At 41.6% G+C, this 71,791-nt stretch overlaps 3 protein-coding genes across 10 annotated transcripts in view; 1 reads left to right on the top strand and 2 right to left on the bottom strand.

Annotated features, from left to right (window-relative positions):
- CRYGS (crystallin gamma S) overlaps nucleotides 1-4,255 on the bottom strand; it is a 5,788-nt gene extending 1,533 nt beyond the window's left edge. The window contains exons 1-2 of one of the 4 annotated variants that reach the window (XM_054713812.1): nucleotides 3,875-4,255; nucleotides 3,427-3,604 (exon numbers count right to left, since the gene is read on the bottom strand). In XM_054713812.1, coding sequence (XP_054569787.1) covers nucleotides 3,427-3,447 — 21 coding nt within the window. In that variant the 5' untranslated portion in view covers nucleotides 3,448-3,604; nucleotides 3,875-4,255. The other 3 variants (XM_054713811.1, XM_054713813.1, XM_008157568.3) reach the window with 3 other exon arrangements.
- A 1,950-nt stretch (nucleotides 4,256-6,205) lies between these two features.
- On the bottom strand, nucleotides 6,206-30,302 carry TBCCD1 (TBCC domain containing 1). Of its 5 annotated transcripts, none has more exons than XM_054713814.1 (8): nucleotides 30,233-30,286; nucleotides 27,413-27,791; nucleotides 22,937-23,092; nucleotides 19,078-19,444; nucleotides 15,813-15,999; nucleotides 15,164-15,661; nucleotides 11,335-11,485; nucleotides 6,206-6,274 (listed from the first exon to the last, which is right to left on the bottom strand). In XM_054713814.1, the coding sequence occupies exons 2-7, from the start codon at nucleotides 27,746-27,748 to the stop codon at nucleotides 11,356-11,358; spliced, it is 1,674 nt and encodes a 557-aa protein (XP_054569789.1). In that variant the 5' UTR covers nucleotides 27,749-27,791; nucleotides 30,233-30,286; the 3' UTR covers nucleotides 6,206-6,274; nucleotides 11,335-11,355. The 5 variants fall into 5 exon arrangements, with proteins under 5 accessions (XP_054569789.1, XP_008155791.2, XP_054569790.1 ...); XM_008157569.3 differs by lacking the exon at nucleotides 6,206-6,274 and adding an exon at nucleotides 7,547-8,360 and having other exon boundaries at nucleotides 30,233-30,302; XM_054713815.1 differs by lacking the exon at nucleotides 6,206-6,274 and adding an exon at nucleotides 7,547-8,360 and having other exon boundaries at nucleotides 19,078-19,171.
- Nucleotides 30,303-32,560: 2,258 nt separating this feature from the next.
- DNAJB11 (DnaJ heat shock protein family (Hsp40) member B11) lies at nucleotides 32,561-58,027 on the top strand. Its single transcript, XM_008157570.3, has 10 exons — nucleotides 32,561-32,864; nucleotides 35,792-35,948; nucleotides 40,989-41,086; nucleotides 42,792-42,924; nucleotides 52,534-52,676; nucleotides 53,440-53,522; nucleotides 54,155-54,212; nucleotides 55,708-55,819; nucleotides 56,252-56,411; nucleotides 57,566-58,027. Exons 1-10 carry the CDS (start codon nucleotides 32,797-32,799, stop codon nucleotides 57,628-57,630), a joined length of 1,077 nt encoding a protein of 358 aa, XP_008155792.1. The 5' UTR covers nucleotides 32,561-32,796; the 3' UTR covers nucleotides 57,631-58,027.
- Nucleotides 58,028-71,791: the final 13,764 nt, after the last annotated feature.

Here is a 71,791-nt window from a genome sequence, read left to right on the forward strand (position 1 = left end):
TATTATTTTCTGTATTATTTTATTGTCAAGAAAATTGTTGCAAAGTAACAAAATGTTCTGTTTCAAGCTCTTCCCCAGTTTCTAACAGAATGCTTGGGGTACCCCCTTGGATCGGTGATGGCCTTGGAAAACATGCAGCTCTGCAAAACTGGAAATGATAAACCTGGGCTCTCGAGCTGCATCTCCATAATCAGCCCTACTACCTTAGTCAAGCCGTCTCTCGGCTCCAAGTTCCCATTTGTCAAATGAAAGGAATAGACTACATTGGATGCCCTGGCTGTGAATTAAAACTCAGAGGTTTTCTGGTTGAAATAGGGGATAGAGTTACCAGAAATAACCCAGGGTTTCATGAAACAGTGTCTGACAACCACTAGACCAAATGGGCTAGAATTCCTCAATCCAAGATCAATGCTAGGTTATCATTTAAAACTGAAATCACAGGCGTCATTGATTCAAGACGTTAATTGCCTGGCGTTATGCCGCCACCTTGTGACTATTTGCTCTATTGGATTAAAAGGAGAAAACCAGGAGGAGCAGAGCCAAGTAGTCTGGAGAGGATCTTCTAGGTGAGGCTTGAAGGATTAAGTAGGGGTTTTCTCCATAGGCAAAGGAAAAAGGATAGCCTGTTCAAAGGAATAAAGGAGTGAGAGATTATGAGCCATTGTAGGGACCATTACATTGAGTATTTGTGAAGTATTAGGAAATAAAGGCAGAAAAGAGAAACAGGAACCATGCCAGAATCCCTTTGGCGATAATGTGGGAGATGTACCTGGAAATAGATGGTTATTATGGGCAAGGTAAGTGATGAGGGCCAATGGAAAAGTAATGGCAATGTGAATGATGATGAGAAAACAGGCAAAAGAAATTTAGGGTTTGGTGACTAATTAGATGTAGAGAATAAAGGCGAGAAGAAACCAAGAATGACTCACAAATGGACATAAAACCTCATTCTCTTCCACCCCATGTAGTTCTTTCTAGAAGGTTCCCTGCTAATAATTATTTCCTTCTATCTTAATCTCCCCTCTTTACCTTTCCCATTTCTTTCAACTCTTTTATTTCCTGTTCCCTAAAAGCTTCCTTCCTACCCCTAATCTTCTACTTTATCTCCTTTCACCCCCTCCCAAATTCATCTCTTCCAGCTCCCTTTCCCATTTTAGCACAGCACATACTAGTATTTAAAGATACATGGTGCCCCTGTTTACAGATAAACAAAACAAAACAAAACCCAAACAAAATAAAATAGCAGCACTAGTCACTGGCTCTGTGACTTGAACAAGCCATTGAATCTCTCTGAGGCTCAGTCTCTTCATTTGTAAAACTGGATCATCGAATCTACTGCACAGGATTGCTCTGAGGGTCCAATGGGATAATGTAGATAAAGCAATTAGTTTAATACCTAGTTCAAAATTGCCAATAAGCTTTTCCTATAGTTGTTACAGAAAAATAAGTTAATTAACTTGCTTAAGGTCACTATCCAGTGATCAGTTAGTTGCAGGCAAGTGAGTGGACTGCAGTGCAAATTCCTGGTTAGTAATCTGTGGTTCATTTTATTTTACTTTATTTTCCCTTTTGCTGTCTTCCTACCTACACAGCTATCCCTGTTTGACAAACAGCATTTACTCTCTTAGAAACAGAACAAGACTGATCCTGAGTCTGAGGGGTTTCTCCCAAAACCTGTGGAAAGATCTTTAGAAAAATCAAGGTAACATTTCTATGAATAGATAGACCCAAAGTCCTTAATTCAATTACCTTTGGTTTTCAGCCAACTAATCACAAGAAAAGAGGCTTTGCAAGGGATATTTTATGGGAAATTAAGTTAGTATCATCTTTTTCCTTCATTGTTTCTCACATTTCTGCCCTCTGCACATGTGCCTAACATCAATATCTGAGAAGTTAAATATACGCAATATTCTACAAGGTCACCTTGCTGTCCAACCTCCCAGCAGAGCAGCTAACCATCCCAAGATTGAAACAAAGCACTGACGTTGCCATGGAACTATTACTGAGCTCCAGGACCAAGCTCACCTTTCAGGGAGACCTTCTAACTTTCAGGGCCCAGAAAATGTTGCAAATCTACTCACTTTCCATTTGTAGGTCTATGAAGTCTACTCTATGGTCAACTAATAAATAGAAGGTTTTGACTCCTGGGGGTGGGAGGGAAATCTGCAGAAAAGGCTAAGAAATGAGCAGAAGATTTGCCTAAAATTTCAAAATTCCTCTTGTTTTCATGTTGACTTTTTGAAAAATAGACTACTAATCCAAAGTGGCAGAAAGAAAAGTTTCTCAAATATTCCAGAGACAAGAATTTGCCAAGCCCTTAACTCCTCTGATTAAACTGCTAGCAAGATAGTGGGAAAGGGAGAATAAGAGAAAGAGATGCTGTCTTCTTTGGTCTAGCAAACAAAGGTTATTTAACTTAAGCAAAAGCTCAGCCACAAGAAATGAGAGAGCACACCATTACTACTTCGGAAATCTCTGAAAGCAGGGATGTTTTCATCTAAGGTGGTTTTGTACCTCAAGGTACATGGATATCTCTAGGACTGCACATTCTCAGCGGGATGTGCTTGGCATATTATCAAGAAATTCAGAGCACTAAAGACACTGTTGCATTTTTCTCCTTCTGAATAACAAGTATGATTATTAGTTCTATTTTCCAAAAGGAAAATAATCAGGCACTAACCAGTTCTAGAACACATTAATAGGTGCTCTCTAAAATGATGCAATGGGTTTGAAAGTTTTCCAAGTAAAAAGTCAGGGGGGCAAATCAGGAACCAATGGCTTTGCTTTAGTCCCTGGTCAGTGGAAGAGCTAAAAAGAGAATGAAGGTACATTCCCTCATTCCTTAAGCCCTACCTCGGGATCAAATAGCCAGTTCAACAATTGTAAATCACATATTTAAAGGCAATTTTCTTAACTTAATAACCTCTTTATTTGGGGCAAAGGGTAAGAGTAACTGCTTGAATGAAGAGGATATGTAGGATTTAATTCTCTTGATTGTTCCATCTACCTTGGCCTTTTAAAATATTAATGGTTGAGCCTAAATTTCATAAAACAAAATTTTCATTGAATACCAAAAGCTTTCTACTTCACATAATCCTCTGATCAGCATTCCTATTCCTGTGGAAGTTCATGGAATATTAGTTGCTGGAAGATAGAAATCATGAAATTTACATGTTATATACTTGTACAGTATTCAACATAGCACCATACATACTGATAACCCCTTAACAAACTGTTTGATAATTCTGTTAGAGTAGAAAATAGAGTAAGTATTTCTTAATCTTCTCTCTCTATCCCAACCTTCTAAACACTATCATACTCACCTGCAGGGAAAGTAGATAAAGCTTTTCTATTATGTTTTTTTCAATGTATCATTAGGTAAAAAGAAAGCAGTTAGGCTAAAAATCAGCATGATCATTTACTTACCTTTGTTCCAGTTTTAGACATTTTTTGATGGGTTTCTCTAGTGCTGAAATCCAGGAATAGATTCAGAATTAGAGGCACAGAGACATTTATACTAGGCTGGTTTCAAGTCAAACATTTGCTTGGTCATGAGAATAGAATCCAAAAACTGAGTCAGTCATTCAGAAACTATTGATGGTTTCTAGAAAAACAATTGGGATTATGAAATAAAGGAAAGCTTCAGTACCCACTTTCATGCTTACCAAGCCTTGATGAACAGCAGACTTTGCTGAGTCAAGACACCAAAACTCAGCCAAAGTTTTTAGAATAAAAAATAAAAATGGGGAGGAAACCAAGATGGCAGCATAAGGTAAACACCTGTTGCCTACCACAACAATTTTAAAACTACAACTGGAAAACAGAGCGCAAACCGTCCAGAACCACCGGAAAGCTGGCAGAGTGTAAAACCTACAACTAGAGAAAAACAGAGAGGGGGACGCTGAGCCTCAGGAGCTGTGGAGGTGCGGAGATCCCTGAGCGCGGAAAGGGCGGGCAGCTGAATACAGGGAAGGCTTGCTTGCGGCGCACGCGCGCGCGCGGAGAGGGAGGGCAGCAGACGCTGCGTGGCGAGCTTTCTCGTTTGGGAGAAAAGCAGGGCCGCCCGACTGCACTGAGGTCCAGCTGCGGTCGGGGAGAAACTGGGCTGTTTGGCAGCGGACGAGGCTTGAGAGCAGCCTTATCTCAGAGGCGCGCAGCCATTAATTCGGGCACGGAGGAACCGGCCCTCTTAGGGGGGCGGACGGAAACCAAGTTTGTCTGCGCCACCCTGAGACTCCGCCCCATCCAAGCTGAGCACAGCCCTCCCAGTGACTCGATTTCTCATTCGGGAGAAAAACAAAGCCCCAGCTGGGGAGAAACTGGTCTGTTTGGCAGCGGGAGAGGCTCGAAAGCTGCCTTCTCTCAGAGGTGCGCAGCCATTAATTCGGACACGGAGAAAGCGCCCCTCTTAGGGCGGAGCAGACGAGAAACCAAAGCTTGTCTGCGCCACCCTGAGACTCCGCCCCCTCCAAGCTGAGCACAGAAGCTCTCACAGCGGAGACACTGCTGATCCTCACAGCCAACTGGCTTGGAGATCAATTCCCGCCAGTGATACCAACAATCCCAACCACTCTGAACTCCAGTTTCTGGGGACACGCAGGGGACCCAGACGCCTATGGGACTCTCGGCTGGTAGGAGAGTGAGAGTGACTTTTCTGTCGGTGTGGACGACACCTGATTTCAACCACTCTCATAAGGGACACATTCAAGAGGCAGACTCAGTGAGCACCAAAGCCCTACTGTGTCTCCAGCACAGCAATTCTTCTGTTATAGACACAGCAGGCCCTCACAGCCAATTGGACCGGAGGTCAATTCCTCCCAGTGTACCAACAGCAAGCAGGGCTTTTAACTACACCAAGACTTTCCACTCAGCCCACAAAGGGGAGTACCAAGAGCGACCACCTAGGGTGATTGGGGAAGCTGAGCTACCGGCCCCTATAGGTCACCGACCACACAAAGCCACTCCATCAACACGGGGGCAGCCAAACTGTGGAGACATCGAAGTATGTCACAAGTAGGAGAGATAGATGAAAGCAAACTAATGGACAACACAGTGTTCAGAACCATATTTATAAGGTTACTCAAGAATCTTCTAAAAACCGCTGAGAAACTTGAAGAGACCTTCAAGGACCTTAATGAGAATACCAAAAAAATGGAAAAGGACCAGTCAGAAATTATGCATATACTGTCTGAAATAAAGAATATACAGAGTAGACCACCGCACCCGAAGAGTCAAACCAAAGAGCTGGAATATGAGGAAGAAAAAAACACCCAACCAGAGAGGCGGAAAGAAAGAAGAATCCAAAAGTGTGAGGATAGCATAAGGAGCCTCCGGGATGGCTTTAAGCGTACCAATATCTGAATTTTTGGGGTGCCAGAAGAAGAGAGAGAGCAAGATACTGAAAACTTATTTGAAGAAATAATGACGGAAAGCTTCCCCCACCTGGTGAAAGAAATGGACTTACAAGTTCAGGAAGTGCACAGAACTCCAGACAAGAGGAATCCAAAGAGGACCACACCAAGACACATCATAATTAAAATGCCAAGGGCAAAAGACAAAGAGAGAATCTTACAAGCAGCAAGAGAAAAACAGTTAGTTACCTACAAGGGAGCACCCATATGACTGTCAGCTGATTTCTCAACAGAAACTATGCAGGCCAGAAGGGAATGGCAAGAAATATTCAAAGTGATTAATAGCAAGAACCTACAACCAAGACTACTCTACCCAGCAAAGTTATCATTCAGAATTGAAGGGCAGATAAAGAGCTTCACAGATAAGAAAAAGCTAAAGGAGGTCATCAACACCAAACCAGTATTATATGAAATGCTGAAAGGTATTCTTTAAAAAGAGGAAAAAGAAGAAAAAAGTAAAGATAAAAATTATGAACAACAAATATCTATCAACAAGTGATTCTAAAAATCAAGTGAATTAAAAATCTGAGAAACAGAATAAACTGGTGAACATAATAGAATCAGAGGCATAGGATGGGAGTGGATTGATAATTCTCAGGGGGAAAGGGGTGTCTTGTGTGGGGGGTATGGGAAGAGACTGGACAAAAATCATACACCTATGGATAAGGACAACGGGGGGGAGGGAACCGGGTGATGGGGAGATATGGGGGGAAAAAAGGAGAAACAATTGTAATAATCTGAACAATAAAGATTTATTTAAAAACAAAAAAAAAAAATAAAAATGGTCCTCTTACCCGGCAAATTTGGTTTTCTAGAAAGCAGCCACCTTGAAATCCCAAATATCTTTTTTTTCTTCAATAAAACTTGCAGGAGATGAGTCACAAGGATAAACTCTATTTCTGAACAGCAGTGACATGTTGCAAAGCAACAAAATTTACATAGCTTAAAAGCAATACATGATCTTGTTTGAATAAAAAAAATCACAACAAAGGACATCTTTGTAACAATTAGCAAAAATTTTAACATAAACTGTAAATTAGATAATACTATAGTACCAATGTTAAACTTCTGAAATTTAATCATTGTACTATGACTAGCTAGGTAAGAGAATGTCTGTGTTTTTTATGAAGTACATGCTAATGTATTTAGGAGTAAAGGCCCAAGATGTCTGCAACCTACTCTCAAATCATTGAGCAAAAGAAAGTAATCTATATATATAAAAGACTAATATGCAAAATATCCCTGTGGGAGTTCTATTGCTCACTATGATGTGCGCTGACCACCAGGGGGCAGTGCAGAATGAAGGAAGGCCCCGATTGGCCCTGATTGCCGGCCAGGCCTTAGGACCCCACCTGTGTATGAATTTCGTGCCCTGGGCCTCTAGTAATACTATATAAAGAGTGGTAAAGTGGATGTTGTAAAATGTTTAACACTTGGTAAATCTAAGACAAAAAAATATGTAGGAATTCAGATTCTTACAACTGTTAAGTTGAAAATTTTTTAAACACACACACACACACACACACACACACACACACACACACACAATTCTAATCCACAAGAAAGGGTGCTACATACGTAGCCTGACACAGAAAGCTACTACAGGGACTCTTGAATTTGCAAAGGTTTAGCTAAGCCAGGTGGCATTTCTCTGCAATATCATACTGGGACTTGTTTAGAGAACATGTTGGCATTTAATATACCTCAGACTTTAAGAATGAGATTACATCTTATATATGCTAAAAAGACCACACACACATGAAAAAAACCCCACCTCCATTTTACTTTTCCTGGTCAAGTATATTTTTCTCAAAAGTCCAACTTCCTCATCTTTCTACCAACCAAGTATCCAACAAATATTTTTATAAATGAGATGCCCCAAGATACATTATGGTCAATTCAGAAAATGATAAATGTGCCTTGATATGAGAAACAAAATATTAAGTTATATGTGTAGTTTTGAGAATTTTATAAACTTTAAAGAAATTAATACCATTAAAAAAAAAGAAATTAATACCATTAATTTTATTAACCAATAGCAACTTACAAAATACACTTCTATTACTCCAGTGTTTATTTGATAACACTCTGCTTAGTCACATTTCACCTTAAAATAAAAACTTTGAAAACCTCAATTAGAATTAACAGAGTCCGAGGTTTAATTTTCATTTTAGAAATAAAAGATCAAGCCCTTTTTTTTAATATAATTACTAATTAAATAGTCAATAAGCAGATAAAACAACATTTATCAGCAACCAGATTCATTTTACTAACTTGATAATTGTTTTACATTATCTTAAAGAACACAGCTTTCCCAATCAAATGTAAACTTTATTTTGATATCACAGAATAACATTGGGAACCTTTTCAAAAGTTAAAAGTGAAGCTTAACTTTTTATCAAAAGGAGAAAATTACTTTTTAGAGCTTTGTTTATTGAAAATCTGAAGCAAAAAATGAAAAAAAAAGATTTTACAGTTTCATTAAGTTTCATACTTTAAGGACTAAAATGTCTTTGTATAAAAAACTATCTCTGCTATATTTATATACCAACAATCATACTTTCTTTCCAATTATTTTTTAAGAAAGTAGCTATTTCCTCTTAAATAGTTACAAGGAACTATAGAACTCTTAACACCAGAAAGGCTGAAACCCTTTTATCAGACAAATTAAAATGTGAAGTTAACTTTTAAATCTACATTCAATCACTGTAATATGAACATACATACAATGGGACTGACTTCATCAACTTTTCATTTTGGCATCACAAAGATGAATCTTCTGATATTCTATAAACAGTACATTTATATGGTAGTCATTTTACCTAAAATTCAACTGAAATGGTAATAAATGAGTATAGAATGGAAATCAAGGAAGAGAAAGCCCCAAAGTCATTTAAAGTAGCAAGAGCACCTTCCCAATGAATAGCTTCCATTCATGTTTCCAAGGCCCTGAAGATAAAAGAAAAATTAAAATTAACTGCATTTTCTATTGCCTTCCTGAAAATAATTAGGAAAAAAAACTTGTAATTATAAAATCACATAAATTTTCAAGGTCTGAGATTAATTAGGAGTAATAAAATACATAAAGTTTAAAGATAATTATATTCCTTTTTCTCTGAGGAACACATTAGTTCATAATAAAAAAGAAATTCATACATAAAACCTTAAAAATTAGCAGGTTATGGGGATTAGTTTAAACTAAAATTTTACCCTGTTATAGTTCCCATCCTATATAATAAAAGGCTAATATGCAAATCGACCAAACTGCGGAACGATGGGTCACTATGACATGCACTGACCACCAGGGGCAAACGCTCAATGCAGGAGCTGCCCTCTGGTGGTCAGTGCACTCCCCCTGTGGAAGTGCCACTCAGCCAGAAGCCGGGCTCATGGCTGACAAGCGCAGCAGCAGTGGTGGGAGCCTCTCCAGCTTACGCGGCAGCTCTAAGGACCCCTCAGGGTCCCAGACTGTGAGAGGGCGCAGGCCAGGCTGAGGGACCCCCTCCCCCTCAGTGCATGAATGTTCTGCACCGGGCCTCTAGTTTCCTTATAATCTTCATCAGATTTCCAATTCTTTGTGTGTGTGTTTTTTTTAATTTGGGGGATAGAGAGAAACTTCATCGATTGGCTGCCTCCTGCATGCTCCCTACAGGGGATGGAGCCCACAACCAGGGCATGTGCCCTGACTGGGAATTGAACCAGTGACCTCTTGGTTCATGGACTGATGCTTAACCACTGAGCAACACCAGCCAGGCAGATTTCCAATTCTCAATCTTAGCATTTACTAACTATTGTAAAATTCCTTTTTAATAAAAATAACTTTTAAGAATGCAAACAATATATAAAGTAAACAATAAAGAATTAGTACACAGCTTTAGAAAATAGTTGAGCATTTAGTCAAAAGTTAAACATATGACCTTCCCACTCCTAGGTATATACCCAAGAAAAATAAAAACATTTCTGTACTAAAACTTATACACAAAAGTTCATAGCAGCATTATTCATAATAGCTAAAAAGTGGAAACAACTCAAATGTCCATCAACTGATGAACAGATAAACAAAGTGTGGTATAATCCATATAATGGAGTATTATCCAGTCATAAAAAGGAATGACATGCTACATGGATAAACCTTGAAAACATTATGCTAAGTGAAAAACACCAGTTATAAAGGCCACATGTTATATGACTTCATTTATAAGAAATGTCCAGAGTTGACAAATTAAGAAATATTAGCGGTTGTCAAATACTGGGGGAAGAGAAGATATCCACAGTTGGAGGAATAAGGAGTAACTTGTCTATGCGTATGGGGTTTATTTTTAGGGTGATGAAAATGTTCTGGATTTGTTAAAGGTGACGGTTGTACAAACTTGTGAATATAATAAAAGCTGCTGAATTTTTCACTTTAGAAAGGTGATTTTTATGTAAGTGAATTATAGTTCAATAAAAAATTTTAAATGTTTTCCCTCTCTAGACACCCAGTCTCATTTCTCAAAGACAACTACTGTTAATAATTTATTATCTTTTAGAAATTTTAAGGCATATAATTAGCATATAAATATGTGTGATAATCTTTTCCTTTTTTCAAACATACAAGGGAACATTTTACACACAAATTCATCCTACACCTCCCACCCCTGGCTCAGCGATCATTCAATATCAGCACATTCAGATATATCTCATCCTTTTTAAAGAGCATTCCATGACATGAATGCACCAGTTCATTAGGCATCAGTTCTCTCTTGAGAAGCATGTTGGTTGTTTCCAGTCTACAGCTATTTCAAACATTGCTGCAATGAACATATTTTTTACAGAGATCTTTCCATACATGAGTGTATTTATAAGATAAATCTAAAAAGTGAAATTACTAAGTCAAAGAATACGTGTATTTTTAATTTTGATTTTGCCAAACTATCCTCCAAAGAGGTTGCACAAGTTTACACTTTCCCCAATGGTAAGTGAAATGTCTTGCCAGTGTTGCAAACCATCAGGTTTTTTTAAAAATATATTTTATTGATTTTTTACAGAGAGGAAGGGAGAGGGATAGAGAGCTAGAAACATCGATGCGAGAGAAACATCGACCAGCTGCCTCCTGCACAACCCCCTACCGGGGATGTGCCCGCAACCAAGGTACATGCCCTTGACCGGAATCGAACCTGGGACCTTTCAGTCCGCAGGCCGACGCTCTATCCACTGAGCCAAACCGGTTTCGGCACCATCAGTTTTTTATCATTGCCAATTTGATAGATGAAAAATAGTATCCTATATTTCTTTAAGTGAAAGTGAACATCTTTGTGCTTTGTATTTTTTCTACCTATTTATGTCCTTTGTTTTTCTATTGTCAGTCTTTAAAATGGCAAAGTATACTAATGTCTATAAAAAGAATACTACATATTTGGATTAAATAATTTCCATTAAATTTCTCTCTATCCATCTCCACCTCCATTGAATCTATGATCTCCTAGAGTTCAGAATTCAAATCTTCATTTGGATTAATTCTGGTAACTTATTAAAGCTCATGTGCAATGAACAAAGACCACCTAATTTATTAATCGGTTTGTGTGTGGAGTGATGGGAAAGAGGAAAGATATGTTATGAAGGTGGAATAAAATTCCTAAAGCTATGTATGGGGAAAGCAGTATCTTTGGACAGTACAAATTTTGCCAGGCAAGAGGCAAAAAAGACAAAACTTGGCTATTATGTTTGCCCATAATTCAATAGGTTCCACCTAAGTATTTTGTTGGTCTTCTCACTATAAACTGTGGCAAACATGGGTATGTAAAGGTCTGTATATGCTGATGGGAGTGGTGGAAAAATTTTGGCAACAGCTGGTAACAATATTCTGTGCAGTTTTTTTGTGTGTGTGCTTACAATATTTCCCCAAAGTAATTTGTTTTAAGTCGTCTGTATTATAAATGCCTACCAGTGTTTTGATGTAGGAGTCTTATCCTGCTGCTTGTTTGGAACCTGCTGCAGGGGGCACAAGGCTGTCCAGCTGTTGGAGATGTCCTGTATTAATCAACCACTCATAAAACTTATTCTCCACAAGCACCTGGAACTGCTTCCTTTGATCCCTAAAATTTCAGTTGAGAGCAAAAAGAATGTAAAAACACTAATTTATATTAATTTTACTCCAAGTGATTAGAAAACACGTTAATGGAATAAATGTTAAATTATTTCTAGTTACCCATTTGTTCTCTCCAAATAACTGTTCTGTTCAGTTCTGTACATTAGACCATCACCCCCCAAAATTAATTTAGTCAAATACAATGCCCTCCTTATAAAGAGTTATCAATAATTACATACTTTGTCCTACTGTGGTTATTTATTCAGATATTTACTGAGGACCAAGTGTTCTGACTCATGGGGATAAATGTGCAAAGGAGAAGAGACAAGGTTGCTGTCCAGGAGGGTCTGTACTGTACGACTCCAGAGGGCGCCAGTCACAATGTATCTGTGTAGTCTATGTGCTTTATAGATGTATATTCTAGTAGGGAAGAAATAAAATAAATATATGATATGAACTTAAGTAGTTGTAAATACCTTCAAGAAAAATACAGCAGAGTAAGGGAATGGAGAGTACTGAGAATGCTATTTTAGAAAAAGAATGAACAAAGAAAGCTTCTCTAAAATAACACTTAAGCAGAGGTATGAATGAAGTGATGGATTGAGCAAATAAGTATCTGGATAAAACATTCCAGGCAGAGGAAACAAGAAGTGCAAAAGCTCTAAAGTGAGAGCATATTAATATGATCAAGATAAGAAAGAGAAGAGTAGCTTCTGACAACCAGGAGCTGGCTTAGTACTATCAGTTAGGTCTTAATGTAGCTGTGTTGTTCGTTTGTTGAACATAAACAATTCCACAGAAGATCATTACACAAAACCACTCTGGGATGATAATAGATCAAGGCAAGAACTCGACCACTCCATAATCTTATCTCAGTCCAGACAAAAGACAAAACATTTTGTGGTCCAAACCACAAAAATTACCAAACATTACCCTTTCCTGGCTAATGAGTAATTGCTGCTTCTTTACAATTATAGTTTTAGCTCCACTTTATTCTTCCCGCCTTTAGTACAAAAATTATTAAGCCAAATCATAGAATCTCTTGCTTCCACATAGCATCCAACCCACAACAAAGCCTTGCTTCCTAGAACCCTCCCCCAAATCACCCAACACAAGTCAAAATCCAATAAGTTCTTTTTAACACGTTTCCTGAAATGAAACACAATTCTCTCCCTACTTGCAATGAGTAATAAGACCCAGCTTTGTTCTATATATCCATTCCTGGTGATCTTTGGTCCAAGGACAATGGCTAAGTAATAGCAAGAAAACTATAGCATGGCAGAAGGGGAATAAATGAAGAAAAGAACAGCAGAAGATGAGGCAGGAGGGCTGGTAGTATGGTCAAGATTTTAGATTTTATTCCAGGTATAATGGGAAGTCATTAGAGGGGTCAGAGCAGAAAAATGATACGATCTAATCATTTTTAAAAGACCATGTTGGCAATTTGTTTTCAAATTGATCAATAACTCTTCTGTTTTCCTATATTCCCAAAGTTAAATTGAGTGCTTTTTCTTGTTTGTAGTGTTATCCTGGATCTTACCACCTGAATACACAATGATTCACAGTCAATGTTTATTAAACACTCACCACATGTACATGCTAAGGCCGTGCAACTGCTCGCTATGACGTTCACTGACCACCAGGGGGCATGTGTGCAAGGAAAATCTAGGCATATATATAATAGCTTTCAAACAATAAAATTACCTTAAAAGGATGTTTTCCCAATGATCATTTTTATATAGCATCATTATAAGTATCTATTATATTACATACTAGAGGCCTGGTGAACAAATTCGTGCATGAGTGGGATCCGGCTGGTTCGCCCCATGGGGGCCCATAGGGCTGGGCCAGCGGGGGATGGCGGGAGGAGCCGTAGGCAGTTGGCTGGCTGGCCCCTCCCCTGATCAGGGTGTTGGGGGCCGATCAGGGGCAGGGCTGGCCGGGGGAAGTGGCTGATCGGGGCCTGGATCAGGCTGGTTGGCTGCTGCAGTGCGCGTCATAGCCACGGGTCATTCTGGTCATTCTGCTCTTCCGGTCACTGGGCTTTTATATATATATAGATTACATATCCTATATAATAAAAGCCTAATATGCTAAGTGTCTGTCTGTTCAACCAGTCAAAGTGTAATATGCTAATGATATGCTAAGGCCGCTCAACTGCTCGCTATGATGTGCACTGACCACCACCAGGGGGCAGACGCTCCAACCGGTGGGTTAGCTTTCTGCTGGGGTCCGGCCGATTGGGACTGAGTGGGACGGGCCAAACACGACTTGGAGCCATCCCGCGGTCCCTTCCCAGCTGGGCAACCTCCCACATCCCTCCCTAGCCCCAATCATGCACTGGTGGGGTCCCTCGGCCTGGCCTGTGCCCTCTTGCAATCCGGGATCCCTCAGGGGATGTTGGAGAGCTGCATTCGGCCTGATCCCGCAGGCCAGGCCGAGGGACGCCACTGGTGCACAAATTCGTGCACTGGGCCTCTAGTTATATAACACAATAGTTCCCAGAAAATAATAGACACTAAGAACTCAGGTGCTAGGACTAGGCTGACTAGTTGTGAATTCCAGCTCCTGTGTGACTTTGGGTAAATTACTTAATCTCTTTGTTTCTCAGTTTCTTTTTCTGTAATAGGGTATTGTTATAAAGAATAAATGAGTTAATACATAGAAGGTGCTTAAAAATAGCACTTGTTACATAGTAAGTGCTCCATACATATTACCTGCTATTATGGTCATCATTATTCTATGATATGAGACTGACTAGTTTGTAGTATTATCTTGGTGGCTCAATTTATGATGCAAACCAGGTGAAATGTTGGCGAAAGATAGCAGCATTATCACAATGAATTCCCAGGTAAAGCATGAGTTCTATTAGTGATCTTTATATTTTTGGCATGTAGCAACTGTGTATGGATATATTCAGGGTGGGGCAAAGTAGGATTACAGTTGTGAGTATGCAAAACAATTTATTCTTGTATTATTATTTATTCATTATTGTATTATATTCCATAAAAACTGTAAACCTACTTTTGCTCCACCCTGTATTTCTTTCCCTAAATCCATATCATGAGAACAAAGCCATAAGAATGCATACAGAAAATCCTATGGCTGGATCAAGTCTTTTTTTTTTAATCCTCACCTGAGGATATGTTTGTTTTTTATTGATTCTAGAGGGAGAGGAAGGGAGGGAGAGAGAGAGAGAGAAAGCATGGATTAGGGAAAATTTTGACAAAAACTGGCATTAGTCCATGGACTAGCATAAGGAATAAATCTGCAGTGTGGTGGACCCAGGAAATATGCATTTTTAACAAGCCCTTGGATGATTCTGATGCATGACCAAGCTTGAGAACCACCATCATAGTGTAGAAGAGTAAATTAAAAACTAAAACTAATCCATTTAAGTATAGGATTATGTGGCATATGCTATATATGATCTTTCATTCATATAAGTTTTATATCTGCCAATTAAACTTAAGCTTCTTTGAAAAGGGAAGTCTAATACTTGAGTATCCATTCACTCTCATCTCCCCAAACTGTACCTGAAATACTGACCTGAAAATACAAGCCTTAACTAAAGACATATTTTATATTTTTATTACTTTAGCACAGCTATAAATACATGCAGATTAATTTGCTTTCCATGGAATTTTACATAAAAGACAAAGTATTACTTGTAGAAAATACTTACTTTGTCAAACGAGCCTCCTTCACAGTTTTCTGCCAGATGTGTATTTTCTGTTCTCTATGACCCAGTGCTTTCTGATATGAAGATGGAAGACCCCCAGGTATCTCTGTTGTGTCCCCTTCCATTTCAAAGGGAATAATAAATACATAGAATTCACAAGGTGGTAAGAGTCGGAAGACACTTGTGTCTCTGTTCTCTCTGCACACAATCATTGGATTATCCCAATAGTTAGGCACCGTAGCAAGGCCAGTTTTGGCCATATGGTCCTCCAGCATTGGGTAATGGGTATGAAAAGGGGCAAAAGTTACTGTGTGGTTCCCAGCGAGAATGAGTGGGCGTGTAGGTGTCAAAATGTGAAAGATGCAGCCTGTTGTAGAAGAGATGGACAAACGATGACAAACGGCAATGACTTTAATGTTGTCACAGCTGTGGAGGTGAAGAGCAGTCTGTACAGGGCCAAGAACAAAGGTACTATTTCTGCATTTCTCAATTGTCACAGACCTGAAAAATAAAAAACTGAGGTAAATTCCTGTGAATGAGAATAAGGTAAAAAATATTTGAATACAAAATTATTCTCTGATGGTAAAAAAGAGTTCAATTCTAGTCCAAAGAAAATGTCAAAATATCAGAACACTATGAAGACTGTGCTTACCGTAAGGGAGAGAGCAGATATATAAAAGATTCGTTGCAACGATGAATCTTTACATGTGCCCCCACCAGAGTATCTGAGCTCTTGGCCAGTGTCTGCTTGTAAACCTGGCTCATCACCACCATGCGATGCATCCTAGGGGCCACATGAGTATTACAAGCAATCTTAGCTCTTTTGGTCATCCCTTCAACTATTTAAGAAAAATATAAATGAGATAGTTTCAAATGAAAGAAAAACATCAACCATATGTTGTTATACATTTCTACATGTGTAATGTATATGTCTAAAATTAGATACATATAAGATTTTAAAAATGTTAGATCTGAATATTGGGTAAAAAGGTGTTTGCTGTACTATTCTCTGTACTTTTCTGTATGTTTGCAGTATTTAATAAATTAAAATTTTATAAAAATTTTAAAACTTATAATCCATTCAAGATTGCCTAGATAGAGCTAAGATATTTTTCATGTCTACCCTTCAAATTAAGTAATGTGTCTAAGGTCATATACTAGTAGCTTTGGAGAGCTGAGCCAACTCAAATATCTTCTTCTCTAAGAGACCTTAATTTATCATCCCTACCCTTAAATAATCTCTTTAAATTGCCATAACACTAATACTGAACCTCTCCTAAGTTATTTACCATATCATTTCATGAATTCTTTTTTGGTTTATATCTTTACTCCCAATATCATACTGAAAACACATCTTCCTCTCAAACATAGTGCCTTGAACAAACTGACACTCAAAAAAATCTGTGCAGGTTGTCCTCCTAACACAGTCCTGCTATTATGGGACTGGCTTTTTAGACAGCACTTCCCTGCAAGCCATCAGGACACCCTTGTAAAGAATACTGGCTAAATGTGAAGTATGTTATTCTTTGTCTTTTAAAATAATTCTTATTACCTTATATTAGATAAATAATATGGTTGTTGTAGAAAAATTTTAAGTACAAGTGGCAAAAAAAGATAAAAATTACTTGTTAACCTACTATGTACCATGTTAATATCTACACTAATAAAAGAGAAACATACAAATTAACCATCACTCTGCTACACCAAGCCATGCCCACCAGCCAATCAGGAGTGAGTATGCAAATTAACCCAACCAAGATGGCAGCCAGCCATGGAGCTGGAGCAAGCAGGAGGCTTGGGTTGCCCCGGCAATGGAGGAAGCCAAGCTTCCCACCTGCCCTGGCTGGCCCTGGCCCCCACTCAAGGCTACAAAGTTTCAATTATAGAAGATAAATAAACCCCAACAAAAATGGTGGCAGCCACGGAACTGGAGCTAGCCGGAAGCTTGGGTTGCCCCCGGTGATGAAAGAAGCCAAGCTTCCCGCCCGCCCTGGCCGGCCTTGGCCTCCGCTCAAGGCTACAAAGTTTCAATTATAGAAGATAAATAAATCCTAGATACTTGCTTCCAGCCGACCCTGGCCTCCACTCAAGGAGGCGCTGGGGAAAAAAAAAAAAAAAAGGAGGGGCTGGGACCTTGGGTCGCTGTGGGGTGATCAGGCCAGGATGGGACGGCAGGGGCCGTTGGGGGTAAGCAGACCAGCAGGGGGGCCAGTTGGGGGTGAGCAGGCTGCCAGTGGGGGTCAGTTGGAGGTGATCAGGACGGGTGGGGGCAGTTTGGAGTGAGCAGGCCAGTGGGGAGGGAAAGTGGGGGCAAGCAGGCCAGCAGTTGGGGGTGATCAGGCTGGCAGGGGGGCTTTTGGGGGTGAGCAGGCCGGCAGCGGGGGCAGTTTGGGGCGAGCAGGCCGGCAGGCAGAGTGGTTAGGGGCAATCAGGCAGGCAGGCAGGCGGGCGGCTAGAGCCAGCAGTCCCGGATTGTGAGAGGGATGTCCGACTGCCGATTTAGGCCCGATCCCTGTAAACCAGCAGTAGGACATCCTTTGAGGGGTCCCAGATTGGAGAGGGTGCAGGCTGGGCTGAGGGACACCCTCCCCCCCGTGCATGAATTTCGTGCACCAGGCCACTAGTCTATATAATAAAAGCCTAAGCAACCGTTACGATGCAACGACCAGAACAACTGGTCGCTATGATGTGCACTGACCACCAGGGGGTTGATGCTCAATGCAGGAGCTGCTCCCTGGTGGTCAGTGTGTTCCCACAAGGGGAGTGCTGCTCAGTCAGAAGCTGAGCTCATGGCTGGCGAGTGCAGTGGCAGTGGCAGGAGCCTCTCCTGCCTCCACAGCAGCGCTAAGGAGCAGCGAGCCGAGTGGTAAGGAGCGAGGGGTCCTGGACTGCGAGAGGGCACAGGCTGGGCTGAGGGACACCCTCCTCCCCCAGTGCATGAATTTCGTGCACCAGGCCTCTAGTATAATCCTAAGAGGTTAGATATCTTTTTTTTTCTACTAGTCTCTACTCTAACATTTAAAAATTTATTTGCACCTATATTCTTTCATCAACATTAAGAATTATGTAATATCTCTTATGTATTTATGGGAGACTTACATATCTGAGAGTCTCTGATCTCATACTAAAGCAATAGCTCAGTTGAATATAGAATTCTTAGATCACTGTTTTTGCTCCATGTTCTGTAGTTGTTGATCAACCATTGTTTACATTATACAAATTTGAAACAAAACTGATTTTTTTCTTATATTTGTTGCACAGAACCTATTTTCTCTTTATCTTTAAAATTCAGAGATTATGAAAGTATATTCTAGGTGTTTTTTTCATTAATTTTGTCTGACATTTGCCTGAATATAGGCACTTACTTCTCTTAAAACTTATACCTGGGCCCCAAGAAGTCACATGGCACCTGAACCTATCCCTTTAACCATCGCTGGACTATTGAAAATAGATAACGGATGCAACCAAAGCCAGATTCTATGATAAATTTAAATTTCCAATTTAGAGATATCTAGTCTGCTTGTGTCTGTAGAGCTAAAAAGGACCTGCGGTTGTATAACTGCAGAATGGCCAAATTCTGCCGTGGTGCATAATAGGAAGACCTGAAGCAAATGAGCCTATGAGTATGAGAGGAAGAAAGAGTTGAAAAGAGAAAAGCAGAGCAAAAAGAGGACTAACTGAAGTTGGAGTTTCTGTTAACTGAAGTCAAAATGACCTGGACTAATAAATCTTGTGAGACTATTGCTGCCTTGAAAGAAAAAGACATATATTCAGAAGAAAAATGCTCCTCTTTTCGCTTTTATAGTAGCAATATTTTTTAGGTCTTCTACGTTAGATGTGTGATCATTAATACATCAGAAAACCCTAAGTTCTCTAAGTTGTCATTCAAATTTAATATAGATTAAAGTATTAAATACCTTGGTGAGCCCAAGCCAATTTCTTTCCAGACTTGAGGCAAGCAGAGGTACCAAAAGGATTCCCAGTCAAACAGGCTCTCAACCAGGCTTCCAGCTTATGGAAAGAAAAGGTCTTAGAAATCTTTGAGAAGCCACTTTCTGCATGTAGTGGTTGCCACAGTGCAAGCTCATGAAGTGGGTATATCTTCCTGGTTCTCCTCACTGCACCTTCAATAAGAAAGCTGAGTGCCACCACAGCTTCTCTAGAGACTAGACTACTATTAGTCGAATGAGATGATGCAGTGAGTTGTTCTGGATCTAAAAGCAGCTCAAGGAGATCTGACAGATGATCATAGACAAACGTTTGGTGACTGTAATCATTCCAGTTCTAAAAAACATTAAAAAAAACACTTAACAGAATAAAGAGATTCTATTAAGACCTGAAACTTTTATACTTCAGTTATTTTGTATTTCTACTTTGCCTCATCCTCAACAAAGAATTTAAGGTGCCAAATAAACCTTGTAAGACTTTGTGTGTGTGATAGGTACAAACAGATTCTCTCTCCACCTTAACCAATTCAAAATACTAATAGTTAACCCTTAGTGTGTGCCAAGCATTAAGTATTACACAAAATTTAACATATTTAATCCTAACAACAATCTTAAAATAGCCCATTTTACAGATGAGGAAATAAGAGATATAGAAAAGTTAAAAAGCCCTGGCTGGTATGGCTCAGTTGGCTGGAGCCATATACCCCATATACCAAAAGGTGGCAAGTTCAATTCCAGTCAGGCATATACCCAGGTTAAGAGTTCTATCTCCAGTTTAGGAACATGTGAGAGGCAACCAATCCATGTTTCTCTCTCACATCAATGTTTCTCTCCCTCCCTTCCTCTTTCTAAGACCAATGAAAAAATTTTTTAAATGTTAAAAAACTCACCCAAGGTCACACAGCTAGTAAATACTCTAAAAGTTTCAGATCAAACATAAAAATAACCACCTTGAAATCCATTCAATGAAGCATTGGGTTTCTTCAGTTACCTACTCAAATTATAAAATATTTTAAATTCCACTGGATGAAACAAGGCAACTAATCTTACAGTAACTAAATTTGAGAAGCTATAACTTTGGGAATAAGCTTTGAGTTAGCAGATGTCCCAATGAAGTGGCTTATTCATTTGACAGATTTTTTTTTGTGTGTGTGTGATACAAGCAGTGTTAAGTGATGAATTATAAAAACTGAATAAGACATAGTTCCTGCTCTCAAGGAACTCAGAGTCTATGAGTGAAAAGACAATATAAAAAAATAATCATAACACAATGAGATAAGACCTGTAGCAAAGATCTGTAAAGATGTTCTATGAGTATGAGAAAAATGAATTCCACTTGGGGAAAAAAAAATCATAGTGGGTGCAATGTGAACAGATTCTTGATTGATGTTGTTAGGCAAACAGACAAGGAAAAAAGGCACTTGAGCATAGGAAACAGCATATGCCAAGGCCCATAGAAGTAAAATAACCTGCTGTGTTCAAAGAACTGGAAATTCTGGGTGAGGTGAAGAAAGCATGCTGGGAAGTGACAGGTTAAAAAAAAAAGTTAAAATACTAGCCAAGACCAATCATGAAAGGCGTTGTGTAAAACATTAAGACATCTGGGCTTTATTTTGTGTGCCATGGACTTAAACCTATTTTCTCAATAGCTATACCATTTTTTTTTTTTCTTTTTCATAAACTCTCATTTGGATGCCAAAGGACATATCGAAGCAGGGCTATCCACAGCCTCACTTGTTCTTCCTCCCTTCTGTTGCACCCCCCTCCCCTATAGTAGGCACTGTGGTGGTTCCATAGAGTACAATACGAAAACGCCAATGACAATGAGAATTCACTGATGGAGTTTGTATAGAAGTGAGATATAATCCTTTTGCATTTGAGAAATTCCAGTATAGTGGGTGGACTGTAGACTAACAGCAGGGTGACAAAGTAGGACCTAATTATAGAAATTAAGCGCCCCCCCCGCCCCCAAAGGGCATTAAGGCCTATATAAAAGGAAGAAAAGGGACAGACTTTTAAACAGTTATTTGGAGGCACAATCAGTAAGACGATAACTAAAGAGGTATGGGTGATGAGAGAGAGAACATGGGTGGCTGGTGGACTTTCACTGGCATGGGGAATACAAATTAATTCAAGAAAGGGTGATTGAACTGTAGGGACACACAATCATCTCCAAAACTGCATACAGGTAGGTCTCATCCGAACTATAACTGGAAAGCCATCTTGAACCTGGTTCTTTCTCAGGGGCCAGTGTCACGCTGCATGTCTGTTCCATTCTCTTCTTTTCCTCTGATTACCTCAGAGTTTCTAATCCCTCATAACTCCAGGTCAATCATGAATTTAATGACTATTCTGGTCCCAATGCCACATGAGCTGTCAACTGAAGCACCCATCACCAACTGGTTTTCTTTGGTTCCTGGGAATACTGATTAGGCCAGGTCATCATTTCAAATCAGACCAATTTTAAATACATACCAATGAATTGGCTACTCTAGTCAAGTGTCCATACCTAGTCTAATCAGTTGTTGGGAGAGGTCACACTATAGCACAAACTAGAATCACCACTTACTGGTGTGCAATAAATCTCAAGCTAATATATTACTGAATTCTCACAGCCATTAAGAAATAGGCATTATCACCCCCACTTGGAGAAGAGAAGCCTAGAAAAATTAACTGAATTGCCTAAAATCATGTGATATTAAGTGGCAAAACCAGATTTTACTAGTAATACAGGCTTCTTAGTTCAAAACACCATCTCTAAATGGTGCTCATTCAGCAGGAACTATGATCTCTATGGTGTGGAAATAGCAGGCAATGGTTGGCATTTCTAATACATCTGGACTTGCACATTCTGAATTTAAAGTAGAGATAGGGCATCTTATGTCAAGAGAGAAATCTAGAATGGAGAAAAACTTAGGACCACTGAGATATATGAAGTCATGGGGAGAAAAAGAATTATGCTGAATAACTATGTCAAATGAGAAGACAAAATTTGCAGAATCCTAAGCAACAATGGCTTGTTAGGGCCAGAGGGAAAGAGGCTCATGAAAAGTGAGAAGAAGTGAAGCAGAACTAGGAGGCAATATCATCATGAAATATAAGAGTGAACAGATTTCTTTGAAAAAGGAGATTAATGAGCCTGCACACGATAAAAATATTGAGATCTACACTTAAGGTTTTAAAAAATACTTTTACATAAACAGATAAAAACTTTTTTTATAAAAACAGAAAGAAGAAATAAGATTTTCTAAAATTCACAATGTGAGACAGTTAACCATTTGTACACCATAAGAGTCTATAAATGCAAGTGGCGGACCTTTTTTAATTAAATTCAAAATATCCTGGCAGTTAACTGGTTAAATTTAACTTCTAGAATATCACATCACAAATAATTACTTAAGCATGCTGAGCTTAAGTATACTTAAGCATATTACCTAAACATAAGATATTTTTAGAATTTTTTTCAGTAGATTTCAACAGACTATGTAAACACTCCACCTTTTTATTTATCCTTAGTCAAATAAGCAGATTCAAATTCATTAACATTTTCGAAAATGGGAATGCTAATAAGAGTACAGTGAATGATATGCCTGAAAAACATGTGATTTTTGTGTCAATGAAGGAACTGAAGTCACTTCTCTATTTTAAGATTGCACACCTTGATTTTGTTTTATAATTTGGAAAAAAAAGTGAAAAGCAAAGCAAAACAAAACAAGCCAGAAAATCAATGGCTTTTATAAGTAATCACAACATAATTTTTAATGAAGGCAAACAATTTCTCTTACAAACAATCTCCCTTTCAGAGAAAGACACCAAAATTAAACAGTACCTTATTATGACAACTGGATTTTTCTGTCAGGTCAGGAGATTGAGATCTGTTTCTGGGACTAGGCCACTCTTCTCCAATCAAAGATGTCCTCAGGGAGACTTTATTTAACTGTTGTATGTATAAGAAGAGCAGAAATTGTAGGGTGTCCACTGAAAGCTGTCCAAGAAAAAAAATAAATGATGAACACAGGTCCTAAAACCATATCAATCACTAGGTTTACAACTAAACAGACATAGTAAAAAAAATTCACAACAGTTTGCTGATCCTAGGAAGACAAATGTAGAAACATCGCTAGCATTTGCTATGTATGTCTCTCATATACAGATGTAGCAGTGTCTAAATCTAATTAAACTGGAGTCACCTTCTTGGAAAGCTGTGTAGCATCTATGGTCAGACATTCTCTCCCAAAACTTATGAAGAAAAATGAAGTACATACTTTTTAAAAGTATATTATTGCAGAAGTTTAAAATTACAGTTAAAAAAACACCTTAGCAAAAATGAATAAATAGATTGATAGATAAAACAAAGGAAGACACAGAGGTCAGTTAACCTAAGGCTCACATACAGACTTATTAAGAAAGTTTAGGATATCAGTGCAACATCTAAAATTGTATGTAATCTTTTTGTGCATGTACATTTTGTAGGGAGCAGGCCTCAGGTTTTCATCAAATTCTTAAAGGGATGTTTGTTTGACTTAAAAAAGCAACCAGGGCTGGTCTGATAGATGTTTATAAGTGATTTCTTATTTGAAGGGTGTGGTTTGAAACAGCTTTTGAAGCTCATGATTATCCTCATATATGCATTTCCATACACATACAGGAGAGGCAAAAAAGTAAAGTAATACACCTGGCTAAAAATACTTATGTTTACCCTGATTCCCAACCTGGCTAAAAATTGCTATTGCTAAGGAACTGAAGAAAAATCGAGGTGAGAGAGACACATTGACTGGTTGCCTCCCACACAAACCTGGACCCAGAAGCAAACATGCAACCCAGGTATGTGCCCTTGACGGAGACCCTTCGGTGCATGGTGACACTAACCACTTAGCTCCACCGGCCAGGGCAAACATTTTTTATTTTCCTAATTAAATTATCTGAGATAACTGTAGATTCACATGCAGTTGTAAGAACTCAAAGAGAAATCCCATGTACACTTTACCCAGTTTCCCATCTTGCAAAACTATAGTAAAATATTACAACTAGGATATTAACATTGATAGTCAAGATACAGAATACTTCCACCAATGCAGAATCCCTCATGTTGTCCTTTTATAGCCATACTCACGCCTCTCCCACTCTCACCCCCACTTCCTTAATCCCTGACAACCACTTATTTGTTCTCTATCTCTATAATTTTGTCATTTCAAGAATATTATATAAACAGAATCATATAGTATGTACACATGACGGACTGGCTTTTTAAAATCAGCATAATTCCCTAACTTTATATATATTTCCATTAACTATTTGTTATATTGTCATTATTCTTTCATATACCTGCCTCCCCAGGGGACTACAAGATCCTTCTCTTTTTCATTTTTATATTCCTAATAAGAATAGAATGTGGCACATAGTAAGCACTCAAAAAATTTGGAGTTTTTGTTCATCTCTGTATCTATAGTATCCTCTACTAGGGCTAGCATATAGTAGGCACTCAATAAATGTTTGATTAATGAATAATCGTAATGCCCTTCCTCTCTTGGTTGCTTGCCAAACTTCTTTTCAATCCTCAAAACCTTGCTTAGATATTACCCTATGTGCAAAGACTGGCTAGATGCTAAATAAATACCTTTTCTTTTCTTCCTGGGCACACAATTAGATGGCATTTTCCAGTCTACTTTCAAGCCTCCCCAAAACTCTCCCCCCCAAAAAGTAAAAATAGAAGAGAAAGACTGTGAGGTCCCAGTGGGGAAGGATGTGGCAAATCCTACCTAATAAAAGAGTAATATGCAAATTGACCATACCTTTGTTACACCCACAAGCCATGCCCACCAGCCAATCAAAGCGAGTATGCAAATAAACCCAACCAAGATGGCTACAGCCACAGAGAGCAAGGATTCCCAGGCAACGGAGGAAGCCAAGCTTTCTGCCTGCCCTTGCTGGCCTAAGCCTCCACTCAAGCTACAAAGTTTCAATTATAGAAGGTAAACAAATCCAAACAGAAATGGCGGCAGCCACGGAACTGGAGAAAGCAGGCCAGGGTTGCCCCCCGCAACGGAGGAAGCCAAGCTTTCCACGTGCCCTGGCTGGCCTAGGCCTCCACTTCAGGCTACAAAGTTTCAATTATAGAAGGTGAATTAACCCCAACAGAAATGGCTGCCGGCCACGGAGTGAGCAGGAGGCTTGGCTCTGCTCCAGTCTACAAAGTTTCAATTGTAGAAGGTAAATAAATTCCAGATACCGGGGCCTCCGCTTGGGTCACCAGGGGGTGTGGGAGGCCTGCAAACCACCACAGGCCCCTCACTCAGGCCGCCCCACGCCCCACACCCCAAGGGAACCTCCATCCTGATCCAGGACACCCTTCAGGGCAAACCAGCTGGCCCCCACCTCTGCACCAGGCCTCTGTCCTATCTAATAAAAGAGTAATATGCAGATTGACTAAACACACAATATGGCTGCCCCCATGTGGTCAAAGATCCTGTCCCCATGTGGACACAAGATGGCCACCACAAGATGGCCAGCAGGGGAGGGCAGTTGGGAGGCACCAGGTCTGCAAGGGAGGGCAGCTGAGAGGGACCAGGCCTGCAAGGGAGGGCAGTTAGGGGTGACCAGGCCGGCAGAGGAGGGAAGTTGGGAGCAAACAGGTTGGCAGGGGAGCAGTTAGGCATCAATCAGGCTGGCAGCGGAATGTTTTTGGGGGGTGATCAGGCTGGCAGGCAGGAGCAGTTAGGGGCAATCAGAAAGGCAGGCAGGCGAGCAGTTGGGAGCCAGCAGTCCTGGATTGTGAGAGGGATGTCCGACTGCCCGTTTAGGCCCAATCCCACCAGGATCGGGCCTAAACGGGCAGTTGGACATCCCTCGAGGGGTCCCATATTGGAGAGGGTGCAGGCTGGCCTGAGGGACACCCCCTCCCCACCGTGCACGAATTTCGTGCACCGGGCCTCTAGTTGTATTATATTTGCAAATGTTCACTTCCCTATCCTTCAAGAGGTTTATACGAACCATGGGATTTTCCTTACTTCCTGTGAGGTAGTTTACTTGCCCCCTTCGTTGATTTTAGGCATGGACATAAGACAAAACTTTAGCCAATGGAATGAAAGTAGTCATAGTGTATGTTACACATGAGTTTCCTCCTTTGTTGCTCTTCCCTCTGTCACAAGAATAGAAGAGCTACCCAGAAGCTGTTTCTTCAGCGTGGGTCCTCAAATAAGAACAGAGAGCCAAGCCACAGCCTGGAAGAGAGCCATAGCTAAGATGTAGTCTACATGTAAAATAAGCAAGAAAAAAAAACCTTTGTTACTGTAAGCCACTAGAATGCCATTTTTGCTTGTTTGTTTTTAACCACGGTAAAGCTGACTAATATAATAATGGCTCCAAAAGATAGAAGAAGCCTGGGTCCCTGAGTCATTGCTTGGACAACAAAAGCCTACAGATGCTGTGTTGCATAAATGAGAGATAAACTGTTATTGTGCAAGCCATTGAAATGCTGGATTGCTTGCTACTGTAACTAGCCCATTCTGATTAATATACTTTCTCTGTGAAGTCCTTCCTGATCATCAGAATCAATCATTCTCTTCTCTATTCTATTTCTGTATGTTATGTATACTTTTAATTATTGTACATTCCACACCATTAAATAGCACTTTTTTACATACCAGCTTTCCCTACTAGTCCATGAGCTCCATGAAGCCATGAAAGCAGAGATGCTGTTCTAATCTTTGAATTCCAGCACATAGCAGATGATCACTTTAAAAGTCAGGTGGTTCATATCAGCACTCATTGACCTCAAAATACTTTTTTTTAGAAGATGTTTTTATTGATTTCAGAGAGAGAAAGGGTGAAGAGAGAGATAGAAACATCAATGATAAGAGAGAATCATTGATCAGCTGCCTCCTGCACACTCCACACTGGGGATCGAGCCCCAACCCAGGCATGTGACCGGGAATCGAACTATGACCTCCTGGTTCATGGGTTGACGCTCAATCACTGAGCTACACCAACCGGGCCACCTTTTCAAGTCAATGAAAATATTTCCCTCTTTCAATTACAGGGTTCCTGTAACATTGCTTTGGAAGCAGGTGAATACGGATTGCTAACTAAGGACTAATTCATTAAGTACTGCCAAATTGGTTTTTAAAAACTTCAAAAACCCAAAGGGCCCTTTGGGATTCAATGGTCATTAACCTAAAAAACCCCACATATTATACAGCTAGTATATACATTAAAAACTTAAAAATAAAATACTTTAATTTAAAAATTAAAAGTTAAAAAGTTTATTTCCCAAAGTAATTAAACACACATATATATAAAGCCATACCTGATTTCTCTGCCTTTCGACTTCATCCTCAGATGTGCAGTTGGATAGAATCTCAGACCATTCCAGGCGCTCTTCCGCTGTCTTCACTGCAAGACTATCAAATATTTCAAAGTAAAGCCACGCCAGATCCTTAGCCAACTGCAGCTTCCCACATGCAATGTGCCTCCACGTTGGCCAGTACAGGCGTGGGTAAGCTCCCTCTGTGGCCCGGGTTCGCACATAGGTGGATATCTTCCTGAGGTAGTGAAGACTGAACTTGGATGGAGGGGGGACCTGTAAGGCGCCCACTATAAAGGGTTCTGCTTTCACCCAGAGGAGAACTCCGGACTGATCCATATTATCTCTAAGGACATCTGTGTAAAAAGGCTTCTTTGCATACCTAGGAAACAAAATTTCTTCACAAATCGACTTGAAACAAAACTCCTTATACATTTTTTGTAAGGTGACCCCTCTCCTGAACTGTTTTTAAATGTACTCTATCATTTTAAAAAGCAGATCTAGATCATCAAGAGCAGAATGAATTTATTTCAGTTCTCATTACAATCTATTTGAACAAGAAAAATTTTGTGATAAAACAAAATTATTTTATTTGAATTGTTCAAAGTGGTTGTTTTAGGAAGAGTGTATAAATGCATAAGGTATGAGTTGGAAGAAAAGAAGGAATGGGAAAAAGAGTCATCCTATCACAAGAAATCTTGCTCTACCCTGAAGAGGAACACTAGTCAAAATTAAGGGAATAAAACTTCAGAGTCAAATCACTTACACATAAGGATGGTTGTTTAAAGATTTAAATGTGTTAGCTGACCATATATATAAGCTCAATATGAAACACTAACACAAGATGGCACACAAGAATGCTCATGTAAATGTAGGTTGCTAAAATAGATCAAGGAGAGTTAAAGCTATTCTCGGTAAAAGGTATAACCTATCATGTTCAGGTGCAATATTTTTAGATTTTGTTTGTTGTTTCTTTGTTATAACAATATATGACTTTTATAGACTATTTATAAAGTATCTAAAAATAGAAAAGGAGAAAATCATCCACAGTCCCACCACCAAAGAAACTAGTTAATATTTTACTGTACTCACTTTTCTGTTTTTTCTAGACTGGATGTTAATTTTAAATTTTTATAGTTGTGATAACACCATATACATAATTCCCAATTATTTTAAAAGCTTCATAACACTCTACATAAATGTACCCCAGCTTATTCAACTCTTCTGTCTTTAGACATTTAATAGGTTTAAAACTTTTCACAAAAACAAGATAGGCAAAATATTGATCTCTGTTAAAGATGGGTCATGAGCACATGGGGGTCATTTACCTAATCTACCGTTGTGTATGTTAAAAATTTCCTAAAAAGTTTAAATATTTTCACTACCATAAATAATGCTACAATACCACCTTTCTGCATTAGGATTATTTCCCAAAGAAAATTTTCCGATGTGCATTTGTGAAATGAAGTAACTGACATTTCTGAGGCTCCTGACATATAGTTCCATTGCTTTCCCAAATGATTGTATCAAGTTGTACCCTCACTTGGCCCACGGTATTCTCTTCACTGAGTACTCTTTGCACTAAGTAACATCACTTTAAAAAACCTTCCTTATGTAACTGATGAAAAAAGTTTTGTTACTATATTTTGCATTTGATTCTAAGAAAATTGTGCTTCTTTGGGGAATTATATGTTCAAAAAATAACTGACATCAATTGATTGCTTACTATGTGTCAGCTAGATAGCATGCTAAATATTTTTCGCACTTCACCTGTTTTCATCTTCACAACCAGTTGGAGATTCGTATGATTATCCCATTTTTAGATGAAAAAAAAAAAAATGGAGGCTTAGCAAAGTTAAGGGACTTATCCAAAGTCACATACTTAAATTGGCACAGTCCCTGATTACAATTCAAGTCTGTCTGACTTGAGAACAGTGTTGCTTACAGTTGTACTTCAAGAACCCAGTTTTGAGGAAATCTCTGGAAAATGGAAGTGGAGCCAGAAGAGAAATACCAGAACGAATGGCTTTAGATGTGAGACCATATAAAGCCATGTTCCAAGTGAAGGAACATAGGAGCTGGAACCCAAAGGGCAGGCGTGAGAGGGTAAATGGCAGCCGTTTTCGAAGATGACAATGGTCTGGCATCGTTCTGAATAAAACCAGACCATGAAAGTTACGTGAGGAAGACAGTTCCCCCCAGAATGGAGACAAGCTGCTCTGCGAGGTTCTGAGCTCCTGAGTCTCAAGTGTGCAGATCCTGGAGATGAACCTTCTATGTTAAGTCCGGGACTCGAGAGGGCTAAATTCGTAAACATAAACTGTCATTATCATTGTTATTACTGATCAGAGCGTGCTGACTTTCCCAGCAGCTATGACCTGCCCACAGCTCTGTGGGCAACAGAGAACGTCCCAGTCCCGGGTGGAAAGGCTCGATACCAGAAAGCGGTGGGTCTGACCCCGGGTCCCAGCATCCAGGCGGCGTATTAGCCGCCGACAAACCTAAACTGGGGCTCTTTCCCGCTTCAAAAACTACCCCCCGGGCGCGCTGGGATTAGGGTTTTTTTTTTTTTTCGGGTGGGGAGATCAGAGGGTGGCCCCGGGCGGTCCTCCGGAGCCTTCGCCGTCACCTCGGATGCCGTCCGGGGTTGGAAGCGGCGTGGGCCGCCCGAGCGCTCCAACCACACTTCAGGACAGAGAAGACCCTGTAGACCGGGTCCGTAGACGACCGAGACCGGGTGAGTGCGAAGGCAGCCTCCCCATTGGGGGCCTGAAGCGTAACAGACCCCCACTCCCTCCCCGGCGCCGGTCCAAGCGCCGTTACCTGCACAGGCGGGCTCCGCTCCGCCGCTCCTCGGTGCGCCGCCGCGCCCGCTCGCCGACCGGCCCGCCCCTCGCCCGCCGCCGCACACACCGCGCAAGCGCGAGGCCTCTCACCACCGAGAACCGGAGGACCGTATACTAGAGCGGCCGACCACTGCTCAGAGGTCAGGAAAATTTGGCGGAGGCTAGTAAGCTCCCTGGATGCTGGGGCCTGGAGCCATACCCGGCCGCTTTGTGTTATCGAGTCTTTCCACTCAGGGGACTAGGAAGTTTTCTGTTGCTTCACAGAACTGTGGGCAGGCAATAGCTGCTGGAAAGGTCACCACGCTTTGATCAGTAATAATAACAACGAGAATGACAGCTTACATGTTAGAGTGCTTACTCTAGGTGGCCACTGTGTAAAGCACCTTTATGTGTATTATCTCGGTTTTCCCATAGAACCCTTTGGGTTAAGTACATTTGTTTTATTGACGAGAAAACTAGGGAGTAGAGGAGTGACTAATACACCCCTAAGGTCACACAACAAGACTCGAGCCAAGATACAAACCCAGGCCTTCATGAAGCTTTTTTGGATTCCACCCAGCAGTAGACATCGCTCCTTTTAAACCTCCATTTCATGATTTTTAGCCATTTTCTACTTTCGCAGTTCGTTTACGGTCTCTCTAGGTGTGGAAGATACAACGGTTAAAAAAAAAAATGCATTTAGCTCCTCTTTTATGTAGCCTTTCTCCCCTAGTAGGCATCTTCCTGGAGGCATAACCTTACCTTTCTCTTAACTCTGTGTGAGTCAAGGAGTAAAGAGCAGGCTGCCCCACTATAGCTCAGTGACCTTGAGCAGATTCTCTCTAGGCCTTTGTTTTCTGCAACAGCAATTTTTTGTTGAGCACCACTGTGGGTCTTGGCATAGTGCTAGGCACTGGGATTATACTAGTGAACAAAACAGTTAAGGTCCTTGTTTTCTTGGAGTGCATATTTTAATAGGGAGAGTAGATAATACATATTAAGGAAATCTGTGTTTAAAAAGGAGTCACCCATTTTAGGATCTTAGGGAAGAGGGTTTCAGGCAGAAAGAACAGGAATGAGCTTGGTGTATTCAAAAAAGAGAAAGGAAACCAGTTTTGCTGGAACATGATAAGGAGTATACTGACTGAGTGAGGGTACACAGATCATAATAGGTTTTCTTTGGAAAAAAAAAATTCCAGCATTATTGAGACATGTAAGGTTTTATAATTTACCATAACGAGTTGGAATTTTATTCTAAGTGCAATGAAAAGCGATTTGAGACGTCTAAGCAGGGGAATGATATGATCTGGTATGTTTGTAAGAAATCATGGCGGTGGAGTGGGCAGGAGGGAAAAGAAATATTAAGAGTGGAGGCAGGGAGACTAATTAGGAGGCGCTGGCCAGGTGAGGGATGATGTGACTTAGCTCAGAGAGGTAGTGGAGAGATTCGAGTTATAGTTTAAAGGTAAACATTTGGATAGGGGATGCAGCACAGGAATTAAGGAACGCAGAGTTTTGGACTGAACAACTAGGTGCTGCATTTACTGAGAGGAGCAAAAAGTAGGCGGGTGTATGGGTGGGTGGGATCAGAGTTATTATAACAAATAATAGTTATTCACTGAGTGCCTGGTTACTATGTGCCAGACGCTGTGCTAGACGGTTTAAAGATTCTCTACTATTAAAATGTCACAACACTGTTGGTAAAAAGATGTAAACAATCAAGCTTAGGCTCAGACTGGCGAGTAAGGGGCGTGCGTTTCTCACCGCTAAATGGTGGTGGAAGTTGAATCCTAAGTTCAGTCTGTCCGCCTGCACGGCCACTTCTCAGTGAAACCGAGACCATTTTCTCCTGGGCTGTCAGGAGAAGGTAAAATAAGATCAGCTAAACCAGACGTTCGCGTGACTGTTCCCCCGCCCACCACGCACTTGTCCCGCCGCCCCGCATCCAGCGAGTAGTTCCATATGAATGAAATTCCAGGACTGGTCGCCGACTCAAACTTTCCTCCCGCCATTGGTCAGAGCTGGAGGAAAAGACTCGTGATTGGTGGAAAGTCAGAGGAGGCAGGCGGCGGGGGGGAAACTTCTTAGACCTTGGAAACGCTGTTTTGGCATTCATTTCTCTACCGCCCCTTTACGTAGTTTTCCACGACTCGCGGGAGCCGGGGCTGAGCGGATTCCGGCGGCGGCGCGACTCTCTGACGTTCCCTCTCCCAATTGGCCAGGAGCTGTGGCTGCAGTTCCGAAGCCTAACTGGCCGCCCGCGCCGCCTCGAAGGTGAAGTGTATCGCGCTGATTGGCTGCGCGGAGCCGGCCGCGTGTGATGTCCCGAGCGGCGATTGGCTCTCACCTGCTGGGGGGCTTCTCTCACCCGGACTCGGGACTCCCGGGAAGTGGACTGGCTGGAGAGGGGGGCCCGCTTGCGTCGCTCCGGCCCCCGCGGGAGACCCCGGCGGTGAGGCGGTCTTTCAGGGCCCGGTGGGCTGGCGAGCCGACGCGGCGCCGGAGGAGACAGTGAGGAGTGTGTTGGACAGGGGCCGGCATAGAGGCGGGCACAGGGAAACCATGGCCCCGCAAAACCTGGGCACCTTCTGCCTGTTGCTGCTGTACCTCATCGGGACCGTGATCGCCGGGTGAGGAACGGGCACCCGCGCGGTACCCGGCCCGTGGGTCAGTCTTGGCTGGGACGAAGCTGGAAGGACGAGGCGGGGGCATTGCTGTGGCGAGACAGTGGGGCGGAGGAATGGCTTGTGTGGACCAGGCTGGTAGGGTGGAGAGGAGAGCAATGGGTGACACGAGGGAGAGGGGCTTAGATCCAAAGGCTCTGGAGAGCTAGACTTGTCCGGAGGGGTGGGAGTTGGATGCAGTGCCAAACACTACGCGGGGGCGGGGGGCTGTTGGGCTGGAGGAGACGAGCCTGCCGTGAGCCCTTGGGGAGCTGACATTAAAGTGGGTGGGTCAGTGCCAGGCTGAGTGAGGAAGTATGCCGAACAGGTAAGGAAGCTGGGACTGAAGGAAGTTAAACTGAGTGCAGACCCTTTGGGAAGTCCTTGTACCGCTTCTTGAGATTTTGAGCCTAAGCTGTCATCTTGCCTCATTGTCTCTCTCCATGGTATATTTTTGAGAAGTTGAATGGTATTATGAGCGGGAAGAGTATTTCCCGCTACTACAACAGGTAGTAGACTAGGATCCTAGCCTCCCCACCCACACCCCACTTATGAATTATGTGACCTTGAAGGAACCACCTGAATCCACATCCGTAAGTTGAGGATACTAATGTGCCTCCTGTAGGAAGGGAGTAGGACCACCTAAACTCTTGAGGATCCTTCCAGCCTTTAAGATCCGTGATCCTCTATGCCTGCTGACCACAGGATATTATATGCCAGGCTTATATTTTAGAATGTGGGGAATAGTAAGGCCTTAGCTTCTATCAATTAATAGGTTGCACTAAATGGAGCAAGTACTACCTAGCAAAGCTTTAAAATGTAAGTGCTTGTTATTCTCTTAAAGGCTCCCCCCACCCCGTGCATATATGCTTAAACTTTGTCATTTTTTTTCTTGTAAAACACCTTAAATTTTAAAAGAATTTAACTCCTAGGAAATACTTTATTGTTTTTGTTAGTACTTTTTACACTTACTAGTAAAGCACTAAAGTACACTAAAGTATTTAAACAAAGTATCAGTATAAATATTTAATACTGTAGCTTTATACTTCAGGCTTTCATAAAGGAGTCTCTTAGGCACTGTGATACTGATGCTGAATTATGCTGCCTATCTTTTCCCTATATTTTCCTGAGCTGTTACTTAACCATTTTTATATTAAGTATATGTTAAGTAAGCCTTATTTTTTATCCAGTTAACTCTTTTGTTATTAATTTTAGTGAACCTTTTTATTTAGTTAGTTATTGTCTCAAGAGATATAAAGTTTTTGCAGATTTTTGGGGCCAAAGATAAAGCACCTAATTAATCCTCATGGAACCCTTTATGGGTGATAATTTTTAAAACTATGTTAAATGATTTTCCTGAAGTGTGACTAAAAGCTTATGAAATCGTTTTTATTTTTAAATTAAATTTATTGGTGTGACATTGGTTATTAAGGTTATATAAGTTTCAAGTGTACAATTCAATGATACATCATCTGTATATTGCATTGTGTGCCCACCACCCAAAGTCAAATCTTCTGTAATATAGCACCTGAGTCTTGGTACCCCAATGCATGTTTCCCCCCACTACATTATAAAATTTACCATCACTGCTACATTAGTGTGTCTATTGTGAACAACTTTCTCATCTCCTTTGTTGACAGAATGCATTTTCAGAATAACTTCTGGTGGCTAAAGTGACTCTGGCTAAACGAATTGATTTTTGTGAGCATGCTTATTTATTCATTTCATTCAGTGAATTAAAAAAATAATTTTTATTGATTTGATTTCAGAGAGGAAGAGAGAGGGAGAGAGAGAAACAGCAACAATGAGAGAGACTCACTCATCAGGCCCCATACTGGGTATTCCCTTGACCGGGAACCAAACCATAACCTCCTGGTTCATAAGTTGATGCTCAACTACTGAGCCAAGCCGGCCAGGCTCATTCAGTGGATATTTATTGATGTATTCTATGGGCTGGCTACATTCCCTGCTCTGAAAGTTTATTATAGTTTTAGTCTATCTTCCCATTGGCCCTTCTTGCAAAGATTTCCTTTGTAATTAATTGGTTCCAGCATAGTCTCTTGCAAAGAGGTCTGTGGATCTCTACCTTATCTTTTTTTAAAATTTTTTTATTGTTTAAAGTATTACATATAGTAGTACATATATGTCCTGTGGATCTCTACCTTATCTTGATACCCAGCTCATGCCATATGCATGTTTTCAGCTGCTGTGACTTACAAGATCCTGCATATGGGCTTTAGCAACTGTCTATAATTAAGACTTGACTTAGACAAACTAATATAACTATTAGCAATGACTGCAAGATTGATATTTTCTCTTTCAGCAAAAAGCACCACATCATACATCTAAATGGGTGTTATTCTCTTTTCTTATTTGGGCTTTGGCTTAACCTGTATATTAACCTCTGAAGTTAACTTCAGTCACTTCATCTTTAGCATTCTTACAGTTGTACTGTTAATTGGAACATTTATGTGATGCAGTCATTTTGAGTAAAGAAAATTATCCATTGAGATTGTTATTTGATCTTCAGAAACAGTCAAATGTCTTTTGAAGTCAGTAACAGGAAAAGGTTATTGGTTGGCAATAACATGTAAATGTAAAGTAAGAAAATGGTTTTCTTGACTGACAGTAGTTCTAAGAGAAGAATGCCACAGATATTCTGAATAATTATAGTAATGCTCAAAAAGTAGATAGCCTCTCACTGTGATTACTTCAATATATAACATTCATTACAAATTCTGGTGTGTTCTCTTTTTAGTTATTATTTTGTATGTGTATGTATCACATGTATACTTTCATTTTCCTGCCCCTTTGCTCACAGGCAGAAAAAAAATGTCACTCTTAAAAATGTATTACATAACTCTGTAATGAAGTATCCTCTACCCACTCCCCAGGAGAGATTTCTATAAGATCTTGGGGGTGCCTCGCAGTGCCTCTATAAAGGATATTAAAAAGGCCTACAGGAAACTGGCCCTGCAGCTTCATCCTGACCGGAACCCTGATGATCCACGAGCTCAGGAGAAATTCCAGGATCTGGGTGCTGCTTATGAGGTGAGTCAGGAAAAAGGATAATGTATTAATAAAACCCTGCATATGGGCGTTAGCAACATTCTATAATTAAGACACAGAAAAAACTGTGTAACACAGAAAATACTCTTCTTTCAAGCCATTTCTTTTTAAAAATAGGCTATAAATAAAACTTTAATGTTTATAGATGTCATTTCCTGCCTTTTTTATATTAATATTTGTTTTATTAAGGAGAGTAATGTTGAAAAAGATGATTGATGATTGAAATAAAAGTTAGATTGATGAGTGAATGAATAGATTAATCACCAAGCAACCAATGAATCAGTTTGGGAGCTGGAGCTAGAAACAAACAATCTAAAAGAAGATCACAAATCCACAAGCCTATATGGACTAGATAAGTAGCATACAGGGCAGTTATAAGATAAAGCATCACAGTGGATATTCTGCCTCCAATATTAGGAATCAATAGGGATTGAGCAGAACTGTGACAAACTGAAGCCTTCTTGCTGCATTTCAAGGGAGCAGCTGTTATTCAGTCCTATTCAGTTTTTGCCATTTACAAATGCAAACACTGCTACCACATAATTTAATGTTTTAAGAAAAGTGGAAATCCAGATGTTTAAAGTAAATTCTCCTAGTTGGTCCGATGGTTGTGGGTAATTGTTAAGCTAAAGTAAATTCTCCTGATTGTAAAATGTTGGTAATTAATTCAATTTTAAAAATTTTATTCATGCAAATCAAACAAAACAACTATAGTTTGAATTTGCAACCTCTAATCTAGAAGTCAAAACACTTTCAGTGTACTATCTCATTCACTCTTCAGTAGGACACTATGAAAATATAGTAGAACTGGACATATTCTTATTCCTATTTTCATTTTTAACAATACTGAGGAATATTTACTGAATGTATAATAAATCATTTACTATTAAAAAAAACTTATACACAGAACCTTTCAACACTATGGTGAAAAAATTTACAAATAAGCTTTGATAATCTTTCATCTACACTAATAAAAGAGAAAGATGCAAATTGACCATACCTTCCAGACGCCCACCAGCCAATCAGGAATGAGTTTGCAAATTAACCCAACAAAGATGATGGGTTAATTTGCATACACAGGCGCAGAGTGGCCAGGGGCAGTGTGGGAAGGCGGAAAGGTGGCTCTGGCCTGAGCGAAGGCAGTGCTGGCAGCCAGGGGAAGGAAGGCCCATTCTTGCACGAATCTTTGTGCATCAGGCCTCTAGTCTATTAATATAGGAGTTAGCTATTTTGTATGTGTTGCAATTCATCTTTCCTCTAAAAATAGAATAATAGATCTGTGGTTTTATTTTTCCCCCAGCTTTATTGAGGTGTAATTGACAAATAAAATTGTAATATATTTAAAGTGTTCATCATAATGATTTTGTTTCTAATCCTCACCCGAGGATAATTTCATTGATTTTTAGAGAGAGTGGAAGAGAGAGGGAAAGACAGAGAGAAATATCGATGTGAGAGAAACATCAATTGGTTGCCTCCTGTACGTTCCCTGACCAAGGCCCAGACCAGGGAGGAGCGTGCAACCAAGGTACGAGATATGTGCCCTTGACCAGAATCGAACCTGGGACCCTTCAGTCCGAAGGCCAATACTCTATCCACTGAGCCAAACTGGCTAGGGCCATCATAATGATTTAGTATACGTATACATTGTGAAAAGATACCACCCATCTAGTTAACACATCCATCACCTCACATATTTATCGTTTTTTGTGAGAATATTTCAGTTCTGCTTTCTTAGCACATTTCAATTATACAATAGAGTGTTATCAACTCTAGTCATAGTCACCATTTCCATTTCTAAAAGGGCACAGAAAAAAAATTAACTCCAAACATCATGGAGCTAAAACTTCTGAATTCAAGTTAAATCTCTGAATGGTTAGAAGGCTAGAAACAAATCTGAAAAATATGTTAGAAGTGGAAAAAACCAAAAGGAAGGGATCCCAAGGCTTCCTAGATTAAAGAAGTGAATGAACTAAAATAGAGACTTATACACAGGTAAAGCCTAGAACTAGTGGGTCCCCCCTGTCTTTAGGCACCTTCAGGGATCCTATAGGACTGAAATCTCTAACTTCAGGCTCTCAAATAAACTTGAGAGGGTTGGTGTACTCTTACATTATATGTAACATTTTGTGTCTTGTTAATAATACGAAGTCCATATTTTTGCACGATATTTCCCATGAATATTCCCATTGTTTGCTAGGAACCCAATACTCAAAAATGAATTTACCATGCTCTTTAAAGAATCTTCCATGTTCTTTAGCCATAACCTACACAGGTTCATTCATGAGATTGCAGTTTATTTAACTCTTAAGAGCCTTTATAAGTCACAAGTTCATTTTTTTTTTGGTCTCATTTACTTGATTGCTTTTGTTTCTTAAATAAATTAGAGTTGCAAGGTTGAAGAGTCTTTTGTAACACAAATCTGTCTTCTCCACTGAGCTGGGACTACTACATTTTAATTAGTTGACACTTTGTGGCTTGATTGGCCAATCAACTAACCTTTTTTATTTCTGTTAGAAATAAAATAGTTTCCAAGATCATAGAATTAAATTGCATTCCTTAGACAGAAAACAGTAAGTAATGGTAATAGATAACTTTAAAGATAGTTTTGAGGAAGTTATTTCATAAGCTTCTGATGTCCAAAAAGAAACTGATTAAAATATAGTCTTTGGGGTTTTTGAAATGGTGTTTCTTATAGATCCAATTGTAGTGTTCATTTCTTTTTCAAGACAACATCAGAGAAGTAGACTTGAAAGTGGAAATGCAAATTGCATAATAATAATAGATGTGGGTTTTTGGTGTGTGTTTTTAAGTTAATTCTGCCAATTTCTTCTTCTCCAACGTAGCTACTTTTTTTTTTCTTATGATATTTACCAAAACATCCCTTCCTCTCACCTGGTCTATCATAGTGGCTTTAGTCAAATACTCTAGTCACTTCTGGACTAACCCATTTGTCTTTACTTTTAAGAATGCTCACTTTCACATACACTCAAATTCTTTTCATTCTTCTAAATATATCTTAAATATTAGTAGATGTTTGCTGGGCCTCTTGCACATCATTTAGGCTTTGAGCCAAATGTGTGTCCTGTTTACATATGGCAATCAGATTCCTTTTCTTTTGCTGAGTCAACTTCCACATTTATTCCGAACCTCTTCTCCTGAGCCAACACAAGTATGGGTTTGCAATAACTTTCTCCTTCACTTGCTGTTTAAATAGGAGTTTAAAATATCAGAGAAAGAGTATTCACTTATTTAATTTTCAAAGGTGTATGTGTGCAGGTACTTCAGATTGCTCTAAATAGATGGGAAGCTTTTTTTGGAACAAAAATTCTGAAGAGTACAGAAGCTTATTTTGTTTTTACTTACTTTGGTATTATGTGTGGAGTGGGCCCAATGAGAAAGCGTATACCTTTAACCGTGCATGTAGTTTTCTAAAACTTTTAAAACTCTAAAGAGTCTTTTCAAGCTGTGAAATTGACCTTGAGCAACCTTTACAGAGCAGTGTCCTTTTTTACTCTGCAATGCAAACACAGGAAGTTATGAACTTAAACGTATACATGGCAGACAGCATTCTTCCATAAATGGATTTCTATATACCCCCCAAAATGAAAAAGGAAATGTGAAAATATAGCAGTTTAGGCCTTTTTGGAAAGTCTACCATTTTATTCCCTTGATTTGCCAATCTCTTAATGTGTGTGGTCAGGGAAGAGAGATGTGGTATAGACATGTAGGGCTGAGCAAGTTTTAAGGTTGTCCTAATTTACTGTTTCTGGCACTAATGAGAGTCTGTCATAGTTATATCCTAGTCCAGGCGTCCTCAAACTACGGCCCGGGGGCCACATGCAGGTGTTTTTGCCATTTTGTTTTTTTACTTCAAAATAAGATATGTGCAGTGTGCATAGGAATTTGTTCATAGTTTTTTTAAAACTATAGTCCGGCCCTCCAACGGTCTGAGGGACAGTGAATTGGCCCCCTGTTTAAAAAGTTTGAGGACCCCTGTCCTAGTTTATAGTTAGAGAATAATATCACATAGTGGTCCACAGCATAAGCACTGGGAGGTAAAACAGGAATTTATCTCACCTCTTTTCTGTTACTGCCCTCACTTCCATAACCACATCATTAATCTCAGATATTATATTTATGTGATTAGGTGAGCTTAAATTAAAAACATTAATTGAGGGGATCCCCACCCCAAATTCATAGTCTATGATGGGAGAGAGGGAAGGGAGACTGGTCCCCAAAGGAAAATATTATTCTGTTTCCAGGAGACTTGATCATGAACCATGATGGGGAGAGGGTGAGGTAGCCCACTGGGTTGCCATCCTCACTTGCCTGAAGTGGAAACAGAGAGGTGAAGTAACTGGTGGAAGGTCACATAGTGACCCAAGGGCGTCAGGTTTCCAGACTTCCTTCAGACAGCACTACGGCCATCAATTGACAAATGTGGCCCCTGTAGAGTGGGAGTTGTTCACACTCCCTGGAAATAGCCCAGAGAAACTGCCCTTTTACAAGCCCCATACTTCTTCAGATATGAGAAAAGTAAGGCCTGGGAAGAAGAGGAACTTGAATCTCAATACGGGGACAGCATCCCTGCACTTGGAAGAGCCAGAGTTGGGCTTTGAATGTAGGCTTGTCTGTCCCCAAACATGCCCCTTTTCTCCAGCCAGAGATGGCCGAAACAACCCAGCTTACTTCCCTCAGCCACCCCAGCTCCAAATTCTTTGCCTTTGAGTCACTCCTTCACGACTTTTTTTAGACACATGCCCCCTCCTCAGGCATTCACTCAACAATCCTGTAAAACAACAAAAAACAAACATGAATTTAGCAATCTGGAAGTTACAAAATGAACGATGCATCATATAATTTAGTCTACTAAAGAAAACTTTATAAACATGCCTTAATACTATATATGATTAAAAATTACATTCACTAAAATCTTAGACACAGTATTAGAGTTTTAAAAAAACATAAATATGAATGCACCTTATCTGAACATTACCAACTCATGATCTTTTTTGTCCCCAGGTTCTGTCAGATAGTGAGAAACGGAAACAGTATGATACTTATGGTGAAGAGGGATTAAAAGAGGGTCATCAGAGCTCCCATGGAGACATTTTTTCACAGTATGTAATTTACCCATCTGCAAAGTAGTAGCGTCAGAGAATGGATCACTTAGTGATTGTGAAAGAATTATCCTTGCTACCTTGTTCAGAAGCTTTTGGTGAAGAGTATAACTCAACTGATCCTTGACCAAAAGGTCAATCATCATCCCCCTGTGAGAATGTCCTCTTCCATTTTCACAAAGCTCCAGAAAAGACAGGTAGCACTGAAAGGGCTGTCCATCTAGCCAACTGTATCAGTCAAATCAACCCTGACAGTGTTGGGGGGGACACATAAATGTTGGAAACCAGTTTGTCCTCATCTCCTTGCTGTCTTAGCATTTGCAAACCATTTAACTAGCAAAGTTATTCTTGTAACAGAGAGAGAGAGAGAGAGAGAGAGAGATTCCTACTCCCATACCTACAGCTACCTCTCTTTCATCCTGTCAACATGAGTGGGACAGTTACAATAACCAGCATTTAGGGACGGAATTGGGGTAGAGGCTCTTTATCTCCTGCTGTGAGGTGGCTTTCTGGAAATGCTAAGTGGTTGGAATAGTAAACACCTTTCCTTCCCACTAGCCGAACCCCTCTTTGTTGATGATGTCCTATAATAGGAAATCTTAACCTAGGATTTCAAGTCAAGTTATGAACAAAAAATGTTTGAATGTGCATTTCTATGGGGAGAGGGTTTATTGTTTCCTTCAGATTCTCAAAGGGTTTTGTGAACCCTTCTCCAAAAGAAGTAAAAGTCACTGTCTCATACAATAGTGTTTGGGGTGACAGTAGATTTTTAGGACTTGTGAAGATGTGTGAGTAATGTGGTTAGGAAATTCTTTTCTTCCCCAGGGTTGATTTGGGTTTAGTCTGCCAGGAAAGTGTCCCATTCCTCTTGGCTGTTAGAAGTGATCCCTAGGGATGCCAAGACAAAAAAAAGTTTGTTTGTACCTCTCCACCCCCACTCCCCAAACCCTCCCTCTCTGCTTTTATTTAAGATTCAGTAATCCATTCACCAAGACTGGTTGGCAGGGGGGAGTTTTATAGTTGTCATTGTCACTGTGCTAACATCTGAGGCTTAATAATACCAAAAATTAACATTAAGATGAGCACACCTACACAGTTGAAGGTCACTGTTTGTATTGATCTCAAAGTGATGCTTCTGTTACAAAAATTAATTTTGGTCTTGTAGAGATCAGAACTTACTTTTCCTTAAGGCTGATGGCTTTTCAGTTTATTTAATTATGTATCCAAGATATTTGTACAGAGCAGTTGCTTTCACAAAAGTTAGTTTCTAAAAAGCATATAAAGTGAACATTACAAATGTGCAGAATTACAATTAAGTTCATTATTACATGGTTTATATATACTATATACCCTTTATACCCTTTCTCAGTAAGCCCATTATATCTTGATATTCCTCAATATTGAAACATTTCATTGATTAAGCCCAACTGAATTCATTTGTATAACTATATATTTGCATTATACTATATGTCTGGACAATACTATATTAAAAAGTAATTTTTTTGTGGTGGGGCAATATAGTTGATATTGTATAAATTAAAAATTGTATATAATGTGTAACTCCAAAGTACCAGTATTTAAAACGTCTTTTAGTTTTATACAATATGTTGGTAGGACACAGTATTTTATGAATGTGAAGAAAACTGAATCATTGTAAGGCATGAACTCTGATTTCTTTTCCTGTTAACTTTACACTTATCTACAGCTTCTTTGGAGATTTTGGTTTCATGTTTGGAGGAACCCCTCGTCAGCAAGACAGAAATATTCCCAGAGGAAGTGATATTATTGTAGATCTAGAAGTCACTTTGGAAGAAGTATATGCAGGAAATTTTGTGGAAGTAAGTATTCCCATTGGGTATTCACATTGACTCACAAAACTTGTTCTTTTGACTAAAACCAAGGGGTTTCTGGGCACCTCCTCTGTCTTTTAGGGGGTGGGAGAGTGATGAGATATGTAGAGTTGCATTAATCATAATCTTTGGTTCATGATACTCTGTTATGTCATGAACTCATCACCCAGCCCAAGAACGAAATAAAACAATACCACCACTTACATTTACCTACGCACTACTTCCCTATTATGTTCCCTGCCTCCCTTCAAAGGTAGCTGCTAACCTAAATTTTGATTTTATTATTATTTCCTTGCCATTCTTATCTGTTGTATTATATATATAAACTAAAGGCCCGTTGCACGAAGATTCGTGCAATAGGCCTTCCTTCCCTTGGCTGCTGGCACTGGTTTTCCTCCGGCACCTGGGACCCAGGCCTTCGCTCCAGCCGCAGCGGAGAAGTCAAGCCTTCTCTGCTCCCGCTGCCGTGAGGCTAGGCTTCTCTGCTTGGCCGCAGCGAAGCCAAGCCTCCTCAGTCTTCAGTCTTCACTCAGGCTGGAGCCTTCAGTCTTCGCTCTGTGCCTGCATATGCAAATTAACCCACCATCTTTTGTTGGGTTAATTTGCATACGTACTCCTGATTGGCTGGTGGGCCTCGTGGAGGTATGGTCAATTTGCATCTTTCTCTTTTATTAGTGTAGACACCTGGTTAATATATTATTTATTTTCATTCTTTTTTACTTTGTAAAAATGGTATCATACTGTACATCATACTCTGGTACTGGCTTTTTTATCCATGTTGTTACTTTTAGCTATAAGTCTGCTGAGTAGAATTTATTGCAGAGTATTGAACACAATGTATCAATAGGCACATAGGTTATTTCCAGTTTATTTCAATTTCAGTGTTTTTATGAAAAAAAAATATATATATGTATGTATATCTTGAGGTACATATGAGCAAGAATTTCTCTTGGATGGTTATAAGTAATAGTGGAATTGCTGGGTAATATGAACCAGCATTCACTTGTACAAGATAATACCATATTGTTTTTTCAATTGCTTAGTACCAACATTTCCACCTGCAGTTTACACTGAGTGGCCAGATTATTATGATCTCTGAATGCATAATAATCTGGCCACTCAATATATATATATATGTATATATAATTAGAGGCCTGGTGCATGAATTCGTGCATGGGTGGGGTCTGGCCAGGCTGGCCAGGGGGAGGGGCCATGGGCAGTTGGCCGGCCTGCCTGCTGGTCAAACTCCTGGTCGAGGGGACAATTTGCATATTAGACTTTTATTATATAGGATATACACTGAATGTCCAGATTATTATGCGTTCAGAGATCATAATAATCTGGCCACTCAGTGTATAAAAGATTCTATGATCTGCCCACCTCTCCAATATTTTGAATTATTAAACTTCTCAGTTTTCACCCATTAAATGGGTATACAATGTTAACTTTTTGTGGTCTTAATTTGCAGTTTTGATTAGTAATTAGGATAAGCATCTTCATGTTTTTATTGGCCATTATTTTTTCCTTTCTTTTGAAATGCCCACTCATGTCTTTTGTCCATTTTTCTTTTGCCCTGTTCTCATTGATTTATAGAAAAAGTTTATTCTTACTACTAATCCTTTGTTGGCTGTATGTGATACAAATGTATCCTATCAGTTTGTCTTTTCATTATATTGAAGATTTATCTAAATCAGTGATGGCGAACCTATGACATGCGTGTCAGCACTGACACGTGTAGCCATTTCTGATGACACGCGGCTGCATGCCGAGGATGAAACATTTGCTGCTCCTGAGGATGAAACATTTGCGACTAGAGTCTTGGAGTTAGTTTTTTCCTCAAAGTGACACACTACCCGAGTTATGCTCAGTTTTTTGGCAAAGTTTGACACACCAAGCTCAAAAGGTTGCCCATCACTGATCTAAATGAACAGAAATAATTTTAATGTGGTAAATTTATCAGTGTTTTCTTTTATAGTTAATTTTTATGTTTTATTTAAGAAATTATTCTTTGCCTTAAAATCAGAAAGCAATTTTCTACTAAAAACTTCGGGATCTTTTAATTTGAGATTATTCATTTCTTTAATTCTGGAAAATTTACCTATACTATATTTTTAGATATTTAATCCATTGGCACATTTACTTCTATCTGCTGTTAACTTTCTTTTAAATATTAAATATTTCTACTTCTTTATCCTTCCCTGCTTCCTTCTAGGAGAGACCCTCATGGTCTCCCAGCTCACTACTTTAATCTTCAGTTATGTCCATTCTAATAATACCCCATCAGCTGTGTTTTTATTTCAACTCATATTTTTATACATAACTAGAGGCCTGGTGCATGAAATTCATGCATGGGTTAGGTCCCTAGGCCTGGCTGGCGATCAGGTTCCCCGCCTCCCCACCTCCTCCTTCCCTTGCCACCTGCGGCCCGCCACCTCCCCCCCCTCTCCTTTCCTCACTGCCGGCATCCACCACCACCGACTCCCAGTTCCCCGTCCCAGCCTGGAGCCCGGCCCTGATCGGGCGATCAGGACCTGCCAGCCAGGGGAAGGACTGGGAGGTTGGCTGGCAGGGGGTAGGGGCCAACCACTGCCACGGCAGGTGGGCAGCGAGCCGATTGGGGCCTGCCAGTGGCGGGGAGAGGGACGAGGGGAGGGACCCGGGAGGTTGGCCGCTGGCCCCCAGGGAGGGAGCCGGTCCTCAGCCCCCCCCTGGGAAAGAGGCCGTGTCCGCTGCCACCCACCCCTGGTTCCCTGTCCCAGCTCAGGAGCCCCGCCCCAATCAAGCAGTCGGGGCCTGCCAGCGGTGGGAAAGACCAGGAGGTTGGCCAGCAGTCCCCATTGGCGATCAGGGCCTGTGGGCTGGGGCAGCTCCTGCATTGAGTGTCTGCCCCCTGGTGGTCAGTGCATGTCATAGCAACTGGTCGTTCCGTTGTAAGGTCGTTTAAGCTTTTATATATATGCTAGAGGCCTGGTGCACAAAATCGTGCATGGGGTGGAGGGTCCCCTCAGCCCAGCCTGCACCCTCTCCTATCTGGGACCCCTCGGGGGATGTTCCTTTGGGATCGGGCCTAAACCGGCAGTCGGACAACCCTCTCACAATCCTGGACTGCTGGCTCCTAATCGCTCACCTGCCTGCCCGCCTGATCACCCCTAAATGCCCCCCCCCCCCCCCCCGCTTGCCTGGTCACCTCTAACTGCCCCCCGCTGCTGGCCAGGTCACCCCCAACTGCCCCCTCCCTGCCAGCCTGGTCCCTCCTAACTGCCCCCCCCACCAGCCTGGTCACCCCATATTGCCCCCCCTGCTGGCCTTGTTGCCCCCAACTGCCCCCCTCTGCTGGCCTGGTCGCCTCCACCTTCCCCCCCTCCCCGCCAGCCTAGTTGCCCCTAACTGCACCCCCTGCCATCCTGGATGCCCCCAACTGCCCCCCTGCCAGCCTGGTCACCTCCAACTGCCACCCCCTGCCCACCTAGTCACTCCTCACTGCCCCCCTGCCAGCCTAATTGCCCCCAACTGTCCTCTCTACTGGCCTGGTCACCCCCAACTGCCCCCTCCCTGCCGGCCTGCTCATCCCCAACTTCCCCCCTCTGTCGGCCTTGTTGCCCCTCACTGCCCCCCCCCCTGCCAGCCTAATGGCCCCCAATTGCCTCCCCTGCTGGCCTGGCTGCCCCCAACTGCCCCCCTGCTGGCCTGGTCCTCCCCCAACTGCCCCCCCTGCAGGCCTGGTCACCCCACGCAGCCTGCTTGTTCAGTTGTTTGGTTGTCCCTAACTAACCCCCCTGCCGGCCTGGTCGCAGGCAGCCATCTTGTGAGGGTGTGAGGGTCAATTTGCATATCACCTCTTTATGATATATGACTAGAGCCCGGTGCATGAAATTTGTGCACGGGAGTTCGGGTCCCTCAGCTTGGCCTGCACCCTCTCACAATCCAGGACCCCTCGGGGGATGTCCGACTGCCAATTTAGGCCTGACCCCACAGGGATAGTGCCTAAACCGGCAGTCGGACATCCTCTCGCAATCTGGGACCGCTGGCTCTTAACTGCTCACCTGCCTGCCTGCCTGCCTGCCTGATTGCCCCTAACCACTCTGCATGCCTGCCTGATTGCCCCTAACTCCTCACCTGCCTGCCTGATCGCCCCTAACACTTCTGCCTGCCTGATTGCCCCTAACTCCTCTGCCTGCCTGCCTGATTGCCTCTAACCACTTGCCTGCCTGCCTGATCACCCCTAACTGCTCGCCTGCCTGCCTGATCGCCCCTAACTGCTCACCTGCCTGCCTGATCGCCCCTAACTGCCTCACCTGCCTGCCTGATCGCCCCTAACTGCCTCTGCCTGCCTTCCTGATTGTCCCTAACTGCTCACCTGACTGCCTGATTGCCCCTAACCACCTCTGCCTCGGCCCCTGCCGCCATGGCTTTGTTCAGAATGACGTGGAAGGTTGTTTGGCTGACCGGTTTAATTAGCATATTACGCTTTTATTATTATAGATAGATATTTACACTTTTTTCTTACTCTACTTCATTTTTATACTGTCTTTCTTTATCTCCTTAAGTATTATCATGCTTATATTAGCTTCTTAGGCTGACTTCTCTAATAGATTTGTTTAAAATACATGTGTTATCCAGTTTGTTATTTTGGGGGCGGTGTGGTAGATAGTTGGAGTCCTCAGGTCTCTAGTTGTTTTAGCTTTTGAGCTCATATGCCCCCTGTGGGTATCAATACCTCTCTTCCCTTATAGAGCATACTAGTGACCCGGTGCACGAAATTCGTGCACATTAAAAGGGGATTAATTAGAGGAAATAATTTAATATTGCTATTTGCCCTTTCTCTATAATAGAAGTGTCAGAGATGAAAGAAAATTAGTAAATGTATATGAAAACCTTCCTCCTATCAGAGTCTGGGGCTCACCACGGGACCCAGAGTCAAGTCCCCGCCAACCCACGTGCACCTCGAAATTGTGCGAGACTCAGACCCGGCCAGCCCCATCTCTATCAAGTCCCGCAGGGTCGGGGGCACAGTCTCAGGTCCCCCGGCCTGGCGCCGGGCAGGGGGGCACAGCCTCAGGTCCCACGTCAAGCCCCGCCGGACAGGGGGCGCATCCTCAGGTTCCCCGTCAAGCCCCGCCAGGTGGGGGGGTGCAGCCTCAGGTCCCCCATCAAGCCTCGCTGGGCAGGGGCACGGCCTGAGTTCCCCCGACCCAGCACTGAAGGTGCACCTTGAGGTCCCCCGTCAAGCCCTGCTGGGTGGGGGACATGCACTGAGGTCCCCTGCCAAGCCCAGCCTGGCAGGGGGGTGCAGCCTCAGGTCCCCTGGCCCGGTGCTGGGGTGGGGGTGCAGTCTTAGGTCCCCTAGCCTGGTGCCGGAGTGGGGGGGCGCAGCCTGAAGTCCCCTGTCAAGCCCCACCAGGTGGGGGGTATGGCCTGAGGTCTCCTGGCCTGGTGCTGGGGCGGGGGGAGCAGCCTGAGGTCCCCTAGCCCAGCACCAGAACAGGAAACGCACCTTGAGATTCCCTGTTAAGCCCTGCCAAGTGGGGGTGTGCAGCCTGAGGTCTCCTGTCAAGCCCCACCTGGTGGGGGGCACGGCCTGAGGTGGCACAGCCTGAGGTACCCCGGCCTGGGGCTGGGGCGGGGGAAGCAGCCTGAGGTCCCCTAGCCCAGCACCAGGACGGGAAGCGCACCTTGAGGTCCCCTGTCAAGCCCTGCCAGGTGGGGGACACAGCCTGAGGTCCCCTGTCAAGCCCCATGGGGACAGGGGAGGGCATAGCCTCAGGTCCCTGCTGATTGCTTGTTTAGGCTCCTTATGGGAACTTGGCCTCAGATGTGGGTGCAGCCAGCTTTGTGATGGAGTGATGGTCAATTAGCATATTCCCTCGTTATTAGATAGGATTAGGGCAAGCACTTATAGTGGTTTTACCTGTGTTTTGTTTTCTTGGAGTTTGTGTTTGATGTCTGAGTTCTACTGTTTCTTAGGGAGGAGAGGGCCTGTCCTGAGGCAGTTCAGGAAGGCGGCAAGAGCAGAACTTCAACATTCTCTAACTGCCCAGATAGCTCCTGTTACCCTTATACATACCAGTTCAAAGAGGCATTCTATCTCTGGAGTTTTCTCACATATTTTGTATTATTATTGTTTTCTGAAATTCATATTTTTGGAGGATTTTCTGTTTGTTTGTTTTGAGGGAGAGGGAGAGAGAGAGATAGAGAGAGATCGATTGGTTACCTCCCATACAATGTACCCCGACCGGGGATTGAACCCACAACCTGGGTATATGCCCCTGACCAGGAATCGAACCTGCATCCCTTCAATGCATGGGACAGCACTCCAACCAACTGAGTCACACCAGCCAGGACTGGAATTCATGTTTTCTTATAGTTTCACATGGTGATTTTGGAGGAGATAGCAGTATTTATGCATGTGTGCCATCTTGACAGGAAGCATGTTCTTAGTTGTGGCTTTTGCTCTGAATAGTTGAAAGAAGAGGACTAGGCATTACAGAAGATGCAACTGGCTTGTAATACTGTTCTTCAGTCTGAAGAATGGGAGAAAAGGGAATTCAAAATATGTGGGTCATCTCTCCTTCTGAAACAGGATAGCTTGTTCAGGTGGGAGAAAAGAAGTGAGCCTAGTTAATTCCCATGTTCCCTTCCAGTCCTGTTGTCTGTAGTCATCTCTAATACAGAGTACATCACTTTTTGCAGTTAGTGTGTTTTTGAAGTAATGCTTTGTAATGTAATTATTATGAAGGATGTAAGTGGCCATGCTATTTAAATGACCCAATAGTGAATTCTTTTTTTTATAATACTTTTTAAAAAATATTTTTTATTAATTTCAGAGAGGAAGGGAGAGAGAAGGAAACATGAATGATGAGAGAGAGTCATTGATCTGCTGTCTCCTGCACCCCCCACACTGGGGATCGAGCCCACAACCCAGGCATGTGCCCTTGACCAGAATCGAACCTGGGACCCTGCAGTTCATGGGCTGACGCTCTATATCCATTGAGCCAAACCAGCTAGCTAGGGTGTGAATTTTTATTTTTAAGAAAAAATTATTTTGAGAGAACATAGTGGTTAAAAACATGGACTTTGGAGCTAGGTTGCCTGGTTTAGAATCCTGGCTCTGCCATGATTTACTTATGTGACCTTGGTCATGTTACTGAACCTTTGTGTACTTTCATCACTTCCTCTGTAAAATAGAAATAATAACAGTACCTACTCAGGAGGTTGTTGTGAGGATTAAATGAGTTCCTATATGTAAAAGCGATTAGAGCATTGCTTCGCATATAGTAAGTGCTGTAAAGTATTTGCTCTAATTACTATTATTATTTATTCTGTTGACTTGGGCTTTCAGGGATTTTTTTTTTTAAATTACTTTATTGATTAAGGTATCACATATTTGTCATCAACCCCCTCCCCCTGTTCCCCTCCCAATCCCCCCCACACGCAAGCCTCCCTCCCCCTGTTGTCCGTGATCATTGGTTAGGCTCATATGCAAGCACACAAGTCCCTTGGTTGATCTATCTCCCTTGTCCCCACCCTCCCCTACCTTCCCTCTGAGGTCCGACAGTCCGATCATTGCTGTTCTTGTTCCTCAGTCTATGCTGTTCATCATTTCCCCTAGATGAGCGAGCTCATGTGATACTAGGAATACACTTATAGGGACTGAAAACGAGACAAGCAATAATGGTTATGCTGAGAGGCAAATGAATCAGTCTGTAGTGAGTTTCTTTCTGGGCCAACAGTTCTTTTGAGTCCCGGTTTCTATGTCCAACAGTTGTTAATGTGTTCATAACAGCAATGATATTGCAGCTCTGGATGGTGGACAAACGGTGGTATTGCAGGTCCGACCCTCTCTGGTTTGGTCCTGGGCAATCTGCAGTGACGCATATCTGCTGACTGCTAGTATGGCAAGGCATCGTCAGCGTCTTCCATCTCTGGACTGTTTCTCTTCTGACTTCATGGCTGGAGCACTCCTGTCAATTCCTCTCTGTTGCAGGAATCCACATGTCTCGGAGTTGTTTTCTGAAAATATACAAACATATTCTCGACCAAAAGTTAATAAAGGAATATTTTCTATAAATTTGACTTACGATCCTTTTTCATTTTTTTTGCCCAAATGATTTTCCTTTGGCTTGTTTTGATACCATGTATGTTTTACCTGGGTGACTTGCTGTTAGCATTACAAATGAAAGTTAATTTTCTAAAGTAAAAATTTTCTAGATGTAATTTATTTGCAGGAAATTTTTCCTTACATGATATTCTTCTACCATCCCCCCTTTTTTGGTTTAAATATTGGGAGGCTTTTGGAAATTTTATGCTGTAATCTTGATAGCTTTTAAATTTTACTTTTTTGCACTAAAATGTGACTGCTTTAGGTTCATTATATGTTATGCAATTTTACCATGAGATGAACTACCAATAAAAATTTTAGTTAACACTTTAGTAACAGCTTTTTTGTCCAGTACAATTGATTTTTCTAGAGTATTTGCTTATTTTGATTGGCCAATTTAAATAAGTCTGAAAACTTGACTACTATTTTACTGTCAAATTTAATACTCTAACAACCATCTTGTTTTACCCTGTAATTATTAGTGGAGAGGATTATTGGGCTTTCAGGGATTTTACTGCAAGCATTTGTGTCACCTGCTGCGTGAGCATGTGCTTTGTGATTAGGTGTTTGACTAATTAAATAGGTAAAAGCAAGAGTACATTTTTCCATTTAAATTAGGTTCCACGTAATTTAGAGGATCAGAATGTTTGATTGCAATCAAGTACAAAGAGATGATCATTGTATCTTTTCTTATGTGTTAAAGTATCTGAATTGAAATAGCACTGGAAGCAGCCCTAGACTGAGTTGCCTGAAACAAGGAATTGTTTTCATTAAGTTAATCAGAGCTAATCCTCTGGTGGTAGCCATGTACCAGCTCTTCAAGGCTGTGGTTGTTCTTCAGGGGTATGCTTTACACAGCTCAGATTTCTATGAGATAGTAATTCTGTGAACTACTTTAACTCAGCAGTATTTAAGTGTGGCTTATAAATGCTGATATGTTACACATTATTTTTCTGTTCTTTCTTTTTTTTTGTTTGTTTAATCCTCACCAGAGTATCTTTTTTCCATTGATTTTTAAAAAGAATGGAAGGGAGGGAGGAAGAAGCAGGGGTTGTGGGGCGGGGGGGAAGGTGAGGGAGCAGAGAAAGAGAAACATCGATGTGAGAACACATCAATTGATTGCATGCACCCTGACCAGGGACAGGGCTGAACCACAACCGCTGTACATGCCTTTGGGAATCAGACCTGAGACCCTTCGGTCCTCAGGCTAATGCTCTAACCATTGATCCAAACCAGCCAGGGCTGTTCTTTCTTACTTCCTTTTCTCTTCTCCAACTTTAGAATGTGAGTCATTTAAATATCTGAATGTTTCATTTCTGTTTGGGGCTGATTTGTAACTCCTGAAATACTTCTCTCAGCTCAGGTCTCCCTGAGGGATAGCTACCAGAGAAGGGGAAGTTCCAGCCCTGGCACACGTGCAGAGAGAGCCCTGGCCAGTTCAGGAAGCCAAAGTCTGTTTCATGTGAGAGAGAAGCTAATATTGTTTATGCTCTTCTTAGGTAGTTAGAAACAAACCTGTGGCAAGACAGGCTCCTGGCAAACGAAAATGCAACTGTCGGCAAGAGATGCGGACCACCCAGCTGGGCCCAGGGCGCTTCCAGATGACCCAGGAGGTGGTCTGCGATGAGTGCCCTAATGTCAAGTAAGTGACATTTGTTCTACCAAGAGATACTTTAATCATCTTGTTTGTCTAATAAAATGCTAATGGTCCATTCCTAGATTTTTTTTCTCTCCCTACCCTCACTTCTCTCTCTCGTGTTCTGCCAGTGGATAGATAGAACAAAGAAATAGTACATTTTTATTTTTCCCAAAAGTATTTCTTTTAAATATCTTCCTTTATGTTTCTGAACTAATGAGCAATGGCCTGTATTTCTTGAATATGCCTGATAAATGTTTGATGTTTTGTTTTTTCCTACTTGGAATATTAGAGCAATATTATATGTCTAGCAGACATTTCAGATTAGAGAAGGGCTATTTGCTGATTGTGTTATAAATACAACTATTTAATTGAACCTTAAAATGTGTATATCAGAACTAGGTCAGCTGTTTGTGGGATCAGGAAAAAACTCAGACAGGATAAACTCTCCTGCTGGATTCCTAATAACATGACCCTGCCCTTCCAGATGCAAATGTATGTAAGTGGGAGTAGTTTTCTCTGTGATGGATCACACAGTTCAGAGTAATCAGTCCACTGCAGTTGCAGTGATTGTCTACTAGATAGTAGTAGCTTTTTCCTGTTTTGGCAAGTGGATATAAATAGATGTCAGCTGGCCTTTTCAATTAGAGATACAGGATAGTCTTCCAAGAAAAAGCTCTGATAGAATAGATAAAACTTTAATTATTTGTACTGGGGTTTGGCTTGTATTTTCTTTTCTTGCTTTCATTTTAAATTCTCTTTGTTTCAGACTAGTGAATGAAGAACGAACACTGGAGGTAGAAATAGAGCCTGGGGTGAGAGATGCCATGGAGTATCCCTTTATTGGAGAAGGTAAAATATTGGTGTTGATGTTTTATTATCATGACTTTCTGCTCTGTTTGCTTGTGAGTGCCTCCCATTCTCACCTCACTCCATATTCTTAATGGCCACATAGTAATTGCATGTATTATTTCTACCACTCTTTAGTGAGTTTAGGGTACAGAAAGCCTGTTGTGACCATCATGGTTGGACACCGTAAGTCTTAGCATTACTCTTTACTCTTTGAATATCATGTGCAAAAGCTACTAACCAGTAGCCTAAGTTATATCAAATTTTAGGGTGTTCAGATCTTAATGGATTAATTTTAACTCAGCAAGATATGTAACTTTAGTTGGCATTAAGGTACTCTGAGACCTTACCTTTGGGGTTAAATTTAAAACTCTAAAAGGAAAAAAAGCTTTAAGACTTCAAGTTCAAGAAATCAATGAATCATTGTCTGTTTAGGAAATATGTTGTTATCTACTAGTATTGCTGTTCCTGAGGTCCAGGTGATCTTGACTAATTATTTGAAACTTGGTATAACCAGGTTGAGACACTGCTCTCACAGATAGATTTAATAATCGACACCTTAGGTCGAGGTTTTAAATAGATTTGCAGTGTCAGACATGTGTGGCTTACAGTCGGCTCGAATCTTTTCTGACCAGGTGAGCCTCATGTGGACGGAGAACCAGGAGACTTACGGTTCCGAATCAAAGTTGTCAAGTAAGTAGTCTAATTTTAGAGACTTTCCCTTCAGTGCCTGCTTTTCAGATGCATTAGATTATAGAAATATGGGTAGTCACCAGGGCACTTTCTCCTCTGTTTAATGTCTGTCACAACCCTCAGTGGTTACTTGTAACTATAACAATACTGAAGATTTTGGGTTGAGGCCTAGGATTTGACCTTGTTATATATTTACTCAGAGCCTACAAATTCAAAAGGTGTTAGAAGAAAATAATAAGACAAGTAAGGAGCTGTTAAAGAGAAGCAGACTAGAATGGGAAGTGGAGGAGACCTGGGGTGTAATTGATCAAAGGCCCCATCCAAAGGCTCTTCCTCTACATAATGTTATTATTTCTCTCCTGTTACCATTTTGGAAAACAGTGATTCCTTTGCTTCTAAGGATTCTTTGAAATAAGGTTTGCACCTAAATATGGAGAAATGGGCACCCACCTTCTAGGGCTTTTTCCTCACAGCACTCTTTAAACATTTTTTTTACTGATTTTTAAAGAGAGGAAGGGAGAGGGATAGAGAGAAACATCAATAAGAGAGGAACATCATGGCTGCCTCTGCACACCCCTTACTGGGGGTTGAGTCCGCAACCCAGGCATGTGCCCCGACCTGGAATCAAACCAGGAATTCTTGATTCCTGGATCAGTGCTCAACCACTGAGCCATACTGGCCAGGCCACAGCACTCTTTAATTTCCTTGATCTTTCCCCCCTTGTCTTGTTTTTGTTTTTTGTTAAATTATTATATATATAATATATATATATATATTATATATATTATTGATTTCAGGATTTCAGAGAGGAAAGGTGAGGGAAAGAGAAATAGAAACATCAATGATGAGAGAGAATCATTGATTGGCTGCCTCCTGCATTCCCTCTACTGGGGATCGAGCCCACAACCCCAGGCATGTGCCCTTGACTGGAATCAAACCCGGGACCCTTCAGTCCACAGGCTGACACTATCCACTAAGCCAAACCAGCTAGGGCCTTCCCCCCTCCCCGCCTTGTCTTTCTCATCACTTCCCAGGGAACCTGGAACATGTACTTTTCCCTAAACAAACCTGGTATCAAGTCCTTGTATTTCTCAAAATTCCCCCTTGCCCTATCTTCACCCTCCCTCTTGCCCACGTTCTCTGCATCTCTAGGACTGACCTGGCCTTGGGAGCCCATCTCTGGAAACCTCTCCAGACTCATTCCTGATGCCCGTCTCCCCAGCCCCCACTGCTGGAAGTTGTCTTTCTCTCCTTTTCCATAATCTGGTTACTTGTACTTTTATTTACATTCGTTGGCTTCTACTGATCATAAGCTCCTTAAGAGTAGCGTTCAATAAATCTTACAGACTTCATAGATTAATATTACACACAAAAGAGTATCTAATAAATGCTTATTGTTTAAATATTCATCATTTTTCAAAATGTTCTAGAAAGTTTTTGAACTCTTCCCAAAGAAAGATAAAAGTCAGTGATTTTTACCTTATTTTGTTTCTAGGCACCCAATATTTGAAAGGAGAGGAGATGATTTATACACAAATGTGACAATCTCACTAGTTGAGTCTCTGGTGGGCTTTGATATGGATATTACTCACTTGGATGGTCACAAGGTAAACAAACCAATTTTCCTGCTTCCTGCCTGACCTCTTAAAGCTTTCATGTAGGTGGTTTTGAGATTTGTCAGCCACTTTGATCATTTAAGACCACGGGACTTCTTATTCCTTGTGCCGCCTCCTGTCCTCACTCTACTGCCCAACATCTGGGCATTTCAGCTCCTCAGTTGATTGCACATCTACAGTCTTATCCTTATAGTCTCTATGGGCAGAGCCTTACTACTTTATTGTTTGTGTTTGGTTTTTCTTTTTCTTTTGAAAGCCTTCTCTTTCTTTGGCTCCTAGTGTCCTAATGAGTTTCCCTGGCCCCTCATCCTTTCTGCCTCCTCTGAGGTGTGCCATGAGCTTTGAACACCTGTGATCACGAGAAGTGATGCTATACTTCAGGAGTACCAGTCCTACTCTGGTTCATTAGCTTTTGATTTCCAGGTACACATTTCCCGGGATAAGATCACCAGACCAGGAGCCAAGCTATGGAAGAAAGGGGAAGGGCTCCCCAACTTTGACAACAACAACATTAAGGGCTCTTTGATAATCACTTTTGATGTGGATTTTCCTAAAGAACAGTTAACAGAGGAAGCAAGAGAAGGTGAGGGGTGTAATGTGTATGACTGTTTGTATATTGTAAGGGGTATAAGAATAAGAATAAGATGGTTAAAGAAGATAGTCAATAAGACAAAAACCTCCAATGACATCAGACATCAACCACTAAGACTAGTGAACACAAGAATAGGAATGAACATGCCTTTCTGTAAAGGCAATATTAACAACTAGTGGCCCGGTGCACAAAATTTGTGCACTTTTGGGTGGGGGCTCCCCCAGCCTGGCCTGTGCCCTGTCACAGTGTGGGAGCCCTGCAATCCATCACCCCAAAGAGGTAGGCCCTGCCCACCCATCTGGGGCTCCCTGATGGATTGCCCCAAAATGGTAGGCTGGAGCCAGGGGTCCCAACTCCGCACCATGTGGAGCTGCGAGATCCCCAGGCCTTGCCACGTGGAGCTGAGGGACCCCAAGGCCTCGCCGCAGAAGCCTCTGCCAGGCCCCATCCCCAGCTGGGCCACACAGAGGCCTCCGCTGGGGCCCGCCCCCATCCCCAATGTTGCAAGTCCCCGCCCACCCACGCCTGCTGCGCATGTAGCCTCCTGCTGATCGGTTCTTACACATGAGGGTGTCCCAACCATTTGCGTATTACCCTTTTATTAATATAGATTCTTCTGTAACAGGGTTACCAAACTGGCCTTTGAAGCCTGGGGAGTGATAGGTTGTTTGGATGTGGGGGTGTGAAATAGAATCACTTAAAACAAATGAGCAGGACCAAACTGTTAAAGGAGAGATGTGGATTAGAGGCTTAGGGGTGATGTCTGCGATGACTGGTTGAGAAGAGGGTCCAGTTGGTGGATCATAAATAAAAGGAAGAAGGTGAAAAGTCAAAACTGGAAAGAGGACAAAGATGAAGGAATGGAAGATAACTGAAGAGATTATATTCCATTTTATTTGCCTTTTCTTGTAGGGTTTTGTGGGATGGGTGTAGTATATGTTTGAAAGACAAAGACAAGGGATCATCTTGATGTACACATGCATGTGTGTGGGGATCCACATGTGATAAAGTTGGACATTGTGGTTATTAGTTTAATTCACATCATGGTGGTCATAAGGCCCTTTGTGAGCCTCCACATGAAACATGCTCTTTATACTCCAGGGAAGTCACATTTTTATTAATGGAGCTATTTCTTCATTCTTCAGGTATCAAACAGCTACTGAAACAGGGATCAGTGCAGAAGGTATACAATGGACTGCAAGGATATTAAGAGTGAATAAAATTGGACTTTGTTTAAAATAAGTGAATCAGCGATATTTATTATCTGCGAGATTTTTTTTTGAGTTTGCTTTGTTATTATTTTCAATATGCAAGTTTGGTTTAATTTTTTTCTTCTAATGATCATCATGAAATGAATAAGAAGGCTTAGGAATTTGTCCATTTTTGTTCAGAAAAGAATGACCAGCAAAAGGTTTAATAATACCTCTCCCTTTGGGGATTTAATGTCTGGTGCTGCCACCCAAGTTTCAAGAATTAAAGCTGCAACAGGACTCCAGGAGCAAAAGAAACACAATATAAAGGGTTGGAGTTAATTGGTAGCTATTTCATTGAAAATACCAACTGGAGAAGTCTGTTTTTAAATACATTTTGTTGTAAATTTTTCTTGACTCATGTCTCTTGTTGGTTTGGCTATGCTATTGTCTTTTCCATCTCCGTTTTGTTCATTTTCCCTCATCTGCCAGTTTCCCTCCTTGGTGCCAGTGTGTTGGACTGTCCTCCAGTCAAGCAAAATGGATGCATAAACCTGCAAACAGTGATACAGACCCAGTCCCCATACCCATCTTCTAGGAGTTTGAAGAAACTGAATAATAGGTTAGAGATTAGGGTAGGTGAATCAAGGTTACACAAAGATCTCATTGTCCTTGAGAAAGTATACTTCCTCACTTAATTTGGGAATAATAAAATCTGATATGGATACTTTTCTGTTTAGAAGGCACTTTCACATATTGATCTCAGTGTAGTTCCAGCAGCCTTTGGTTGTGGGGCAGCCAATGCCTTTTCATTACATTTTGCCTCTTTTACAACAATGAGTAGAAAGCGTGAAAAAAAATAGGATCTCAGTTGACCTGAGGATTAAAAAGCCTTTGGTTTGTGTTAAGAACTAGGATTACCACTGGCTCTAGAAAATGAATGTTAAGGGGAATTGCAAATTACACCTGCCTCTCCTGATGATACATGACCCCCTTCACTTATCTGCATTACATAGTCATGTCACACTCTACATCTACTGTTGGGACTCCTTGCCTCAGCTAGAGTGTTTCAATGCCATTGAATGATTTCTGTTGCAATGAGTGGAGCTGCCTTCGAGCCATCAGTGTAGTTCCAGCAGCCTCCCATCTTTGGCTGTGGGGCAGCCAATGTCTTTTTATTGCATTTTGCCCCTGTTTTACAAAAATGAGTGGAAAGGGTGAAAAAAAGGCAATTTCATCAATTTAGAGAAGTTAAGAATAAGGTGAAAAGCAGTACACGTCTAGCATCAATCACTCTTTGGACTTGAGTATTTCAACTCTGTTTTCACTTGTGGAGAAAATGACTAAAATTAAAAGGCTTACTTTAAATACTGAAAAATCTAACTTAGAAATGAAATGAAACCACATCTATATATATAAAAGCCTAATATGCAAAGTGTCCCCTCGGGAGTTTGACCAGGAGACAAGGAGTTTGATCGCTCGCTATGATGTGCACTTACCACCAGGGGGCAGCGCGGAGCGAAGGGAGGACCAGGCTGGCAGCTGGAAGGCCCCGATTGGACCTGATTGCTGACCAGGCCTAGGGACCCTACCAGGGCATGAATTTTGTGCACCGGGCCTCTAGTAAATACATATGTAAGTTAGTGGACTTTTTGTACATGTACTATTCATTACATACTGAGTTGCCCTAGTTGAGCATTTCATAGAAATAATCATCTACAATTCTCATACGTATTGTAGCCCAGGAGAGCTCTTGACCATTATTGCACTTGCTGATCTCCTTTTTTCCCAAGATTTTTGCAAGTCAGTCAGTCATATAGTAAGCTAGTGTTACTAGTCTTGCTAGAAAGACCCCATAGAGATAATACTCTTGCTATACATAAGAATGTTAATGAGGCTTTGTCACTCCTGTTTATTCATGCTGCAGGCTGCCATGATTTAATGAGTTATAAAAATATTATCTCATTAATTAACTCCAAGCTTCAGTTCACCCTAAGTGCTTTCTGTGAAGCACATTGTAATGTGGAAGGATTTGTATCAAAGTTCCACAGATTTTCTTGTAGTAAAGAAAACCATAGTAACAACATGGTGCTGATGGAGATGATGTAAAGATCATAAAACCATACTCCAAAGCCCAAGCTCATTGCACTGTGGTACAGCTGCATCCCCAGAAGTTATTGCTGTCAAAAATGGAGTGGTGGTCCCTGAGGCAGCAAGGTCCCTACTACATGGACCACAGATACCCACCTGTCCAGGAATGTTGCAGCAGGGCGTCCTGGGCTTGGGAGGGTGGAATAGTCAATAGGAAAGTTCCCTTCAAGCCAGAAGCTTCTGATTGTTACAGTTTTCAAGTGAAGGACTGTGAAAACCTGTTCTCACTCGGTAAAAAAAAAAAAAAATGCTGAGTGCTTACTCTGGGCCAGTTCTGTTCAAGTGCTTTATATGGATGAGCTCATGTCTATGGAAGAGGGACTGTTATCCTCAATTTACAGTTGAGGAAATAGTTTTCAAGCAGTGGTGCCAGTATTTGAACCCAGGCAGTCTGCTCCATAGAATGTACTCTCCACTGCCATGAATTCATGACTTCTACTTAGAAAAAATAAATTCTGTGTAAACAGGATTTTAGATGGTGTTGGTGGGAGAATCCTACCTAATAATAGACAAATATGCAAATTGACCGTACCTTTGCTATGCCCGCGATTGGCCAGGAGGCGCGGGGGTGGGGGGCGGGACTCGGGGTGGCCGGGGTGGCTGATTGGGCCGGTGGGATGCTGAGCTCGCGTCACCAGCGGCGGCTGGAGCTCAGCGTCTGCACCATGGCTGTGCTGCGGCACAGAAGGGGCCTCTGGGGCAGCGAGCTCATGTCCCACCGCGGACCGTCAAAAGCGGGGGAGCTGGGTGCCTGTCCACTCAGGCACCAGGCCTTTCAGAAGCCTCTGCCACGCCTGAGGCTTCTGAAAGGCCTGGTGCACCAGCAGACAGGCACCCAGCTCCCCCGTGATCGAAAGCGAAAGTCTGTAGGGGACCCTACACGTGCATGATTCAATCATGCACTGGGCCTCTAGTAGATAATAGTGTCTTTGGTCCTGAAGGGAAAAATGTCATTCCAGTGAGAGAGGTAATTAAGCAGAAAGGGTTGGCCTGGATCAGACTCAATCTCTGTGACAACTGGGAAATAGGAATAATAAAGGGTGATATGTTTTAACCTGAACTTCTGTGCATTTCTAATGCATTTGGGCTACTCATTTGATTTGTTTACTTCCTAGTCCTCAGTTGGACTTACTATTGGTTAGATTGCCAGGTTCCTGAATCCTGGTTGGGTGTTTGTGCTTAGAAATCACTGTTTTTGGAAAAGGAAACAATATGGAAACTTAAAACCAATTTCAAAAGTTGCATTGGTTGCTATTAGAAATGAGAATGGAATGAGGATTTTATTGTCTTCTTTGAAAAATAGATAAGTGCTTTCAACATCTACCCTGAACAAAAAGGCATATACAAGGATGCAGAAGATAAGCAGAGAATAAAAAACAGTTTGGTAAGTGTTCATTTTGAAAAAAATTCTAGTCTTTCAGTCACTGAAATTGTACCAGTACTGATGAGCAAGGGGTGAATACGGGTCACAGCAGTTGGCACCAATACACTTTCTACGGTGATTGATATGTCTAGGGCCCAGACCCTTTTTCTTCCCACTAAAAGAAATCAACACTTAGGAGTGTTATAACTTTAGGCAGAGTGCCTCTGCTAATGCAGCCCGTCTGAGAACCACATACCTGGAGGGCAGTCTGGAGTGTCAATAAAAATCATCTGAAGCTGCATTGTCCAATACAGTAGTCATTGAGCACTTAAAATGTGACTAGTGCAAATTGAGGTACTATGAGCATAAAATACATGCTAGGTTTTGAATACAGAAAAAAAGTGAAAAAGATATCAATGTTTGATAACATGTTGAAATTATAGTATTCTGGATATGGTTGGTAAAATATATTAAAATAAGATACATTATTAAAATTCACCTGAGTCTTTTTTGTTCTTGTTTTTACTTTTTAAAATGTGGCCTGTCCAACCAGCATGGCTCAGTAGTTGAGCAACAACCTATGAACAAGGAGGTCAGGGCATATGCCTGGGTTGCAGGCTCAATCCCCAGTGTGGGGCATGCAGGAGGCAGTTAATCAACGATTCGCTCTCATCATTGATGTTTCTCCCTTCCTCTCTGAAAGAAATAAAAATATATTTAAAAAAATTATAATGTGGCTACTAAAAAATTGAAAATAGCTGTAGCTCACATTCTATTTCTATTGATAGCACTGCTACCGATGATAATTTTATATGTTGATTACATGTTGAAATTATAGTATTCTGGATATGGTTGGTAAAATATATATTTAAAAGGCTAAGTGTCTGTCCATCTGACCGGTCACTATGATGCACACTGACCACCAGGGGGCAGATACTCAATGCAGGAGCTGCTGTGATGCTCCTTGGCCATTTAAAAATAAACGGAACAATGGACCTGGCGCTGACAAACCAACACTCTGCTTCCCCCAAGTGGGACACAGGCCCTGCCACCACCCTGGAGCAACACCCCACTAAATCACAGCCAATGCTGCCAAGACCCCATGGCACAAAATGCAGCCCACAGCCCAGGCCAGAAATAGTCGCTGTGGGCACTGGGTAATGACATCAAGTAGCAACGTCTGGCTTCCTCTCCCTAGCAACTAGCCTTCTTGCAGTTTCTTCAGCCCAGGAACCCCACTTGCTTTATAGCCAGGTGCAAACATTTTACAGTTTAACCAAATGTTTGTGAAGCATTTTCCCGTGTGTCATCTCATTTGATCCTCACAGAAGTCCTGAAGTAGGTAGATAGGAGACTTGGTAGAAACCTATTTTCTTTTCATTAGCAAGATGCGAATAGTGATATTAAAACATTTCTTCCAATTAATTTCCTTTCAATATGCATGAATTAGTGCATCAGGACACTAGTATTATAATAAGATACATTATTAAAATTCACCTGAATCTTTTTTGTTCTTGTTTTTGCTTTTTAAAATGTGGCTGAGCACCTGTAAGTCACTCCTCAACGTGGGAGAGGTGGACTGGGACTTTGGGATGAAGTCCCTATTCAATTACCTATCATCCAATTTAGTCCAATGGTCCAGACTGTTGAGATGTTTTGGGATCCCTACTCAATCAGCCAATATTTTGTCTGTGCTTTTCCACTTGATTTGATCTATCCTCTCAATTGGCTGAGACATCAAGATTTTCACCCAAACAATGAATAAAAGTGCTGGTCAAAGAGTTGAAAGCCCACTCTTGGATTTTGCCACTAAAAGTCTGTCTCCAGAGCAAAGTCATATTAACCTCCATGGAAAGAACTAATTTTTTGTATCTAGCCATATTACTTTATTGTGCCTACAAGGATATGTATGCTGAGATGCTTGCTGAAATCCAGTCATAAAACAGCCTGTTAGGAAATGAGATATGTCAACATAACAGTCTTTCTGACCCCTTACTGGGTCCCAGGGATCAGCACTTTCACATCTAGGTGCTTACAAGCGATGCCTAATGTGGCTGTCATGCTCTTACCTTTTAGAAAAATTGTCCATCTCCCAGTATTTGGTATGCACACTCCCAGCACTAGGAGTCCCAACTCATCCCTGATGGCTTGGGACTTGTTTGTTTCCAGTGTTAGCACTGGAAGCCCCACATCCTGGAAACCCGTAGGGAAACCAGGACAGTTGGTCACCCTAAGATCCACATTGAAGAGGCCTCTTGCATGGAAACCCCTGCAGCTCATGTCATTTATAATAATTGTCAAGGGCAAGTGCAGAGCGATGGCTGAGGGGACTGGAAGGGCTAGAACCAGGCCTAGTTCTGAGAATGTTCCACGGAGGAGGAGTCCATGGGAAGTATGCATGAACAACGAGAGGGTCAAGGTGCAGCTATTACGGGGGCAGTGTGTGCAGGGGCAAGCCAGCCCAGGTGTTCCTTCCAGGCTGGTTCACAGATTGGCATGTGTTAAAGGCAACATTCCCTTCTGGACATTTATGTAGGTGAACGGGGAGAATTTGTGTTTTGGTAAAAGTTGTATATGCACCTCCTCCTTTATATTGAAGATTATGGGAATTATTGCATGTACTGATGATATGAGTAAAATGTAAACTTACAGAATTATCTTTCATTTCAGTTTTTTATTTTAATGAATAACTATCCACTCATACTAAGAATATAGGCTACTTACATGGTTCTGGGCTTAAAGTCCTCTAAAAATACCTTTTAAATGATTTTTTTCCCCCTGATTGTATGTTGGCACAATTCTCCTACCTTTGTTTGTTTGAATCTCTTTGTTTTTGTTTGTTGTGTGATTATTTGTTTTGTGAGTCTTCAGCCAGCCATCTTTTTTAAGAAACACCTTAGAGGGAAGCAGGGGAGGGTGGGTGGGAAGAGATCAACCAATGGACTTGTATGCATATATGACAGTGGGGTGGTGAGGACCTGGCGGGGTAAGGGGGGAGGACGGGAGCGGGCTGCAAGAGGTTAATGGTGGGGGGGGGGGCTATGTAATATTTTCAACACTAAAGATTAAAAAGGAAAAAAAGGAAACATTAAGGGCTTTCATTTTCCCTAACACAATGCATTGGTTGTTCCTGTAGCGGTGATATTATTCCATTTCAGAATTCCAGCCACCCTGACTACTGACAGCAGGCAACGGCCAGCTGGCTGGTGTCAGAGTCCCATCACAGCTGAGCTTTCAGGCTCCAATTGCAAAAACATTCCAGAGGGAAAGCTGAGCACCTGCAAGGAACATTTTTGTTTTAGAATGTTTCTTTATTTCCATGAGAGGGCGATGTCTACCGTGGAGGGGAAAGGGCTGTGGTTGTATAAAGAGTCATGTATGGAACTGCCACTGCCATGTTTCCAGTTAGTTCCAGAGTCATTTTAACTCCCACTTACGGATTGGCCACTCATGCCTGCCCCTCCCCACATGACTCAGGCAGGCGCTCTGTGCACACTCGGAAAAGCCCACAGTTTCTCGTGCAGAGAGGGAGTGGGCAAGATTACAGCAAGGGGAGAGCCCAGCTCAGCTGTGGAAGACATTACCAGCTGCATTTTGGTACAAAGACCATTAGGAACAACTGCAGACTTTTTCAAAAGGAAATAGAAGAGGAAAATAAAATACTCTATTGATTTATTACACATTTCTTAAGTAGCCGCTATGTCCATGAAGTTTGGAGGCCCTGGGGGACCAAGGGTACCCAGAGCTCAGCCCCTGGCTTGTTCCCCACTGACTCCTACGTTCTGACTCCTTCCCATCGCAGAGCTCATGGGGAACTTTCCAATCAACTGGGGGATCCAAGAAGGAGGGGGTGTCTTTGCTGATCCAGTGTTTGCTGAAGACGGTTCTTGTTCATGAGAAGACCCTTCCTAATGATGTGCTGGGTCCAGTGTTGAGCTCTTTCCTCCAATCCTGGCGCACGGCCTCCATCATCTTCTCCCTCCACCTTCACACACCTTCTTTGGAATGTTATTGTGTCCCTCTCCTATACACGGCACAGAGCTAGGCCGTCACCAGCTAAAGCAGGAGAGCTGCGGCATAGCAGCCCCTGCAAACTCACTCTGAAAGAGGACTTCTTCCTGGTTCGTGAATTTATCTGAATGGAAAGTGTAGAACCATAGGAAATTTAAATCAGACTTATTTAAATATTTAGCAAATTATCTTAACTGAGGGAAAAAAATGTAAGCAGTTGAGATAGTTCCAAAAAACCAAGGTCTGACAGCCACCATGACTGTGACCCTATTTCCAGAGTAGCTGGCTCCCTGGCTTTACCCTTCTGCACCCCCAATAAGTGAAAGAGGTGTGTGAGGGAGAGAGAGAGAAAGAGAGAGAGAGGGGGAGGGCTCTCCTCCTGGGGTTACGGCTGTTCCCCTCACTATAGCAGGAAAACTGGCCTCAGAGTTAGGCGATGCCATCAGAGTGACAGAGCAAAGGAGGAACTGCGGCTTCGAGGTGGGTTAGATTCCTACTCAGCGGTGAGGCTCAGGGTAACCTGCCTGGGGTGGGGAGAGAGCAGCTGACGCGTCACAAAGTGGCACTCAGGCAGCATTTCATGTTAGCCCGAGGAAACATCCATCATTCATATCACAGAAAGGCAAGTGCTGATGGGAATTGGGGCCTGCACCCCACAGGTATCCACTCTAGGTCACCCTGTACCCCTCCTGCCTCGGGCTCCTTGGTCAGCGTCTCTCTGGTTCCGTAGGCTTACCTGTGAGCTCATGGACAGAGGACTTAGGATTAACAAACTGACTTTGAACTTATATTTCATTACATCAGAAAGTAAATAAACCTTGAACTGTTAGTTTTGGATTTTTTACAAAAAGATAATGCTGCCATTCCCTTTCTCTACACTAACCTGACTATATGTGGCCTCTGATGCTTTAAGCTTTCCTGGGTTATCATTTCCTTTTCCTTTCTAAATGTGATGTTCCCACATTTCTTTTGGTTAAATGTCATATCTCTGTTCACTTCTCAAAAATATACTGTGTTTACCTATTTACACTGGGTTTTCTAACAGCAATCAAATGGCACAGGGACCATGAGAGCACCACTGTCTTCTGTGGGCACCACTGGCTTCCCGGGCATGGCTGCCTGGCCCTGGGAACTGCCACCTGAGCCTTGGCCTGGCACCACCCTGACTGCTGGACACTGTCCTCTCCTGACCCGCTGACGCCATGGCACACCCAGGGCCATACTGAGTTCTGTGCAGACCGTGGGAGAAGGTCTCTTTGCTCTTGTGTGTTAGAGGCTGTCAGTGGCATCAAAACAGAAACTTCCTAAGGTCCCTCCTGACAGACCCTCTTTAGTTCTTTCTCACAACAGGACTCGGGTAACGGGTTCAAGGCAGAGCCAAGCCAGGAGACAAATCTGAGTGACAGACACTGTTTTGTGGTTTCCTCGACCACAGAGGAGGCTTTAGTACCAGGCAGGCCTGTGGGTCCTGGCTCTGTCCCAAGAAGGTGGGTTCTGCCCCAGAAGGCTCCCCACCCCTCCTGCAGGTCTGTCCTGGTGATCCGTCCCACTAGTCTGCAGACATGCAGAAACCCAGCCCAGGAGGAGGCTGAGGCTCTGAGACATCCCAGGACCTGCTAGCTATGTAACTGTCCCATTTGATTCAGGTGAGAGAGCTCCCACTTGAAGAAGCCCTGGGACATTTATACTGGAAAAGTCAGAGCATGCTGATCCAGTGGCAAGTTTCATATTTATGCAAATCAATATAAACAAAATGTTCATGATCCATGTTGTTAATAGAAGTAAATCTTAAACACAACTGTTAGGACAATAAGGTTGAGAACAGAGATTGTGAGATGATGAAAAGTGGCCTTTTACTTTTATCGTCTCTCATCTGAGTCAACAGGGTATGACTACAGGTAATTTTATAAGTGCCAAAGCTCGCACTGTTTTATGGAGCACTCCTGCTGGGGGAAACCCACCACTGTGGAGTGCAGTGGGGGCCATGGCAATGTGGGGTAGTAGGCAGAGGACAGGATACGGACCCTGATTGGCATTCTGCCTCCACCATGTGTCTGCTGTGCAAATACCTCCATGGAACTTGCATTATAAAAGATAGAGAGTAAATTAGACTATGGGGATTCCTGATTGAATGTTTTCTTGGTCAGTATTTGATCTCTTATTTGACCCCTTTAAGTATTTTCAGTTTTATTTAAATATCCATGCTTTTCAATTGAAATTTTCTATTTGATTCTTTGTTAAATCTGCCTTTCCCTGCCCCTGTCTCGCTTTGCAGTTTCTATGAATAACATGGCTAAATTTAATTTATTAGTTGGTCAGGCACCTAGGAGAATTGCACTTGGAGGAAAGGACTATGAAAGGCCTTGAGAAGACTGTCCCTAAAAGGTCAGCTGAACTTGGCACTGCCCTGGAACAGCCCTTGTGAATTGCTCAGGAACAGAGCTCCTCATTTATAAGGATTTCTTCCCATTCCCTGAACACAGTCCATAATTCTTCACCAATTATCCCTTCCAACCAGAAAGCTATACTCTTATGTCTACCTGTCTAAATCTTGCCATTCCTCAGGGGAAAATTCAACATGCATCCTCATCTATGATGCCTTCTTCCCTCTCCCCTGCCCACCCTCAGCTGGGAATGCTTCTCCCCTTCTCCCATGAAAGCCTATAGCATGTGGTTCCTCTTATGTACCACAGATGATTAACAGAAGTGCTGCATGATTTCATGGTTCAATGCAAAATGAAGATGCAAGGGTCCTTGTTTTAAAAATGTTAAGGACAGCCTAAGTGCCCATCAGCAGATGAATGGATTAAAAAACTGTGGTATGTCTACACAATGGAATACTATGCTGCTGTAAAAAAGAAGGAACTCTTATCATTTGCAACAGCATGGATGGACCTAGAGAGCATTATGCTAAGCCAAATAAGTCAGTCAGAGAAAGATAAGTATCACATGATCTCACTCATATGTAGGATATAATGATCAACATAAACTGATGAACAAAAATAGAGCCAGAGTAATAGAAGCATCGAATACACCATCCAACCTAAAAGGGAAGGTGTGGGAAAGTTTAAGACATCAACCAAAGGACTTGTATCCATGAATACTGGTAAGCATAACCAATGGACACAGACAGTAGAGGGGTGAGGGCATATGCTGAGGGATAGGAGCAGCTGGGGAGAGGTCAATGGGGGAAAAAGAAGACTTATGTAATACTTTACTTTAAACAATAAAGAATTTAAATAAATAAATATATAATGGCAAAAAAAAAAAAAAAAGAATTACAAGATGGCTACAGGGGAGCATTACACCAAATACAGGCCCTTCTAAGTGTCCCAGCACGACCACACAGGAGACACATCTGGTCAGCTGACCAGATAATTACACTGGATATTCCAGGGGGAAGTGAGAGGCCTACGGTCAAATGCAATCATTTAAATGCCCATTCTAATCCCCTCTTAGGGAACCTCCTGAGCTGCCTGCCTGCCTTCCTGAGCCTATCTAGCGCTCCAACACTTACATGCCTGGCTCTCCATCTCTTGGCACTTAGCTGAGGGTTCTGCTCCCAGAGGGACTTCCCCCATCCCCTGCCACTCTGATCTTTGCTTACTGCCCCTTATCTCTGAGTCATGCCTCATTGATTTCCTTGGGTTGGTCACCAGCACAAGAAACAGGGAAGAACCTACCGGTTATTTCTCACCATATCCCTATCTCCCTTCCTCTCTGTTCCCTCCTGTTGCCAGAAGTTGCCAATATATAACACTTATTTGCCAACATGTTGCTGCAAAAAATGCAGTTGCATTTTTCTACCTGTTCTATTTCTTCTCTCTAAGTGACAATGTAGATGCTCACCTGATGTCAAGAGTGTTAAGTATAAAATCCAACAACCTTTCTTGATAAAAACCCTCAGCAAATGGGAATAGAGGGATCATACCTCAACATAATAAAAGCCTTATATGACAAACCTACAGCCAACATCATACTCAATGGGCAAAAACTAAAACGATTTCACCTAAGAACAGGAATGAGACAGGGATGCCCACTTTCACCACTCCTGTTCGACATAGTACTGGAAGTGCTAGCCATAGCAATTAGACAAGAAGAAGAAATAAAATGTATCCAAATTGGAAAAGAAGACGTAAAACTATAATTATTCACAGATAACATGATACTGTACATAGAAAACCCTAAAGACTCCATCAAAAATTTTTAGACTTAATAAATGAATTCGGCAATGTAGCAGGATACAAAATTAATGCCAAGAAATCTATGGCATTTTTATACAACAATAGTGAACTTACAGAAAGAGAGACTAAAGAAACAATCCCATTTACCATCGCACCAAAAACATTAAGATACCTAGGAATAAACTTAACTTAAGGAGGTAAAAGACCTGTACTTGGAAAACTACAGGACACTGAAAAAAGAGATAGATGAAGACATAAACAGATGGAAGAACATACTGTGTTCATGGATTGGTAAAATCAACATAATTAAAATGTCCATACTACCCAAAGCAATCTATAGATTCAATGCACTCCCCATTAAAATACCAATGGCATATTTCACAGACCTGGAACATACTCTCCAAAAATTCACCTGGAATAAAAAAAGACCCTGAATAGCTGCAGCAATCCTGAGAAAAAAGAACAAAGTAGGAGGGATCTCAATACCAGATTTCAAGCTGTATACAAAGCCACTGTTCTCAAAACTGCCTGGTACTGGCACAAGAACAGACATATAGATCAATGGAATAGAATAGATAACCCAGAAATCAATCAAACCACTATGCTCAATTAATATTTGACAAAGGAGGCATGAACATACAATGGAGTCAAGACAGTCTCTTCAATAAATGGTGTTGGGAAAATTGGACAGATACATGCAAAAAATGAAACTAGATCACCAACTTACACCATACACAAAAATAAACTCAAAATGGATCAAGGACTTAAACATAAGACGGGAAAACCATAAAAATATTAGAGGAATCCACAGGTAGCAAAATATCAGACATATGCCAAAGCAATATATTCACCACTACAGCTCCTAGGGCAATGGAAACTAAAGAGAAAATAAACAATTGGGACTACATCAAAATAAAAAGCTTCTGCACAGCAAAAGAAACCATCAACAAAACAACAAGAAAGCCCACTGCATGGGAGAACATATTTGCCAATGTTATCACCGATAAGGGTTTAATCTTCAACATTTCCAGGGAACTCATACAACTTAACAAAAGGAAGATAAACAACCCAATCAAAAAAATGGGCAAGGTACCTAAATAGATACTTTTCAAAAGAGGACATAAGGAAGGCCAAGAGACATATGAAAACATGCTCAAAGTCACTAATCATCCAAGAAAAGCAAATCAAAATGACAATGCAGTACCATCTCACACCTGTCAGAATGGCTATCATAAACAAGTCAACAAACGACAAGTGCTGGTGAGGATGCGGAGAAAAAGGAACCCTAGTGCACTGCTGGTGGGAATGCAGACTGGTGCAGCCACTGTGGAGAACAGTATGGAGTTTCCTCAAAAAACTAAAAATGGAACTCCCATTTGACCCAGTAATCCCACTTCTGGGAATATATCCCAAGAAACTAGAAACACCAATCAGAAAGGATATATGCACCCCTATGTTCATAGCAGCACAATTTACCATAGCTAAGATTTGGAAACAGCCTAAGTGCTAATCAGCAGATGAGTGGATTAAAAAACCGTGGTACAAAGGACTTGTATGCATGCACATAAGCCTAACCAATGGACACAGACAACAAGGGGGTGAGGGCATGTGTAGGGGAGGTGGGGGGCAATGGGGAGATAAGGACACATATGTAATACCTTAATCAATAAAGAAATTAAAAAAATAAAAACATTTAAAAATATATTTTATTGATTTTTTACAGAGAGGAAGGGAGAGGGATAGAGAGTTAGAAACATTGATGAGAGAGAAACATCGATCAGCTGCTTCCTGCACACCCCCTACTGGGGATGTGGCCGAAACCAAGGTACATGCCCTTGACCAGAATCGAACCTGGGACCCTTCAGTCTTCAGGCCAACGCTCTGTCCACTGAGCCAAACTGGTTAGGGCTAAAAACATTAAAAAAAAACAAAACAAAACTGTGGTACATCTATACAATGGAATACTACGCTGTGGTAAAAAAGAAGGAATTCTTACCATTTGCAACAGCATGGATGGAACTGGAGAGCATTATGCTAAATGAAATAAGCCAGTCAGAGACAGATAAATGTCACATGATCTCACTCATTTGTGGAATGTAATGAACAACACAAACTTATGAACAAAAACAGATCCAGAAACAAAGAAGCATCCATCAGACTGTCAAACCTCAGAGGGAAGGTGGGGGAGGGGTAAGGGGGAGAGATCAACCAAAGGACTTGTATGCATGCATATAAGCCTAACCAATGGACACAGACACCAGGGGGTGAGGGCATGAGTGGGAGGGGGGTGGGGAGGAAATCATGGGATAAGGACACATATGTAATACCTTAATCAATAAAGAAAAAAAGTTTTTAAAAATTAAAAAAAGAGTGTTAATTATACTATCTCATTTAATGCTCTCAAAGTAAGCACTGCTATTATGTCTTCTACAGATGAGCAAAACAACTCAGAGAGGTTAAAAAATAACTTGA

The sequence above is a fragment of the Eptesicus fuscus genome, chromosome 3 (assembly GCF_027574615.1).
Source record: "Eptesicus fuscus isolate TK198812 chromosome 3, DD_ASM_mEF_20220401, whole genome shotgun sequence".
Classification (NCBI taxonomy): domain Eukaryota; kingdom Metazoa; phylum Chordata; class Mammalia; order Chiroptera; family Vespertilionidae; genus Eptesicus; species Eptesicus fuscus.

Bases quoted from the DNA above. Each gene is read 5' to 3' on its own strand.
- TBCCD1 (XM_054713814.1), bottom strand. From the start codon at position 27,748: ATGGATCAGTCCGGAGTTCTCCTCTGGGTGAAAGCAGAACCCTTTATA. The intron at 23,093-27,412 runs GTATGGCTTTAT...TTTCTTGGACAG, and splicing joins TCGAAAGGCAGAGAAATCAG to CTTTCAGTGGACACCCTACA. The intron at 11,486-15,163 runs GTAAGTATTTTC...CTGAAATTTTAG, and splicing joins AAGGAGGCTCGTTTGACAAA to GGATCAAAGGAAGCAGTTCC.
- DNAJB11 (XM_008157570.3), top strand. From the start codon at position 32,797: ATGGCCCCGCAAAACCTGGGCACCTTCTGCCTGTTGCTGCTGTACCTC. The intron at 55,820-56,251 runs GTAAACAAACCA...TTTGATTTCCAG, and splicing joins CTCACTTGGATGGTCACAAG to GTACACATTTCCCGGGATAA. The intron at 56,412-57,565 runs GTGAGGGGTGTA...TTCATTCTTCAG, and splicing joins AACAGAGGAAGCAAGAGAAG to GTATCAAACAGCTACTGAAA.